Here is a 72,089-nt window from a genome sequence, read left to right on the forward strand (position 1 = left end):
TATATACATATATATATATATATATGAAGTTCTGAATGCTTCAGTACACAATGTTTCATCCATAAGACTTTGGATCTCTGTGCAACACTCATTTGGTATCTCAAATGGCATGATTTACTCCTTTGTTTCATAATAGTAGATAGTACCTCATTACAGTTGCAGATACTGATGTAATTCCAAGTGCATTCATTCATTTTCAACATTTTGTGGTTTAGAAATGGATACTGCCTACACTATATTAGCATAAAGAGAGAAGCTGCTTTTATAATCACACACTGCTTATTGTCTCCACCACATATATCTGCTGTATTTTGGTAATGTACTCTATATTCCATCACTTCTTTTCGTAGAAAACACGTTGTCAGGGAGCAAGCTAATTGTAGGGTGAGCAGAAATTCTCATTGATGCAGCACAGCACAGACATATCACACTGTGCCTTTGTTCTAGGCCTCTCAATAATAGATCATACAAAAAATCAATTTGTAGATTTGTACCCATAACAGTAATGTTTCAAATAGAACAGGTATGGTGTCTAGAAATTCCTGATTTGGACATTTTGATAAATTCACATCTAGGGTAATCTAATACACAACTACAAGAAATTAGAGAATATACACAAAGAAGGAAACACTTGGCACAGATATCACTTTAACATCTGTGCATTATTTGATTCCAAAATGTGCCTCTATAATTATTGACAGCACTTTTAAAACATAGCACTTCAATGCAGAGCTATCAAGCAAGCTACAAAAATGAAAGCAGTGCATACTTCACCCTTAGACTAGGTTGCCATTAATCTTAAATTCAAAAGAAAAACAAGGGCAACATCTGCGCTATATTGGCCTTTGCAAGAATTATTTCATAGTTAAAAAAACCTGTTTCCACTAGCACATTCCAAGAATTAAAAAAGTCTGACTGTATTCACCTGTATTCACCTTTCTTCTGAAATAAACATATTCTATGATTCAGTTATGAGAGTTATTAATTATGGTTAATTAATCTCTACTTATTTATTAATGACATCTTTGCAGAGACATGCTGAACACAGAGAACAAGAGAGAACAACTGTAATCATTCCAGTTGACTGAAATATGTTGAGACAAGGGATATGTATTTACATTTTAAAGGCCACTCCATAGTGGCAGTGGCAGTCCAAAAGTTTGTACAAACTGCTATCTTAATTCTAAACTGATACATAGCCGCATCTGGCACAGAGCAATTTCCTAGACAGGGGTGTCGCAAGGGGGTAGGCATCCTAGGCAATCGCCTGGGGCCCCGGTCTGAGGGCGATTCTCTCCTCGATATCTAATATATTTTATTCTTTACATATTTTTGTACACTGTGGGAAGTGCTCTGTGACAACTTGTTGCAAAGGGTGCTATACTATACTATATATTATACTATACTAAAAATGTAATTAAAATGTAATTTTATTTAATAAAATATTATCCGTTGACTAAAGAATAGTGGCTTGAACAGAACAAGACTAAAGGCATAGCCTCCTGTGGTTGCAACATTCAAGCTTCAATGAGCCAGCAACAATATTCTGTGTTGATGCAATTGGACCCTAACCATTTTAACTGTCAGGGTTCTTTTTGAAAGATAGTATGTTTCACTTGGACTGGTTGTCTGCCATTAAAACATGTATAACTGTTTGTCCAGGGGATGGTTATTTTCTTTGGCATTATTTAACTGACACTTACAAAACAAAAACATTGTTATGTAGTTGATATCTGGCTCAGTACCTGTGTAACATCCTTTACACAGATTCTAGGTATAATCTCAACAAAAACATTCGAAACGATTTGTTACATTGGTTATGCAATCCAAAAGGGGTTCTCTTGTTTAGCTGTAGCTTCCATCCCCCACCATTTCTGTTAAGGGTTAAATGAACATCAGTCCTGAAACGTTACACCAATAAAATCACCTTAATGACTTTTCTTGCTTGTCAGACAGGTTCTCACAATTGTTTAGGCCATGAAAATCCAGACAGTGACCATTCATTGTTGTTATAAAAGTAGCCCCATTTCGGGATGGCAAGCTGAATGTTTTTCCACATATAGCCCTGTGAATTTTGCTTGCCTAAAGTGTAATCAATGTTTTTTCCAATGCTGTGACACGAAGTGGAAGCTATTTCACATTCCAGTTGCCATACATTTAGAGAATAGAATAGTCAGGAGTCAATGGAGATATGATGATAAAAACTATGACAGCCAAAGGAGAAAAGTGTTTATGTATATTGGTAATTTGCAGAAAAAGGCCTAATGCAAATGTCTACGTTTATCTAAACCTTTGAAATTGAGTGAAAGTGGAAAATAAATATAAAAAATAACATTTGACTGTACTGTACTTTAAAGATTTCAGTGATCTGTTTGATGACTTTGGTGTTCTTAAATGATAGGCTGCATTTTAGATAGTGAGTTTATAGTTAATTTGGGGTTTGAAAGAGTCATTAGTTGGTTTGGTTTGAAGAAAAGAAAAAGGGGAAATACCGTATGAATTAAGTTGTAAAAATTAGGAGTCATTAAAATAAATGTTTAAACTAAAATTGAATACTTCCTTTGGCTAAGTAGACCTCTTTTGATCCAGCGGGCTGCCAGGTGCCAGGACTGCTACATTCAGAGAGCTGATGTTCTAGTCTGGTAGTAATGAGGTGGCCATTCAAGAAAGTGCTTTTAGGGAATGGACAAAAGCAACTGGTTAAGTGGATTTTTTCAACTGAGCTTCTAAGAACAGCTCAGGGAAAAAATCCACTTACCACTGAGACTGAAACGTCTGGTGTAATGCCTTGAAAAAGCACCACATATTAAAACTTGTACTTGTACTCAAACTGTAACTGTAAAAAAGTATTTTGAATACATAAGCACATATATTTATAGTACATATACAGACGGGTGACAAATTAAAGGAAATACCCGAATACCTGAGTGGAGGAACATAACGAATGCAGATGTCTCCAAACAGGTGTACTACATGATACAATTAAGCAATTAACATCCTATCATGCTCTGTGGCATGTATAAAAATGCTGAGCAGGCCCAGTTGACCTCGATTTTGGATCAATATGGCAGAGCATAAACCTCTCATTACAAAGACAAATGCACATTTGAGAGTTCAATGGTGCAAAAACCATAGGCACTGTTCTACAGAGATGTGGAAAAAAGTGATATACTCAGATGAGTCAACCTTCACCATATTCTCGACAAGTGGGCGAGTGCATGTGTGGCGACACCAAGTGAACAGTATAGGCCTGACTGCACATATTGCGAATATGTGTACATGTGTGTTTAATACATACTGATAATTATTACTTTATTCACAAGGTAACTTCAAAGTACAATGTATTAATATTATGAACATCACTTTCAAAACAGCATAGTGTTTTGCCATTGTTTATGTAATGGAACTGTCTGAATGTACTCAACAGATTTTCCATGAGCATGACATCCAATCCATTAAACTGCAGGTCACTACATAAATGATAACAAACTGCTAACTGCTGTATAGTTTGCCCTTTTCAGAATAGACAATTGACATTTGATCAGAAATTAATAAGACAATCAGTTAACAGCCTAGCGTGATGGCCTGGGAAATCTCACTGTAAAATCCCTGACACTTCTCCTTTTATTGCTTAATTTTCAGGGATTTAGGGATTTAATCTAAATTCCAATGTGCGTGTATCCCCTGCCTTGTTTCTCATTTGGTCTCAGGCTCAATCAGAATCTGAAAAGACATGAGATGGATTATAGGATCTGATTATAGGGATGAGCAGGAGGAAAGCATCTCATTTGGATTGCTCCTGGGCTTCATTTTTGCTTCATTGCCAGGTTAACTGTGGGCTCTGAGGCAAATAGTGAGCAGCCATGCAATCCAACAAGTGCCCGGCTCTTTTATGTAGAGGTAGTTAGCATACATTTCCACAGGGATTTGCCCACACACAATGTATTCAGATCTTTGAAAAGCATTTCAAGGTCATCTTGAAGCAGGTCTTTCACTTTCATATTGAGTTCAACTTACTTTGAAGGACAAGAAGGCTGCCACAGCTGAAATTTTAAAGCACAAAACATAAAGGAAGCTGAGTAAGCCTGGGATAAAGCAAGGTACAGGACCTAACGTCCTCAGATTCATCTGTAATTTGAATGAGATGATATAGTCAAAACCGCACTGTGTAAGGACAAAGTGGTTTAGAAATATTCAGATAACAACTTTGGTGACAACAGTGGTGTGGCTTGTTCTTGTCCTGACAGTGAACATGGAGATGAATCACTAAGATTAACATTGGATATCACTTCCTTCAAAAAGCCAGTCATAAAACCATGTTTAATGAATCATATTCTCTTGAATCATGGATCTCATCACAGTGTATAAAGTAATTAAGATCCCATCTAATCTTTCATGTTCTGCTTAGAAAATCTTGCCATTAACTACTACTACTATTTATATGAACCACCCTCTGTGATTGTGGAAAATGTATTCAATCAATCATTTTTTTACTGATCCTTCACAGAGTTGCAACAGAGGGTTTTACACTTGGAATCAACACAAGCTTGTGTTAGTAATACAAAAAGTAAAGTAGTTTTTGCATGGAGAAGAGAACAATAAAAATTGACAGACTGTTATAGAAGAAAATAAACCTCTGGGGGTCCACAGCCTTGAGGTCTAGTCCTAATTGATGCCTCCCCTTCAGGCAGTGTAGCCAAAATGAAGAAGATCAGACTGTCATTCCCCAGTTCTTTGGTTGGGGAAGTATTGCCTCATCAGCCCTTTGGGGGAGGGAAAGGGTGTCTCATCAGGCTTGAATGGACATCCATGCAGAGGAAACAAAAAGGTAGGTTAGTAAAATGTGCCAGAGGGGTGGAGAATACAACCAAGTGTACTGTTTAACATCCAGAAAAAATGGTGAGAAGAAGTACATAAAGACTATGGAGTGAATGATAAACTAAAGGAATAAATATTTAGGGAGGACTTAAGGCTGGGCATCTCTAACATTGGACGGCAGATCATTCCACAGCTTAGGGACCGTGTAGCTAAAAACTCCATCTCAAATATTGTAATTTTCAAATTTTAGGGACTACCAGGGAAACGACATCCCACGTCTTGGAGTGGCCAACCAGGATTATACAGGGATGTAAATTTACAAATGTATTCAGTCTGTCTATAACACTATAAGTCAATAACAGGACTTTAAAATAAGTTCTATATTTCACTGAGAGCTAGAGAAAAGATGTTAGAACCAGAGAAATATGATTATATTTTTAGTTTTCGTTTAAATCCCGGCAGCTGCATTGTGGACTAAATGAAAATTAGAGATGATACAGTTAAGGCTGCCTACGAGAATTGAATTACAGTAAGCAAGTCTAGACGTGGTTATATGTCTCTGTATCTTGAATAGAAAATAAAATCTTAATTTTTACATATTATGGAGCTCAAGGAATGACATTCTGGTCACATTTTTAATGTGTATATTAAAAGACAAGTCTGGATTGAAGATAACACCTAAATTAGGTGCTATGTTTTGGGACTGAGGTTAAAGCCATCAGCAATTTATACAGACAATGTTGCATTGCCAGTAAGTTATGTTGGCCCTGATATTAACAAATGTGTTTTATCAGAGATTTTGTTTTAAATCTCAGAGAGACTCTGAGACAGGTTCATTATAGCTATAGTGTTATAAGGATTTATTGAAAAATACAGCTGCATATTGTCAGCATAACAGTGAAAGTTGATATTGTACCAATGCATCATGTCATCTATAGAAGCATATAGAAGCATATAGAATGAGAAGAATATTGGTCCATGGACAGAGCCCTGTGGCACTCCACACTTAATTACAGATAGATATGAGTGGTGTTGGTTTCTATTTATCTCCACATATAGAAATCTGTTCATTAGATAGGATTCAAACCAACCAAGAACAAGACTCAAGAGACCTACTAGGTTTTCAAGGAGGAGCTATCAGGATGTGATGGTCAATAGTGTCAAAGGCAGCACCTCTGTCTAAAAGAGCAATATAGTTATGTTACCTACGTCTGAGGACAGAAGGAAGTCATTGACTACTATAGTTGGGCTGTTTCAGTACTGTGCCCAGGGCAAAATCCTGATTGGAAATGTTCTAAGATATTATTTACAGAGAGAAATTATTTACAGTTGAGCTGCAGCTATTTTCTCAAAAGATTTAGAGAAGAATGGAAGGTTTGAAACAGGTCAATAGCTCTTGAGAGTATTGGGATCTAAATTCTATTTCTTGAGGAGTGGTTTAACTATAGTATGTTTTAATGAATCAGGCATAATAAATACCAGAAAACAACAAAGTGTTTATTATATTTACAATGGGATGAACAGTCAGTGAGATGGTTTAATAAAATGTAACTCGTTACATTCAGCAGTGTGAAATAACTTACATCTCAGGTATATTAACAACATATTACTTATGTTTTTATCAGTAATAATTAAAATGTTATGGTTATTTTTCCTCATAGAAAAATACAATGTTATTACCTGTAAGACTTGAAACTGTGTATTTATTAATTTTATTTATATCAAACACATTTTTATATTTTATCAATTGAAATGTAAACAAAATTGCACTGGAATGAACAGGAATATTTATATTACACAGCAATGTTGTAGTTTGCAGTAAAGCACTGACTAGACTTTCACACTGGGAGAGAAATTTCTAAGTTAAACCATATTTACATAAGTAAAACATACTGTTCAGTTATGTAATAGTAAAAGGATAAGTTTATCAGCATTTTTTAAAAACAAATCTAGATAAAAACAAAACTAATATTGAAGTCATGGTATTACCTCACTGAAAGTACCGTCAATTCTAACTCCACTGACTTGGAGTTTCATTCCAGATTTGTTACATTTCAGTTACAATTACAGGAAGCTTGTGTCCTGAGTATAAAATGAGATCACATGTCAGCAACAGGCGGGGTGGGGGGGGGGGGTTTCCTGGGGAAGCACACAATTGATCCAGTTCAGCCTGGATTACAGGGGGTGGAGCCAGTAACAGTGACCCAATACTGCTGATTGGACCTTGAGGTGGTTGCACAGAAAACAAATACTGCATTAATTTGGATTATGCTGTCTGGCCTAGAGGCTATTTGACTTTGATTTGTTTATGTGTTTGTTTGTTTGTTTGTTTATTATGGACTGTTTCGTAATGCTGAGGTTTCCCATGCACTGAGAAGTGAAACACAGCTAGGATTTATTTTCACCCCAAAATGAACCCCTGAAAACTCCCCAACAATGCCAGGAAAATGTCTAGAGTCTAAACAGAGTTATTTCTCTCTATAATCCACTCACCTGTTTAATCTGTATAACCCTTAAGAACCCATTGTGGCCTATATGTCACAAACATTTTATGGGCTTGATAGTTTCCAGATTCATCAGGCCTCTATATGTGCCATGTAGGTCATGCTGAGTGAAATGAGGAATTGGAGAGAGCTGACATTTTCCCAAAGAGTGAGATTATCTACATTAAGTAGAAGGGAATGGGAGTGATGAAATGGTAGAAGACACAGCACTCCGAAATGATGCAATGACATCAGACTTAAGATATGTATTTTTTGTTTGTGGAAGGCAGATATTTTTTGTGATTGTTCTGAATATTGTGATATACACCGATCAGCCATAACATTATGACCACTGACAGGTGAAGTGAATATCACTGATAATCTCGTTATCATGGCACCTGTCAGTGGGTGGGAAATATTAGGCAGCAAGTGAGTACATTTTGTCCTCAAAGTTGATGTGTTAAAAGCAGGACAAATGGGCAAGCGTAAGGATCTGAGCGACTTTGACAAGGGCCAAATTGTGATGGCTAGACGACTGGGTCAGTGCATCTCCAAAACTGCAGCTCTTGTGGGGTGTTCCCGGTCTGCAGTGGTCAGTTACCTATCAAAAGTGGTCCAAGGAAGGAAAAGCGGTGAACTGGTGACAGGGTCATGGGGGCGGCCAAGGCATGTGGGGAGCACGTGGGGAGCGAAGGCTGGCTTGTGTGGTCCGATCCAACAGATGAGCTACTGTAGCTCAAATTGCTGAAAAAGTTCATACTGGTTCTGATAGAAAGGTGTCAGAACACACAGTGCATTGCAGTTTGTTGCGTATGGGGCTGCGTGGCCACAGACCAGTCAGGGTGCCCATGCTGACCCCTGTCCACTGCCAAAAGCGCCTACAATGGGCACGTGAGCATCAGAACTGGACCACGGAGCAATGGAAGAAGTTGGTCTGGTCTGATGAATCACGAGTTCAAGGTGTTGACTTGGCCTCCAAATTCCCAAGATCTCAATCCAATCAAGCATCTGTGGGATGTGCTGGCCAAACAAATCCGATCCATGGAGGCCCCACCTCGCAATTTACAGGACTTAAAGGATCTGCTGCTAACGTCTTGGTGCCAGATACCACAGCACACCTTCAGAGGTCTAGTGGAGTCCATGCCTCGACGGGTCAGGGCTGTTTTGGCGGCAAAAAGGGGACCTACACAATATTAGGCAGGTGGTCATAATGTTATGGCTGATCGGTGTAGATCTAAGATTTGCTACAGCTTTTAAAAAAATGTTGCTACAAATTTCACAACCCATGAAAAATTCATGTAGTGGGTTGAGTGCGACAAGACATTCGCATGCGATCTGCACCTGTTTTGTAGCACTGGTGGGGGGGAGAAGGCGAGTCTAACTTGATTATAAAAAAACAAACAGAAAAAATGTATGTCAGCTTTAGTGTAGGACTGTGTCTGTCACATAAAAGTGCCAGTACTTATCTTAAGAAGCAGTCTAAATATTTGGGAAGGAGGCTCTGTGTTCTGTGAAATCTTAAATCTGGCAGTGGTTGCAGACAAGAGCAAAAAGGCCACCATCCAAAGCTAAGGTTTCTCGTCAGCCTCTTGGCAGTCCTCTTACTCTTGCTTCCATCCGCTCATCATTAGTAATCAGAACCTGTACCATTTTAAAAAGTTCAGAGTGACACTAAACCTATGAGAGGCAGAACAGGCCATTCTGTCCAGACTGATTCACATGTATCACATGCTTATGAAGGTGCATTTAATAAAGAGCAGAATAAGTTGTCCAACAGGTTCAGGGTTGATGCTATCACTGCAATGGCTTCCTAACTGTGTTTTTTTGATGTTGTTTGGTGTGGATGAAGTGCTCAATTATAGACAGTTATACACTGAAATTATGCAAATATATTATCCACCTCTGCCCTTGCCAACCAGAAAGCTACATTCTGCGAAAACACAGTCATTGTTGCTCTCATTCTGGTATACAGTGTTGATGTTTTAAACCTGGGAAACGGATATCTATTTTGTTGACAACAACTTATTAAATACTTAAATATTACAGGCAATAATCAAATACAAAAATAAATATTTGTATCATATTTTTTAGTATGGTATTTCTTCATATTTAACTGTTGTTGCAGGGTTCCTCTGCAAGGAAAAAATAATACACTTTCAATAATGAAGCAGATCAGTAATTTCTGGGATATCCTTTTAAAGACATTTCATAAATACATTATTGTAAAATCATATTTTTAACTTTAAGGGTTGGGTGGCATGTTAAGAACTACAGATATGCAGCTGTAAAACTCCCACAAACATTGCATTCATTTTCCTTTGTATGTTGTGCTCATGTTTCCTTGTTTCGTTTTCACAGAGATGTAAACACTTAAGATATTGTCACATGGAGCTTATATGTGCCATATTCCCACATTGAAAATGCAAAAAAAATGCTTGCTTTTAAATCAGCTGGACAAGCTTATTTTGTATTAAACAAACAAAAAAGCCTTTCTGTGCTATTTTACATGAACAAGCACTTCAAAACTGCAGGAGTTGGTCAGTTGTGAATAATCTGGCCCAGAGATGGCTGGAAATACAAAGTTGGAAAGTTTTCCTCTTATTTATCATTCAGGACTATTACAACCTATTGAAAACCAATGGTAAACGGTGCTAACTAAAACATCATTGTAGCAGTAAGCAAACAAAACAAAGTTGACAATCGATTTTCCCATCCGTGACAATGTTATTCTTACTCAGTACAGAAACAGACTAAGGTACTGCCAATAACCTCAAAACCCATGTATGTTTTGCTGCACAAAATACAGTAAGATAGAAATAGAGAACAGGAGGAATGCCTTACAGAATAGGTAATATAGATGCCTGCCCCAAATAGACCAAAGCCAGTTAACCAGGGGAGTTCCTTCTGAGCACCTCATAGGAATGTTTCTCACCATTGTCAAGCATGGTTTTGAAAACACAGATGCCTACCATTTTGCTCTGCCAAATTTCAAAGACTAGAAACTAGAAAAAGTCACCTGGCTGTGAGGTTTGCATTGCAAAATCTTGTTCGTCAAAAGAAGTCTCATGCACTCACTGGGGCTGAAACTCGTAAATGATGGAAAAAGCATGATATGGTAAAAGCATGATCAGTATGTGATGTATTGACAAGTCTACACAACCTTTGTTATAAGTGCAGGAGAACAAAGAAACGAGATGAAATGTTTTTGTTAAGACAAGAGGTGGGGTAAGATAACTGTCACCAGTGAGGAAGCATGCCAGCAGTCTGAATTAATCTTTCCTCTCACAGATTGCTGAACTGGAAAAAGTTTTCCTTAATTGGTGCAGAGTAATGCTGCGTTCTGGACTAAGATTATCAACTTCTGTATTGGTGACCTCAGCTGAGTCACTATAGAAAAACTCCATCACCACGTAAGCCCCAAGACATGTCACGTAATTTGTGGTGAAAACAGCTTTGAGTACAGAGAAGTGTACAGATTAATTCCCAAGAGGAATACAAAACGAATGCTGCTTCACCTGAAACATGTGTAAACAAACAACAAATCAGACAAAAATAACATGTTGAGGTATAAATCAGGCAGAGAGCTTTTGTAAAACCTTATCTGGGGTTATCTAAACTCTTTGGCAATTGCTGTGTAACAGGTGCTTATAGCAGAACCTCTGTCCTACTGTGACCTCCCGGATAATTTAGGCTATGAAAGAGACAGCAATGTGTTTTAATTGAGATAGGGCAGAGAGAAACATGGTCTCTTGTATGAGATGCTTCTACCTATTAGGAAATTAATCACCACAGTTGGGAGACCAAACCACCATCAGAGGAATTCAAACAGAAACAATTTAGACCAGCATTAGTTTAACATGAAAAAAATGATCAGATACTGTAGCAGCTATTTTCACTAACTGTTCTGCCCTTCTGCTACTGCAGACAATACGTTCCTTTAATCTAAGATCAGTAATTACAGTTGAAATAGCACTGCTTTCACAGACTGTGGTTTGTGCTGCAGGAATATATATTGATACAGACATCTTTTAAAATCAGAGCACATTTTCTACTAAAAAAGTGTTCAGATTTAGCCTCAGAACCTGTAAATATGAATAATAATAATTTTCACTCTTTCTATCAGAATTTGCAAATATTGTATTTTGAGCATCATAGACTCATAAGGATTGAATTTTTAAGTAACTCATAAACTGACATGTAAAGTAGACAAGAAGTGCTCTATTACCAGGATGCTATGATGTTCAGGAAAAAGGATACATTCTATGATGCCTGAAATAGTTTGCATTGCTTATATTTTAAAGGGAAATGTAAATAAGCCCCCCTTATAGCATGTCAAGTGACCTTTGATTTACATGTTAGAACGTGTTAGATAAAATAATTAGTCATATCCAATTATCCATTGCACTCATAATAAACGATTACCAAAAGCATATATTGTAAATGGATAACGTGATTAATACACACATACACCTTCTGCGAGATCTATTAACTAGTGTTTACTTAGCTGCCAGGAAATAAAAACTAGTATCCCCCTTTTGAAATAGTCCTTGCATCAGGGACTTGCCCTTGTCAATAGTTGTAAATGTAAAGCATTGAGAAACACAATGTGCTTAATGCACACAAAATGTTGACATGTTGAAATAGGAGGCTAAAAATCTATGACATCAACTCTGCCCTCTGGGTGCTGATAAAAATTAATAATTTGTCAGACACGCCATGCAGAGGCACAGCTGTTTGAAGAATATTTCGACACAGAAAAGACTCTGGCCAACTGTGTTTGAGAGTATATTCACATAAATGTCAGCAGTGTTTTATAGTATTTTATTTGATTGCTTTGTAAATATAGTCAGATTCCAGGAAAGGTGTTCTATATATATATATATATATATATATATATATATATATATATATATATACACTCACCTAAAGGATTATTAGGAACACCTGTTCAATTTCTCATTAATCCAATTATCTAACCAACCAATCACATGGCAGTTGCTTCAATGCATTTAGGGGTGTGGTCCTGGTCAAGACAATCTCCTGAACTCCAAACTGAATGTCTGAATGGGAAAGAAAGGTGATTTAAGCAATTCTGAGCGTGGCATGGTTGTTGGTGCCAGACGGGCCGGTCTGAATATTTCACAATCTGCTCAGTTACTGGGATTTTCACGCACAACCATTTCTAGGGTTTACAAAGAATGGTGTGAAAAGGGAAAAACATCCAGTATGCGGCAGTCCTGTGGGCGAAAATGCCTTGTTGATGCTAGAGGTCAGAGGAGAATGGGCCGACTGATTCAAGCTGATAGAAGAGCAACTTTGACTGAAATAACCACTCGTTACAACCGAGGTATGCAGCAAAGCATTTGTGAAGCCACAACACGTACAACCTTGAGGCGGATGGGCTACAACAGCAGAAGACCCCACCGGGTACCACTCATCTCCACTACAAATAGGAAAAAGAGGCTACAATTTGCACAAGCTCACCAAAATTGGACAGTTGAAGACTGGAAAAATGTTGCCTGGTCTGATGAGTCTCGATTTCTGTTGAGACATTCAGATGGTAGAGTCAGAATTTGGCGTAAACAGAATGAGAACATGGATCCATCATGCCTTGTTACCACTGTGCAGGCTGGTGGTGGTGGTGTAATGGTGTGGGGGATGTTTTCTTGGCACACTTTAGGCCCCTTAGTGCCAACTGGGCATCGTTTAAATGCCACGGCCTACCTGAGCATTGTTTCTGACCATGTCCATCCCTTTATGACCACCATGTACCCATCCTCTGATGGCTACTTCCAGCAGGATAATGTACCATGTCACAAAGGTCAAATCATTTCAAATTGGTTTCTTGAACATGACAATGAGTTCACTGTACTAAACTGGCCCCCACAGTCACCAGATCTCAACCCAATAGAGCATCTTTGGGATGTGGTGGAACGGGAGCTTCGTGCCCTGGATGTGCATCCCACAAATCTCCATCAACTGCAAGATGCTATCCTATCAATATGGGCCAACATTTCTAAAGAATGCTTTCAGCATCTTGTTGAATCAATGCCACGTAGAATTAAGGCAGTTCTGAAGGTGAAAGGGGGTCAAACACAGTATTAGTATGGTGTTCCTAATAATCCTTTAGGTGAGTGTATATATACAGTGAGGGAAAAAAGTATTTGATCCCCTGCTGATTTTGTACGTTTGCCCACTAACAAAGAAATGATCAGTCTATAATTTTAATGGTAGGTGTATTTTAACAGTGAGAGACAGAATAACAGCAAAAAAATCCAGAAAAATGCATTTCATAAAAGTTATAAATTGATTTGCATGTTAATGAGGGAAATAAGTATTTGATCCCCTATCAATCAGCAAGATTTCTGGCTCCCAGGTGTCTTTTATACAGGTAACAATCTCAGCTCGTTACCTGTATAAAAGACACCTGTCCACAGAAGCAATCAATCAGATTCCAAACTCTTCACCATGGCCAAGACCAAAGAGCTGTCCAAGGATGTCAGGAACAAGATTGTAGACCTACACAAGGCTGGAATGGGCTACAAGACCATCGCCAAACAGCTTGGTGAGAAGGTGACAACAGTTGGTGCGATTATTGGCAAATGGAAGAAACACAAAATAACTGTCAGTCTCACTCAGTCTGGGGCTCCATGCAAGATCTCACCTCGTGGAGTTTCAATGATCATGAGAACAGAACTACACGGGAGGATCTTGTTAATGATCTCAAGGCAACTGGGACCATAGTCACCAAGAAAACAATTGGTAACACACTACGCCGTGAAGGACTGAAATCCTGCAGCGCCCGCAAGGTCCCCCTGCTGAAGAAAGCACATGTACAGGCCCGTCTGAAGTTTGCCAATGAACATCTGAATGATACAGAGGAGAACTGGGTGAAAGTGTTGTGGTCAGATGAGACCAAAATCGAGCTCTTTGGCATCAACCCAACTCGCCGTGTTTGGAGGAGGAGGAACGACCCCAAGAACAACATCCCCACCATCAAACATGGAGGTGGAAACATTATGCTTTGGGGGTGTTTTTCTGCTAAGGGGACAGGACAACTGCTCTGCATCAAAGGGATGATGGACGGGACCATGTACCGTCAAATCTTGGGTGAGAACCTCCTTCTCTCAGCCAGGGCATTGAAAATGGGTCGTGGATGGGTATTCCAGCATGACAATGACCCAAAACACACAGCCAAGGCAACAAAGGAGTGGCTTAAGAAGAAGCACATTAAGGTCCTGGAGTGGCCTAGCCAGTCTCCAGACCTTAATCCCATAGAAAATCTGTGGAGGGAGCTGAAGGTTCGAGTTGCCAAACGTCAGCCTCGAAACCTTAATGACTTGGAGAGGATCTGCAAAGAGGAGTGGGACAAAATCCCTCCTGAGATGTGTGCAAACCTGGTGGCCAACTCCAAGAAACGTCTGACCTCTGTGATTGCCAACAAGGGTTTTGCCACCAAGTACTAAGTCGAAGGGGTCAAATACTTATTTCCCTCATTAACATGCAAATAAATGTATAACTTTTATGAAATGCATTTTTCTGGATTTTTTTGGTGTTATTCTGTCTCTCACTGTTAAAATACACCTATCATTAAAATTATAGACTGATCATTTCTTTGTCAGTGGGCAAACGTACAAAATCAGCAGAGGATCAAATACTTTTTTCCCCCACTGTATATATATATATATATATATATACACACACACACACACACACACACACACACTGTATATATGTTATCTGCTTTTTCCTTTGATTATTCCACTCAAATCCCTGTATATTTTTCTGCAATAACTGTGGTACACCCTGACTTTGCTATGTTGCTCTTGTTCCAGGGACAACAACAAAACATTTAACATCCCCTTAACCAATAAACATTAAGCTTATTAAAACCACTGTTGTAATGTTACAAAACATGAACTCCACTTTATTTTAGAAGAACAGGCGCAGTAATCATGTAATCACAGCACATTTCAATTAATATAAATCATCTCTTATTGTATATATTTTGAACTATATTTTGAAATATAAAATGATTCTCTTTATACCTGAGAATCAGTATATTGAATATATAAACTGGATCAGTGCTTTGTTTGAAATACAAATATATCGTTATATACCAGGATTTAGATAGGACCCAAAATAGAAATCCCAACTAAGATTTAAAAACACATGGTATGTAGCTTATCTGTAACATCTGAACAGCCTGCATTTTGATGGACAACAGAAATAAACAGCAACAAGAACGAAATAAATGATTTCACAAGAAACTGATGTTAACCACAACAAAAGCAATGTGTGTATGAGTATTACACAACAAATGTAGCAAATGTAGACATTACTATTTGTACTATCTGAAAATTACATCAATTGTAATGTGGTGTTCTATTCAGTATCGGGCAAACAATAGTATTATGGAATGATTCCTTGTTTATATCACAACGTTGTTGAATACATTTAGCTTAAAATGTAATGGTTTCATAAAAAAATATTGATTTGCAAATTTTACCAAAATAAAATATCTAAGCTCCTACTGTTGGGCTGCACCGCTGTTTTGTTAAAGCAATTTGCAGTCAATGTTTTGTGGCATCAAAGACATGGCTTTAGTAATCTTTACATTTATTGGTTAAGGGGATGTTCATTCTGATTTAGGGCCAACTTTTTTGGAGCAACACAGCAAAATCAGGTTGTGCTGAAACATGTTATATAACTTCACATGCTAGTTTCCCTCGGGAAGAGTTTGGTAACGTCTCTGGCACCTCTGGGATGTGAACCAACAAACTTTTCATACCAAATAGCACAGAGTAACTGTCCAGTAGTAACCCAGTGTCACAACTCACCAGGCCTCAATAAGGGCAAAGTTCTGCTGTAGTAATTTAGCATAGCTCTCATGTATTGGAGTGTGCTGTGAAGGATGAACTCTATTTTGCAGTTCATCTGTGAGCATTCAAGAGCTCCTTCATGTGTTCTGTGCTCTCCTCTTATCTATGCAGAGTTCTGTCGCTACTGAACAGCAGTCTATCTTTAGCTATGGTGTCATATTAACAATAGGCTGCCTCAGTCAGGGTGTGCGGGTTTATCAATACCTTCTTTTTTTTTCCACACCAGCCACCAAATGTGATTTCCAAACACAACAATCCAGAGGAATAGGAACAGCTGACATTACTCAAGAATGCCTTCTCCACATTTGCTATCCTAATGCGAAAGGTGAAAAGCAAACAAGGAAGAGGAATTTCTACAAATTCTACAAAGAAATTATATTGACAGCACACACTTGTAGCATTATTGATTGTTCTTGTGTGGAGGGTGTGGGTCCCTTTTGGTTGTTCACTGTGTTGTTATTTGGTCCCTGTTCTTCATTTGATACTGATATGTATTTTTGGATGTAGGGGTCCTTTTTTCCCTAAAGCATACCAATGTAAAATGGTTTACTTATGTGTGCTGTACTTTGTTCTTGGTATATCAGAGGAGGTATGATGAGGTATGAGGTTTTGTGTGCCAGACAAGGGGCGTGGGAATTTTGTTTTGGATCCGCCAGATGCCATGGAAGCCACTGAACCCTCTGTAATTTCGAAACGGGTGTTAATTAATTTTATAAACGCTTTAAGATGGTGATCACAATTGTCCTTAATGTAATAAATAATTGATCACAAACTGGCACAGCTTTCAAAATGTCTCAGCTGCAAGTTGAAGTTGTGTTCCACAGTGATATAAAGTTGATTTACAATGCTGACCCGCCCCAACCCCATTACTGGTTAGAAGGTCCACTTTCCTGTAAAGGCTTACATAACAAAATGGCAACTCTCAAACAACATATGGAAGTTAACAAAGTTTAAATATCCCATTCCATAAATATATTTTTTTATGAAAGGAGAAAGAAAGGAGAGAATTAGCCAAACCACTGATGTCCTGCAAGGAACAGCCAAAAGTATGGAGCAATAGCACAAATGAAAAAAACACAACTAAATAAACCAGTACAGAACAGAAATATCACATAGGATTAGTGAGACTGCCCTCACAAGTGCAGGTTTCACTTACTGCAAGTTAAGAATAGAAAAAAAAGTGAATTTCAGCCCATATGGTGCATTTTTGAAAATGCTTTTTAATCATTTCCAGAATATGGTTAGTATCATATTCGGCTCATTTGGTTGTAATAAATGTCAAATGAACATTACACACATGATAAAAATATATTATCTGTTTTCAATTCAGAATCTAGAAATTTATTCAGCAGGGACCTTTAACAATTGGGGTCTTTCTCCACAGGTGATGGGCATGCCTGGTCTTGCTGAAAGTTAAACCTTTGGTCAGTCAGTCTGTGTTGTCCTCAGCACTGTTTCTAAGCAACAGGATTGCACTGGGAAAGCTGACGTAGAGGTTCACTGGAGTTTGCTGTGAGAGACAAAAGCCCCTATTGTTTCTGTATCTTCTGCAAACCTAATCTGTGGAGGAAAGAATGTGGTTAATGTTGAGTTGCTGTATGACACACATGATACTCACAGACACTGTCACTGGAACATGTGAGTGTTGTTTCTGTCTGTTTACAGGAGAAAAACTTTCACTCGAGCACAACGCCTCAAAACAAACAAGCATCTGAGGGATTGTTACTCTGGAGGGCTCTTCATTTCTGGCTTCCGAACAACAACACAATGACATATTTCACAGGAAAAACAACATGCTTCTGGGTAAAAAACAACAAAAAAAACAATGGCTTTTATTTACTTCCTCTTAAACTCCACATTTACACAATGGATGGGTCATTCCTCCTTGGTTTGGAGCAAAAGGCAAGTTGGTTGCAGATCACCTGTCATCACAAAGTAACCTTAGTATGGCAAACACTACAAGACATACATATGTGCTTGAACCTTAAAGTAAAATGTGCCCAAACTCTAAACCTTGTTACCTACAAACACAAACCCTAAACCTTAATGACTTACAGTGGCAATTGCAGTCCATATACAAATCTCAAGAATTACAGTACAGTAAAGAGCAAGAAAATACAATGCACAACTTCCATTCTTAAAAGAGTAAAATGAACTAAGAATAAATCAAATATACAGTCCAGGATTGTATTTAGAGGCAGTTGGTTATATGTCAAAATACACACAGTGGAGTGAAAACAGGCACAACTTAAAAAAAGCAAAGGTATAGTTAACAATCGAGAAAGATATTAAGTGAAATAATACAATACAAATATAGTAAGTAACAATAGTAGAGAGACTCAAGCTTTAAAAAATGTATTAAAGGTTGAGTGCAATATTGTCCAGAAGGGGTGGGATTAAGTATTATAGATGCAGTATGAACAGGTGTGTCTTGAGCAGGCAGCAGACGGCGGTCAGGGACTAGGGAGAGAGGGGGATATCCTGTGGGAATGCCTGACTCAACCAAGCTGGAAATCACAAAACATTGTGAGGAGGTTTCAGTCCCGTGCTTGTTTTCCTTCTCCTCTTTTCAGGAAGTTTCATGTTTGTATCACCTGCTTTTCCCATGTTGTCATTTCCTAGTTTGGGTGCTGCTTAAAAGAAAAAAGTATAATTCTAACTAATCATAATAAGGATCACAAAACGAAAGCACAGAAGGCTTTAAAGGGCAAATCCATCACTGGACAAAACATTACATGGAGCAAATCCATGAGCAGAACTCATCTCAAAACATCCATCCTATCAAATCACATGAATGTGTGCAGTGAAGCCCAGCTCATTGTAGTACAAATCTTGGACTGCATTTAGAGAGAGGGCCCAAGATGTTGCCATGTCTCTGTCCAATGCACCACCAGAGCAAAGTGCAAATGACCTGAAACTCTGCCAGCTGACTTTCCCTCCCTAGTCTCATGGTCTTAAATGCAAACAGAACTCTTAGTTAATTAAATCCATGTATAAATAAAGTCTGAAGCAATGCTCAGGGGCTGCCAAGCTGTACACGGATAACAGGGGACACAATTTCAGGACAAGGATCTTTGCTGCAGAGGTTTGAAGGACTTTCATCTACAGCCATTTTGAAAAGTGACTTTCTATATCTTGGCAACAGCACCTGCTGTTAGTGTTGTGAGCCATCAGATGCAACAGAATGGAATCCTGTGGAGATTTGTTGAATCTGTGTTAATTAGGTTTTCAATGCTGTTTACTATTCAGTAAGTGTCATAGGATTTATTTCCTTACATCATACCTTTCCTTTATGCCCTGGAAATACCCCAATGTGGCTTATTTACGTTTTCTGATTGTGATTAGGTGAATATATGAAAGTTAACTCATTCTGCTAAGGAAGAGCTTTGAAATATAATCATGATGATTTAGAAAATACTAAATACAAATCTTTTTACTTAACTGGTGTAAAACACCCTTAAACTGAAGGGAAACCTCAAGGACAAAACAATTAGCTGTTTAATACAAGTTCAAGTTCAAAGTTGTGCAGTTTCATGTATTTATGGCACAAAGTTTCCCCCTTCAGGGCTATATTTTATTCGCAAAATAATGGTCCTTTTCTAATTTCACTCCACGGCTGACAAAATGCTACAAAGCGCACCTGTCACCGCCAATGTTTTATTACACACAGTGCAGCATGTGGTATAAATGAAAACTGCAAATAACCTCCTGCAGAAGTGATCTGTCATATTGTGGGAATGGAAGTACCATCAAAAGCTTGGCAAAGTTATCTGCAGAATTAGAAATTGATTTGAACTCAAATGATTAAATAAAAAACAAGGCCCCTTCAATTGAAGCTCAAATTATAGCTGTAAATGTCAAAAGAAATAGGGGCCTGTGCTATACACTAACTCCTCCCCAACACAAACTCATCAGATTTAATTATGTAATTAAGAAGATTAATGTACCTATGTGTTAAACGTATCCTTTCTTTTCTATGCTATAAATAGCTGTCCACTGATAGTTGGTTGTGTTTATTCACTTTATCTCCTGTTTTGCACATACATCTATGATAATTCCAGATTATTTTATTTCCTGTATAGTTTTACCTTGTTCGGCTTTTCCCTTATTCCCCTAGTTTCTCTCCTTTTCCACTGAGGTGAGTATATACTGTTGCTCAACCTTCATGCGCCCTCATTTCACCTCTTTTCCCCTGCAGCACACCTTAAACCATTTAGCGTCCACATGGATCAATGGGGTGACTGGATTTCATGTAACAGAGTCAGCAGTATCAAGAGCTCAGCTTCCCTCACTTTACAATCCATATAAAACTAAGAATTATCTTTCAGGAAATCGTTGTATAAACTAGTTTCACTTGTGCAAAAAAATAATTCAAGACCTCCACAGTGGAATAACACTGAATATTGTACGTCCCATCCTTTCCAACCCAATGGTATCTTTAAATGTAAATCAGCAGGTGAATTTGCAATCAGGGTAGGAGTAGGGCCTGAGTAGGATTATGGATAAATCACTGCCCCACACACGTGTCAATTAGAAAGCTCTGTAAAGCGCTGCCAAAAGCTGTTGAGGTCGGTTTTGTAACTGTGGTAATGCCATCGCACTCTGCCCTGCAGTAATAGATTCAAACTGAATTTACAAGAGGCCTTACATTACAGAATAAAGCCTGAAGATTGTACATATACAGCTCTACATAACTTAAAAAGGAGCTCTTATATAGGATAGGAACATTTCAATGTATTCAATTTATGAGAACACTGCATTCATCTTCCATGGATATATTTGGTTTAATGGCTTACCCGGAAAAATCACTTTGTATTCAGATTGTAATTGTGAAGGTAACCTCTTTTATTCATAGAAGTTTTGTGGAAATGCGTTCTGACATTTGATACTTCGCAGGTGTCCCAAGCGGGAATAAATCACTTACAGTCATGTCAAATGCCAAACAGAACCAATTCAATTACACACAACAATACATTTGGTTTCCAGGGAAGTCCAGACATACTATTGTTCTTTTGTGAAACACATAATAAAAACATAAATAAAAGTTTAAGCTTTAAACTACGGATGAAATACTTTTATTACATACCAGTCTGCTTGTATTTCTAATGACTTTCACTGTTTTGACACACATCCAAACAAGAGGGATTATCTTAGATTTGTAAGGGTTATACATATAGGTGCTGGGTCATATTCATTGAAACATATTAGGTGAAACAAACTGAAATAAAGTGTTTAAAAACAATAACAACACAAATGCTTGAAAAACAGATTTCATAATCAATTCTGAGGAACTGCAAGTGTATCCCTGTGTGTGTGTTTGTCGTATAAATGGGTGTGTGCACAGAATATGAGTCAGAAATCTTAATCCAGCATGTTTTATGCAAACTGACCACCTGTTTCCCATTATGCAAAATGAGGCCATGGGAAAATGGTTCTTGCAGATGTGTCAGTATTTTTCTTTCTTTCCTTCTGCTTCTCAGCCCAGAGTGTGCTAATTCTGTTTAGACAAGGCCACAGCCTTAGGAGAAGCTTCTGAATAATCTGCAACATGGTATTTGCAATGGGAAAAATACAGTGTTATGGGTATCCTTATCAGTCCTCAACAATTCAGCTGGCTATAAAGAGTATGTGAGACTCTTGTTTATCTCCGAGATTGCCAATTCATGACCCGTTCACTCCAATTTCATAGTACGCCCATAGGGAGGGCCAGGCGAGGAGGTCTCCGATGCAGCAGACAGCAGGGGAAGGCTGTGAATAGCAACTGTGCTGGGAGCTCTGCCGCTGGTCAGGCTCAAAGGCTCCGACTGGCTGCTGCCATCACAGGACACTTATCAATCATGAGTCACTCAAGTCACACAAAACCGAAATCTGCCACTACTGCAGAGATAACAAATCAATAACACGTCAGAAATGTTGAGCTCATGACATTTGTATAACTTCACATCTTTAGACCATTCAACTAAAATTGCCTTTGATGCAAATGATTGATTCAATAAATGAAACACCCCGTGATAACTTTCCATTGCAAGTTGTTGATCTTTCTCAGCACATCGACATTTAAAGGCTTTGGTAAAATTAGCCCTTGTTTTGGTTTAAATTAAATCAGTGTTTAATACTTAACTGCACTTTGTAGGTTGGTGGTGAAGCAGGTTAATTAACCTTTACATGGGATTTTAAGAAAAATACACATTTGCTCCAATGTCGAAATAATGACCATTAAAGAGATTGCTGCTTTGTTTAATGTAATGCATTATTCTGAACTGTGCGCCTTCATTTTGCACTGCTATAAGTGTATTGTGATTTGAAAAGGTGTATATATTCATATTAAACTAAGGATAACTTCTTCCAGTGTACAGTTTACTACAAAACATGGATCCTATATTATGTTTATGAACATCTACAGCAGAGAATAGGGACAGGCATAGATATTTAAGACCCACCACTGAGAGGATTAAAAGATATGGCAACTATGTCAACCAGTAATACCAGGGGGAAATGGAAGGATTTTGAGGCAGGAAGAATTACCCTCTGAGAAAAAAATATTGGGATTGATTTTACTTCCAATGACAACTTGGTATGTTCCTTCTAACAGTGTGATATTTTAACTAATAACTCATGGTAGGAAATTAAAACGGATTACTGGGGAATCAGTAGAAATGCTTGTTTCTGACAGCTTTACAGTATTTGCAATGTTTCTAGGAGCACAACAATTACTTGGCAACAATAAAAAGCAAACCTCCAAACATGACCAGAGAAAAACTCTATAACAAAAATGTAATCCAATGAAAGTGAGAGAAACAAAATCGTGTTTCGCATTTCCACCATTCGTCACATGGAGTACCTTAACTCAAACAGGCATCAAAGTAGAGCCAGGTTGAGATTTTACCAGAGGAGTGGGAGTCTTTTCTGCAGGGTGCTTAAATGCGTTGATCCTTCACTGATCAAGGTGTTCCGACATATGTCTAGAATAGGTGGCATCCATGACACAAGTATAATGTCCTTTTCTTGCTCTTAGGCAGTTGTTTTTGTTGTGCTGGTGAGACTGACTCGCTATTCGTTGAGGTATACCACGATTCATGGAATGAACACTAACTGCTTCTGCAACATATTTGTCAATCACAACAAGTGAAAGACAGATGACAGGCACTGCATGCAATGTCAACCTTCTGCATTTATTAAAAGATCAGAAAACAAATCACCTTTCAACAGTTCTGAAATGTGACCAGTATAACCATGGCCACTACAATAGCTGGTTAAAACAAACACCAGAAATGAGTTGCCAGGATAACATATTTATTATTTTTACAACAAAAAGAACAGTGTAAACATCAGTCAAAGAAGTCTCCCAACTCCCCAGCTTGAGGTTAACCTGAGGTCTGGCATACATACGAACAGACTTAAAACACAGCCTATACATTTCAAGGCACATACAATATATTAAGGCACATATAATTCAGCAAAGAATATAAATTCTTCTTAAATATATACAAATAGATTGGTTCTTTCTTTCCATCTTGTTCACATTATTTACATTACTTATCGTGCTTTGGTTTTCGTCATACTAAAACAGACAATGTACACAATTTCTATCCTCCCAGTAACATATTACCCATACATCTGTGATTGGGATAAGATATAGGATAATATTTATATTTATGTGCTATAACATATGATATATGGTCTTACATAAATTGATTTGACATTTGATTTTTAGAGGAAGAACTTCAGTTTTAGAAAAAGCACAATTTATCATTTATAATATAATTACAAAAACAGAACACTAGACAGGTACAACTCCCACTTTAAAATGAAATACACTACGAGCCTTTAACCATAACAGAATAACAACTCTTCTGAGAGCTCTTTAAAATAGATCTGAAACTCTTGTATTCGTTTCATTTGATTACTCTCAGTACAGCGCAGTACAGTGCACACTACTCCAATTTACTCGTTTCCATTCATAAAGGCCTACCCAAGAGAGATGTGGAGACATATAAAAGGGCCTTTAGCAGATCTGCAGGAGCTGGCCGCTAACTAAAAGGGTACCGTCATGTGGGCTCCACTTCACTCTTCTGCTGACGTAACAGAATGACAGTTGGAATAATGTTCCCGAGGAGCGGTGGGGGGCACGGGTCCCTGCGGCTGACTGCCCTCGGGGATTAAACACAATAGCTTTGTGATGAAGTGGACTCTTCTACCAAAGCCTGCTACAGAACTGTGCTGACTGCAGGCTTCTGGTTAGGACTGTGAGCAAACAAATTGAATGCTCACTGAAATGTTGGCCTACTCCTCACTTACCCAAGCATAAAGAGAATGAAAAGAGCAGGACAGACCCATCTGTCTTTCAGATCATGTGAGAGGTGTTGGAAAAATATAAACAGCGAGTTCAGTTATCAAAATACATTTAAAACAATACATTCCCGAAAACAGCGTCAATGTTTAGAGACAAGCAGCTGCCTGTACCTTTTGAACAAATTCATAACCCTGTTGTTGATTATGAAGAACATAAACAAAACAAAAAAACACACACACACACACAAAAAGAACAAAACAACAACTTAAACCCTGAAACTCCACACTTACTTATTAATCCAAGATGAAGGTGTTTTTGTTTAAAAGGAATGCCATTCTCAAGACTCGTTTCAGCTTAAGCAAGGATGTCTGAAGTTTCAAACTGTTTGTGTTGGGCCTGGACGAGCAGCTGGAACTGCCTGTACCAATAAAGCAGTCCAGAGGCAGAGGGCCAGAACTCAGTGAGCATCTCGTCTGTGCCAAGGATAGGCCGCCTCAGGGACTCACTGTACACTCACTGTCTGAGCAGCTACAGTTGTTTCTGCTGTTTGGATAGCTAGTCAGAAAGTTATGGGGTTGGCTGGAGTGGTGGGAGTAGTAGACTTGGTAAGTAAATGTTCCTTTAAATGTCTACTGTTAACGGGAAAGTAAACAAGAGCCTAAAGAACAACCCGCCCCCTGGCTGCCCCTAAAACGACCCAGTTTCCCTGTAAGCACTGAGCTCATCCGATCGAAACTTTAAAGGAAATGTTTGAGGATTGTTTAGTGGTACCATTTAGTAGTGTTTTTTTGTGTTCAGAGGCAGACTGGAGGTTTCATCTAAACTGAAAGGACACCTGTAGGTTTCCCTGATGTTGAGAAAGAAGAGCATGACCCCAGTACACAATTTTATACAGTAGCTCCTTGACCAGGCCGATTCTGAAGTGGAAGATAAAGGACCTTTGGCTCAGGAGTGTTTGGGTTTTGATGTATACTCGGGCTGCGACAGCTCAAAGGTCATGGTCCTGGATTCCTTCAAACACGTCGCCATTGCTGCCAATAACTTTGCTTCTGACTCCCAACTGCTCTGGTTCTGAATGGCAGGTCTATCACACAGGGAATAGTAGATAAATAATTGAACACCAATGAAAGAAGCAGTCCAAATGGTAGTCATACATTTAGAATGTATCACCTCTAGAATCTTTTTAGTCACATTATAAGTATTAAGTTAATTTAAGTATGTTTCTAAAACATAAAACATGGCCAACAATGTCAAAGTTTCTTGACTATGAGGATGAAGTACATTTCTCATTTGATTTCACTCCCAGTTTAAACTGCTTGCAAAAAATTAAAATCATCAAGTGAGTTAGGACCTCTTCTCAGTGGAGAAACATTTGGATTGGTTCTTCACTGTCAAGAGATAAAAGGAATTCAGACTGGATTCTAATTTTAGTACCTCCACTTTGTAATTATTTATGATGGTACTTAACATCCAGAAACAGATTGTAACGGGGAGTTACAGATTTGATTTACAATCTCTTAATTTTGTCTTCAAACATATACGCAGGCCACCATATCATTTGAAAACCTCATGTCACTATTCAGCCCAGATTCTGTACTGTAACTGTGACCACCCAGAAAAACGTACCCAGCTCTCTTTTCTTCATGCTCAAAAGAACATCCTAGTGGACTTTGTTTTAGTATACCAAGTTACCAAATCAGAATAACTACATCGTTTAACGTGCCTATCAAAACAGAGTGCCATGGTTTTTATATAAGAAAATGTGTGTATGTATATAATTTTATGTTCAGGAGATGAAAGCAATTTTGAACCATTTTCAAAAATAGTTTTGACCGGTATTGCACATATGCGTGGAATTTGAACGTAAACAGAAAAGAAGACAAGCAGGAGATGAAGCACTCTAATAATGGGGGCTGGAACATTGTGCATGTACCTAATATATCCCAGAGTAATCCCTATGCAGGCAAAAGCCCATTTCAAAGAGGAGGAATATATAGAACATGAAACAACTGTGTGGCCAAGGGTAACAAGAACAGTCCCTGTGAGAGGACTAAAGAATAATAGTGTACTGACAAGAGATCTTTAAAACAACAAGTGTTAATGTTTGATAGAGGGTCGTCTTGTCCCAAAACAACCATGAAAACAAATGCAAGGGATGCAACATTTATATGGCAAGCTATTTTATCATTAATCCTCCCCTTTAAGAGCTGTACACCGATCAGCCATAACATTATGACCACCTGCCTAATATTGTGTAGGTCCCCCTTTTGCCACCAAAACAGCCCTGACTCGTCGAGGCATGGACTCCACTAGACCTCTGAAGGTGTGCTGTCCCCTTATAATGATGTTCTATTTCATTGTAAAAACAGGCCTTTTAATCAAAGCATAATTTGTTGATAATAATATAATTAAACAATTATTTCAGCATAGACATGTCTCCTTTAGGTCAGAATAAAATTTTTGGTCACCGTAATGAAGGTTTCAGGGTAATTTCAGCCATAACATTATGACCACCTGCCTAATATTGTGTAGGTCCCCCTTTTGCCGCCAAAATAGCCCTGACCCGTCGAGGTGTGCTGTGGTATCTGGCACCAAGATGTTAGCAGCAGATCCTTTAAGTCCTGTAAGTTGCGAGGTGGGGCCTCCATGGATCGGACTTGTTTGGCCAGCACATCCTTGATGCTTGATTGAATTGAGATCTGGAGAATTTGGTGGCCAAGTCAACACCTTGAACTCGTGATTCATCAGACTGCAGTCTGCAGGTTCTTCTTCCATTGCTCCATGGTCCAGTTCTGATGCTCACGTGCCCATTGTAGGCACTTTTGGCAGTGGACAGGGGTCAGCATGGGCACCCTGACTGGTCTGCGGCCACGCAGCCCCATACGCAACAAACTAAAATGCACTGTGTGTTCTGACACCTTTCTATCAGAACCAGCATTAACTTTTTCAGCAATTTGAGCTACAGTAGGTCGTCTGTTGGATCGGACCACACGGGCCAGCCGTTGCTCCCCACGTGCATCAATGAGCCTTGGCCGCCCATGACCCTGTCGCCGGTTCACCGCTTTTCCTTCCTTGGACCACTTTTGTACTGACCACTGCAGACCGGAAACACCCCACAAGAGCTGCAGTTTTGGAAATGCTCTGACCCAGTTGTCTAGCCATCACGATTTGGCCCTTGTCAAAGTCGCTCAGATCCTTACGCTTGCCCATTTTTCCTGCTTCTAACACATCAACTTTGAGGACAAAATGTTCACTTGCTGCCTAATATATCCCACCCACTGACAGGTGCCATGATAATGAGATTAACAGTGTTATTCACTTCACCTGTCAGTGAATGTTATGGCTGATTGGTGTATTCTTTATCAAGAGTTGTATATTAACATCATGAATTGTATTTGTATTTTACAAGACTGGGTTTTTAAGATGTGTTAAGGCATTTTGAAATCTAAAAGACTTGATTTTATGAGCTGATGCGGAATTTGTGCTCGTTTTGCAAAGGCTACAGATATATTTGAACTTCTGTCAGTTTTGTTATTCTGTCGCCAGTATGAAATAAGTGTTTGGATGGACTGCATGTAACAATGCACAACAGTGGTCTTGCCGTTTTGTATTTTACAGTCTGTTGCTCTACTACTTTTATGTTATTAATCTTGTGGTTATTTCTTAAATGGAAGAGATCAAATTCAAATTAATAGAAAGCAACAGTGGAAAGTCTGGCCTAAGTTTATTTTGCTTCTATGATACAGTAAAAATAAATATTCTAGTATTCAAAATAATAATTTGAGTATCTTGTGTGTTTAGTATAAATATGTTAGTTTTTTTCTGACGAAAAGACACAAATTCGTCCGTTTTCTCATTGGAAATAGGTACATTTCAAAATATCACTGTCCTGGTCACAAAAGCAAAGTTTGTGGGGAATAATAGCCATTTTCTATACTTTTGAGGCATAAGCAATTAGAAAATAACACTTACTACCCAGGAACAAAAAAAAATGTTACACGGTGTATTTAATCAATCTTTAGAGTTTAAACTAGATTTAGGCATTGGCTTGGGCTTGATTTCCCAGTAAACATTGGCATCCATTATGTTTAGGGTTCTGCTTTTAATGGGTTGACTAAAACACACAAACTTGTGGATTGGGAGAAACTTCAGATGCTGATGTTGGTAAGCGTTCTGTGCTATTGTTATGGCTAATAATTTGAAGGGTAGCTTAACTAACCTTCACCCAAAGCCAACACTCACACCAAAGATATCCTGTACTAAACCTATTTGGTCTTTCACATTCCTAACAGATAAACATATTAGATGTGCTGGAAATTAAACTAGAAACTGTTAAAGGCTCACCTGTACCTTCTGGAAAACACATTCTGCTTTCAGTTTGTATTTGTGTTATTTAAGAAAAACAGTTGCTTCAGTGTACAGATCAGCACACAACTAATACAAATACAATACTCTACAAAAAAAAGATAAAGATTAATATAATGATGAAACCAATATTTTCCGACTCACGATTTCAATGGCGTTTTCACATTTCTTTGCTGGCCATTCTAACAAAACTTGGCGCATAAACATGCTAATCAGGAATGCCTAGGGAGGGAAAACAGGTTCTTCTCAGAAATGCTGGTATGGTGAGACATGACACTGACCTTTTATAGCTTCTGAAATCAGGAGGATGTATTGCATCTATTTTGCATATATATATATATATATATATATATATATATATATACACATACACACATACATACATACATACACACACACACACACACACACACACACTACCAGTCAAAAGTTTTAGAACACCCCCATTTTTCCAGTTTCCATCTCATTCAGACGGTCACAGATCACTCCGTTTCGATCGGATCTCTTTGCAAATAGGCTTGTTTCGTTCAGAACAACCTAACTATTAATCCAGTATATATTATTTGATGAATGTATATTTCAGAATGCGGAGGCAGGGTATAAAAAACTAAATTTTCACATCAGAGAATGCTTCACATCGTTTGAAAGCTGAGTTTCAGCTTTTATGGGATCTCAAACACTTGGCAAACAGTGAAGAGTACACATGGGATTAAAGAGAAGCACATGGATTTGGTGCCCTTTTAAGGGTACCAGAGGGGTTTGTCAGCTTAAGGGGTTACATTTTCTCAAAACAAAACGATTCCAGGATTTATTTTTTATCTCCAATTGTTTATTTGTTCTATGCTTTAATTTCAGATTACACTGAGACATTAAACTGTGTACATTTTGATAAAAACTGGAAAAACTGGAGGTGTTCTAAAACTTTTGACTGGTAGTGTTATCTATATATTTTTATTTTAATGTTGTCAACATCCCTATTTCATTCAACGTCTCTAACAGAAAATGTTGAGCAAGTTCACTGTGAAACTGTAACAATACATATACAGTGCATCCGGAAAGTAGTCACAGCGCTTCACTTTTTCCACATTTTGTTATGTTACAGCCTTATTCCAAAATGGATTAAATTCATTATTTTCCTCAAAATTCTACAAACAATACCCCATAATGACAACGTGAAAGATGTTTGTTTGAAATCTTTGCAAATGTATTAAAAATAAAAAACAAAAAAAGCACATGAACATAAGTATTCACAGCCTTTGCCATGACACTCAAAATTGAGCTCAGGTGCATCCTGTTTCCACTGATCATCCTTGAGATGTTTCTACAACTTGATTGGAGTCCACCTGTGGTAAATTCAGTTGATTGGACATGATTTGGAAAGGCACACACCTGTCTATATAAGGTCCCACAGTTAACAGTGCATGTCAGAGCACAAACCAAGCCATGAAGTCCAAGGAATTGTCTGTAGACCTCCGAGACAGGATTGTATCGAGGTACAGATCTGGGGAAGGGTACAGAAAAATTTCTGCTGCATTGAAGGTCCCAATGAGCACAGTGGCCTCCATCATCCGTAAATGGAAGAAGTTTGGAACCACCATGACTCTTCCTAGAGCTGGCCGCCCGGCCAAACTGAGCGATCGGGAGACTAGTCAGGATCGAGGGAAAAGATGAATGCAGCAATGTACAGAGACATCCTTGATGAAAACCTGCTCCAGAGCGCTCTGGACCTCAGACTGGGGCGAAGGTTCATCTTCCAACAGGACAACGACCCTAAGCACACGACCAAGATACCAAAGAAGTGGCTACGGGACAACTCTGTGAATGTCCTTGAGTGGCCAGCCAGAGCCCAGACTTGAACTCGATTGAACATCTCTGGAGAGATCTGAAAATGGCTGTGCACCGACGCTCCCCATTAAACCTGATGGAGCTTGAGAGGTCCTGCAAAGAAGAATGGGAGAAACTGCCCAAAAATAGGTGTGCCAAGCATGTAACATCATAATCAGAAAGACTTGAGGCTGTAATTGGTGCCAACGGTGCTTCAACAAAGTATTGAGCAAAGGCTGTGAATACTTATGTACATGTGCTTTTTTTGTTTTTTATTTTTAATTAATTTGCAAAGATTTCAAACAAACTTCTTTCACGTTGTCATTATGGGGTATTGTTTGTAGAATTTTGAGGAAAATAATGAATTTAATCCATTTTGGAATAAGGCTGTAACATAACAAAATGTGGAAAATTGAAGCACTGTGAATACTTTCCGTATGCACTGTACATGAATGATAATATGGGACGAAAGATTTGTTTTAACTTTCTTTTTGTTACTAAAAACATAGAAATGTATTGGATAACTGACAAAAGGTGTACATACATATATGCAATATATGTATGTTATCTAGTAGATCGTTTTTTGTTTGTTTTTTCTGATCTAGTAGCTTTTTAAAATGTATCTTCCAAACCCATAGCAGTGCATGTTTCCTAAAGCATGTCAGTATAAAAGAACATTTGTAATGTGAGCAGTTCCAAACATGCAGATTATGACTACATCCATGATGATGAATTGAAGAAGCATTCTTAAATACATTCATATCATAATTATATCTTAATCTGGAGAAGTAGATACCTGTTTAGTGTGAATGGTAATCCATTTACAAGACTTGTTGGCAAAGCAGTATTCAAAACTTAGATCCAGCAAGACCTCGTCATCTATGCTTGATTTTGACTGAAAAAAACAGAACAAGAAATCGCTTAAATACATTTTAGCACTAAATTGTGTAGTGGTAACGAGTCGAGGTGATTACAGCAAGTTCAGATAGTGTCAATACTTAAATTTACCATACAGTACATTAATCTGGAAGCCAGATCTGGAATGGATCACCAGCTAATTAGAAATTAACTCTAATGGCCTCATTCCAAACACACAGGAGACTAACTAGCCATACTTACAACACTTCTGCATCAACCCAATGGCATGGAGTTTGATGGAAGACACAAATGCTGACAGAGACCAACAAATGCCACTTAGTATGCTTACTGTGAGGAAAGCCCTCAAAAAGGCCTCTAAGGTCAGTCATGCCTGTCACCTCAATTTACACAGAAGCCAGTGTGCTGACTGACACAGCATCACTTGCTTCATGACTGAGATACTATCTTAAAAAAATGATTTGATTTTCAAGAACGACCACCTTTAAGAACAATGATATTGGGGAAGTGACCCAATTAAGCCCACCAAAAAGTTGTACATATTTTCGTATAGATATGTGAATTGCTTCCCACTAAAGTGGGTATTAAATCAAAGATTAATCTCTCATGTAAAAACTTGTGGTACATTTTGTAATAAATGTACTAAATTAAATTATTTAATTGCAAAAGTGAAAAGTCCAGAGTGGGCTTCTAAAATGTTTTGGTTTACTATGGTCATCAACAGTTTTTCTCAATTTGTTGTTGTTCTACTTCATCTGTCTGTGTGACCATCATTCTGACAGTGTCCCGCGTTAGCTCCAGAAACTCATGAAATATATATTTTCAAATACAAAATTGTGCTTTTAAATACCAAGCAAATTAATCATATAAGGTTTCATTTGATTTATTTCTCTCTTAATTTTGTAATTCTTATCAATATTCACCAAGTTTGGTCACCAAATTCCAGAAAAATGGCTTCTTGGAAGGGCCCTTCATAAAGCAAAGTTTTGGGGTGACTTTGGGGCCACAGTGGCAGCACAAAGTCATACATAACTCCAGAACAAAAAATGTGATTGGCTCCAAATATTACGTAACATGACAGAAACAACTTTGTGCATTTTCTGTGAAACAGATCATCCTTCTAATATTTCCTGTCTTTTCTGTATTTCATAATAAAAGGGCAAGTGGGCTTATAAGGTACGTGGACTTAATTGGGTCACTTCCCCTACAATTATATGAACATTAATTTAATGGTACATGGTCCGAGAGAGCACAGAGAGTGCAACAACAAATACTGAGAAGGTCTTTGATGCCAGCCCTCAAGATCCTAGTTTAAAGGCTTATTAATTAAGAGATATAAAACAAGTAATAAAAAGCAGATCAAAGATAATAAAAAAGATAATGGGTTTCTGAGAAGGCCTTATTTGGAAATTGAAAGATTATTCTGAAGGACATTATTAAATGTTTATAAAATAAAAATAATTTGAGCCAACCCATAAGTGAAAATAGCAAATAAAATATAAATATATCAATTGAATCAACAAACATTGAATTTATTTAACAAAGGCAATGATAGTGCCAGGGAGAGGGATACTCACGAACATGTTCACACGCCAGCACTTAATTCTACTGATCTCAAAGTGGTCTTCCTGGATTTGGTTGCTAGGTAACTTAATGCAGCAACTGATGCCCTCATATCCCACCCTAACGACAGCAGGGCAGTCAGGCTCCGGGTAATCGCAAGTACAGGGGTCTACCTGGATATAGCCATAGTACTTCAAATGCCAGGCAGCCTCTAAAAACTGAGACAAAATGAAAAGAGGTTAATGGGTAACAATGCTCCAGAGAGGACAGGATGTTGCCTAGTTTCGTTCTCTGTACTTACAGGTCTTCATAACATTTAGTGATTTCATACAGAATTCACTTCATTGTGTAGGTCTAGAATTAATAGGATATAAAAACAAAAACTAAGTATCAACTTTATCATCCAACATATATACAGAGAGGAGGGGTGAAAAACATAATAGCTTAACCTGAACCCCAGTCTGAATAACCTGGACATTTGCTCAGAGCTATGAATGTCCTGCTGTATGTGGCATACCTCTCTTTTCTGCCCAGTCTCTAGCAAAGCATTGAGTGTCTGGTGCTGCTGTTCTGTGGGACAGCTCCACCCCCTCCGCATGTGGCTGACTGCCTACAGCAAAAGACGATCTTGCTTTAAACTCCTGTCTTGAGTAAGGGAGAACTTGGGCAGTTCATGACCTTTTGCCCACCATTGAAGCCTAACAGGACATAAGCAGCAACATTATGGAGCAAGCAAAGTTAGGCTTTTGATCTAGTGAAAAAACATAACAAGCATTATTCCACATGCTTTTGCTCATGTAAGTACAGTGAATTCCAGTCTGACCATTTTTTTTTTTTTTTTAATATAATTTTCACATTTTTTCTTTTTTTTTTTTTTTCACCTCAGAAATGCATTGGGCCATAGGATGAAAAATCATTATCAACAACAGGCAATTTATAAAAGCATGCAAACTGTAGATTTCCATGGTATCTGCTTTTAAAATTATTTGTACACACACAATCACAAACAGATGGTCATGTATCCAACTAGCCAGTTTTTGCAGGAATAAAGTTATATTGCTTGATATACTCATTTGGGACCCAAGTTTAAGATTAAAAATATTGTGCAAAAGACTCCATTTTATATCTAGGCTTGGTTTGTAAAGGCAATATAAACAAAGCTTCCGAGTTTTTCACTTTAGAAGTACTGGAAAAGGCAGGGCTATATCAATAAACAATTGTTACTACAGCAACATTAAAAAGTTACATTGTTTCATTTGTATTTATATATTTATTTGCTTTGCAAAGAGGGTACATTATCCCTTGAATGTTTGACGTAGTAGACACCACTAAATTAGATATTCTAAAACAGTTTTATATTTGACTGAAGTGTATGTGTGTAGTAGTTGCATTATAATAGTAGAGCAAATCACCAGAAGACAGGTGTTTTACAGTACACCTGTAGGCTTTTATTTTCACTCACTTGTGTGCAGAGAAGATTCAAGGCACAGCTGTTCTGCATGACGGTCTTATCCAGGGACCGATCCATATAGCTGACAATACAAAACAAAGACTTATGCCTGTACTTCAGCAGATGGTAAACTTCATCACTGCTAGTACAGACATGCAATATTTGTTTGGTTCCCTCCCCCTAAAATTGGAATCATTATAAATGGATTTTCTCAACTTAAATAAACAAAAATAAACTGTATAATAATAGCCACATGGAGGGGACACTTAGATTTTCTCCACATAAAACAGGCAGCTGCCACAGTAACTTGGTCTAATTTAACAAATCTGAAATATTTTAACTGAAATAAATAATACACTCTACACACAAAATCAGTCTTCTTATAATTTAAATCTGGTAATCGCATAAGTATGTCCTTCAAAGTGCTTTACATATATATACAAAAAAAAGATCAAGACCATAAAAAGTTGTTCTGTATGTTAGTTTTTAGTTGCACATTCTTTTTCTCTCTCATGCAGGTGACATTCTCAAGGCCCAGTCAATGGAAATACCCCACTTAATCTGTACATACAACATACCTGCTAGGTGTTATGGTTGCAAGATAATATATATAATGTAAATTATCATTATTCATTATGGTCATTATTATTTCCCCCCTTCTAATTCTTAGGGAATTTCTGATACATTTTAATCCGATTCAAATTAAACTTCTTAAGCAGTCTTAAACAACGGTGTTGCTTTTCATTTTGACTATATTGGGAGAACCACTGGTGGTATAACAGCAAGCAGTTTGAAAAATGGATGTACAATAATGATAAAATCAAAGGTGTCTGAACAAGAGGTTACTATTATATTTCAGATACAAGTCACCTCTAAAGACCTCTATCACCATTCTTGTTATAGGATTATGGAGTTTGTTATAGTTGAGCTGACAAATATACAGCTTTCCCCCTTTTTTTAAAATAAATAAATGGATACATTAAATCTGTAATTGTATAATTGTGTAAGTTATTATTATATGATGGCTATTATTTTGTTGTTTTTGTGGGTTTTGAATGTATTAATGTGTATTATGATGTTCATAATACATTCAATTAATACATTTAAAAACACAATTACGCCAAACAGTTATGTAGCCCCCGAAGAAACAAACAAAAAGGTGTCATGTTAACTGTAAGTCTTGCCAGTAGAGGTAATTTTGTTAGGGCTAATTATGGTTTTAAAACAATAAAAAAAAAAACAAAAAAAAACAGTTCCAAATCTGGAATTGTTAAATCAATACAGTATTAACTAAAATAGTCTAGAACTGAAATCCAGACAATCACTCTGAAAAGTCAAGACAGGGCACTACCTCTACTGTCATTACTTTTTACCAGCATGTAAACTGAGCCAGAAGAAAAAGCCATTGTGTATTTCACATATTTACAGGCAGTGCATGAATTCACCTTCTCATGTTAAACTGGAATTACATCAGTCTTTTCACTGTTAAAGCAGCACCCTCAAGTGGTCATTCCACAGTGCAATGACACAACCAAGAATGCGTGTTTGCAGTATGCCTAAAGATCGATGCACAGACACAGGAAGTTAGCACATGCTACTAAATTCAGAGAAAGGTGAAGTTACCATACTGCACTATGAGCCCCATTACATAAACATTTGGGGTGCTCTGTGTTTGGCTCAGAGACTCTGGAAACTCAGGAACTTTACCAGATTGGAGGGAAATTTGGTATACAATTCTATACAATGCAGTGGTGAGCCTCATCTGCATGTTACAGGAAGTCAGTTTCACAGTCAAAGCAGTAAACTGAGTGGAAAGGTTATTTTTATGTAAAAATACCCCCTGCAGCATAACCCAAAGAAATATTCTTGCATGATCAGTCAATATCACAGGTGGGGGGAGTTGAGCTGTATGTGTTCAGGTGTGGAGAAAGATGTTTTTCTTTTTTTGTTTTGTCCTGGGCATGTGTGGGATTAGAAATCTCATAATATTTGAGAAAAAGTTAACAGGGATGAACGGCATACAAACAGGCAGCATTGATGGTTCTTAAGGATCATGTTTGGCTAACAGACACACAAGGAATAGGGAACTTTTGTTACTACTTTAAAAGGAACCTTCTGTAGAACAAAAAATACACACACAGGAACAATGATAATAATCAAAAATATGAATAAAAACCTATGACAGAATTAACATTCATGGGAGTGGTTTGAGCTGTACTGTAATGTCTAGTGTTTTGGGGAGATTAAAAGGGAATTAACGCACTTCCTAAAATTATGGTTTTACAAATCTTAATGTGTTGCCAATAATGAATGAGTAAGGTGTGTAGGATTCTTTTAAGATGGTATTTTATTTTTTTTCCCAAAAATGTATTTTTACTTATTCCTTTTCTTTTACTTATTTGTTTTTATAACTTAAGTCATTCCCAAACCTATAAGAATTGAAAAACAGGTTCAAAATTATCCCTTCTTATTTGAGAGATATGTAGAGTCATAAAAACACACTCACCTAGAGTTAATCCACAATTGTTCACTTGGTGTGTCCTCAAATGAATGCTTGGAGTTTTTGTAGTTGATACTGTGGCCACTATGCACATTGATGCATGTGATTTTCGTGACCAGTATATGTGATTAATGATTGTTTTTCCCACCATGTTTTATTTGCTGGCATGCTGATCTGGAGGTCAGCTTGACCAGATCTTTTCCGATTCCTCCTATTATGATCAATGATTATGTAATTAAAATGTGTTAAATATTTGAAAAATGCATAAACACGCTAACTTTTACCATTGAACCAAACATCAAAACGGTGTCTAAATCTTCTAATGGGCATCGTTTCTGAAAATGATTCAACATGAGCTGTGCCAATTGAAAATATTTGTCAACCCCTATCTCCTGTTTCTTTACCCTGTAAAACAGATTAAAAAAAAATTACAGACAAGGAGAAAATAGTAATATAAAACGAAGGAGTCATACCTGTATCACTTCTAAATGGACTACTTTTCTTAAGTCAACTTTCTCAAAACTGTAGCAGCCATTTTACCCTGAATACCCTGGACTGTCCTAGAGGGCGTAACACCTAAGAATCAATGGCTTTCTTTTCACCTTTTTATTACCTATCAGTGCAAACGGTTTGTGCATTGTGCATATTTGGCCTAGTGTCTAAAAACAGTGGTGGATGGTTATACATGCAGAATGTATGTTCTGGAAAAGATTAATTGTATTGGTAGGCTCCAGGAAAGGTATGGATGGTGATAGCAATATATTGCCACCTGGTAAGGCAACAATCATCATCATCTGACTTTAGCAGTCAAAGCCCCAACCTAAATCCAACTGAACATTTCTGGCATGACTTGAAGATTGCTGTCCATCAATGCTACCTAAGGAACATGACAGAGCTTGAACAGTTTTGTAAAGAAGAATGGTAAAATTCAATTCATGATCATTTTGGACTGTTTTATTTTTGGTAGGTGGCGGCACCTCAGGCTGGGGTGTTGGGATGGCATTTATTCTTAAATGATTCCTGGCTGTTATACAAAAGACAAAACTAATTACTTTCTGCAGATTGTACTGGAATAAGAAAGTAAGAAATTATTTTACGAAAACAATCACTTCAGAAAATCACACATTTAACATGCATTACCATGCATTTGAGCCTATGCATACAAAGCCATGCAGGCAATCGGGATAAAGTGATGCAAATGTTGGAATGCACTCTGATCAAAATTCTATCTTTTAATGTGGGATTGGTTTGCTTGCACAATCAATCTGCACTGCACATAATTTTTTTCTGTTGTTGGAAAGGAGAAAAGAATAATGTTGTCTAGAGAAACTATAATAATATCAAGGAGTAAAAGTGTGAAACTAACTCAGTTGACTTGATAACAAAAATGTGCACGGGGGATGACAAATTCTGTGCTACTGTAGTTTTCCCACTTTCCAGAAAGTTATGACATAAACCATGAAATAGCACACATATGTTGGCTTTTGACATCTGCCATGATTTTGTGAGTTTTAGATTTTAAAGTGTTAAAAGTTGCTCATATGATAAAAACTAGAAAATCCCATACACCATACTTATTCATTATTAGCAACAGAAATACGCAGAGAACTATAAATGTTAGGCAACGCATTAGTTGCCCTTTAAGATCACTACCATCCTCCCAAAATAACCTACCAGTGATCTGTGTTGAAATCAAGTCTGATTCCAGCTACAACAGACTTTCTCAGGCTGTATGAAGCCCTTATTGTCACAACAAAAAAAATTTGTTTGTAACAATACATAGGTTAAACGACACTGGATTAAAATGAGTAAAATAGCATGCGAGGCAATTCTGGTGCAAAACCTTATTAAATAAAAAAATAAAAATAAAAAAAGACTGATCTTAAAGTGTAATTCCAATTTATTCCAAACCAGCACTCAACTTGCCTACTTCAAATCCACATCAAACCTTTCCATATCATAACAAGAAGGAAAATCACGACTTTAAGAAGATGTTATAATGAGGAGCCTTGTGGCTGAAAAACCTTTGCTGGCATGAGGAATACCTCACAAAGCCTAGAATAAGAACTAAACCATATCACTTCTGAAGTGATAACTGGGAGAAAAGTGTTAAGACTGTGTGAAACCATATTTGTCTTGATCAGCTCCAGGAGAAAACTGTGCGAGAAAAAAAAAGCAAGACGAATTTGAAATGTGTAATGTAAAGGTATGGGTATGGTGAATTAACAGGACATGCAGCACAGGCACAACATTATCCTGTTATTCAAAACAAAATGCAAAGCCCTTGTGCCTGGTTTGACAAAAGAAGTTGAAATTCTACAAGGGTCTCTCCAGATGATAAAACATATTTCATAGTGGAAAATTAAATGAGAAAAAACTACTGGTTTTTAGCTTTAAACACAAATTGATCAGCTCATTTAATGTAAACACCTATGCTACAGATGTAATTTTAAAATTAGTTATCTTATTAATGGTTTAGGTATGGAATTCAGAAAGTAAGGTCCCTACTTGGTGTGTGACATCATATTCTCTCAGATTGTTATACCTGAACTACATTTAGAATTTCAAAACCAGTATTTATTGAGAGACCAGCTCCTTTAGCTTAAGTCAACATTATTTGACATATAATTTAAAAATGTACACACCCATTTCTTTGTAATCCAACACAAAAGGAATATACTGTACAAAATGATAATTGATGACACATTGACTGACCTCTTCAGTATCATGATTGTGCACTGCTGTTCTTTCAAAGTCTCCAAAGAGAGAACAGGCGATTCGAAGGGAGCCAGCTTTTTCAGAACTGGGGAGAAAATGTTAAATACAAAGTGTGACCAAGTGCTTGTTATATGAATAAATACAGAAGTGTAGTAAATGGTAGAGTTCTTTCAACAGAATAAGTCTATTTCAAATTGCCAAAAAAAGTCTATGAATAAACTAAGGAATGGTTCTAATTCTGGAAAACATTAAACATGTATTTAGAACAGGACTAACTTACTTGTACATGTTTTTCTTCATAATCGAGTTAGCAGCATGTTTCTATCAACGTACAGAATCTGTTCAGACAGACATCATGCGATTGGTTTAGCCTTGCTTCACATACTGTGTCTCCAACCATCAATGCATATGCAAAGTTTATTGAATATGACAATTTGCTTTTGTGTTTATTAACTTTAATGCAAAATCAAGCTGTGATTTTGACTAAGCATGTATAAATGACTATGACATTTGCCATACTCTCTAATAGCTTCTAGAATGGCTATTTAGGAGGCACAGAGTGGACCAGTGATTTAGATGAAGAGGCTACTACCTGTTACCCTAATTAAGTCACTGAACCTTTTTTGATTCAGTAAGATAGACATTAAGACAGTACGGTGTGGATTGCAACACCACTAGCTTCTAATCTGGTTTGATGGTTGGCAGCCTGGACAGTGGCCCCAGATGAGAAATCCAAGGCTGTTGCAATGAAGCACACTTTTACACAGGTTTGTTAATTGTAATGCTACTTCAGTTCACACACAGGTGTTTCTGCTTTGTTCTGGAAGTTATACTGCAGATTTTAACAATCATCATTTAACCAGTTTGAATAGAGAAAATGACTCATTCTCCAACTTTGTGCAGGCAATGAGCATGGAGAAGAAGAAAAACAGAGAACTGAGGTGGTCAGACATGATTTTGATTCACTTACCAGACATTTCTTCAAGGCTTTTCCATTGCACAAGGAACAGACCAAAGTACCTTTGAAGATCTCTGGAAAGACCTATTTTGTTTGCCACTGTCTGGAATGACATTTAGAAATAGATGTTGCACATGTACCTTCAGAAATGAGCAAATTACACAGACTGCATCAAGGGCTATTGAACGGTTAATCTTTACTGTTATAAGTTCTTTTTGTAGAAACGATTTGTCTGCATTGATGCTAACATTACAACATTTTAAACAAAACTGGCTAATGGGAATATCAGGAACCCACTGTAACATATGTGCCATACAAAGATCTGGTATATAGGAAGAATACATCTCTGTCAAATCCGTTGATTGTTTGTCACATATTATTATTATAATTTTTATTTCCTGGCAGATGCCCTTATCCAGGGCGACTTACAACATAAGCACAATACAAAGTATAAAACTGGCCTGATACCCAGGAGTGACACTGGGTTCTTAGGGGTTAAATAAATACTGTGGAGTCCAATGCTCAAGTTCACAGATTATGTTTTGCTGCTACAAGAAAATCATGGATGAGTCTGCTCCAGATTTGAAATTTCACAGGTGGTCCAAGAACATTGGGTGGTGGCCATTATAAACTTAAAAGGCAGACACATTTTCCCATCAACACTATTACCAGAAACACGCACCTCCCATAGGGCCCACTAAATAACTGCCACCGTGAACAAATCCAGGCATGTCTGCAAAGCTAACAAATGAGATCGAAAGGTTTAAAGATGGGAGAGGAGCCAGATCCTTTCCCTCCACTTCTCAATATTGAGACTTTCCACATTAAATCTATCGTGCGCAGTCCCAATGGTCCCAATTGATATTCTGGGTATCAGGGCAGTTTTAATTACTCACACTGAAACGTTTCAATAAGCATTACAACAGAACAGTAAACACAAATATTTTAATGGATTTTTAATTTCACATTTCCTTAAAGAGATTCCTCCATGGATTTATAATGACAGGTTGTTTTAGTGCCTTGCTACATCACCCCTGAGCAAACAACTTATACTCTTCATGCTTTCATTTTGTCAAGTTTACTTAATGCTTCAATGTATTTAGCAGTTATTTGTCAAGATTACATTGTCATCATTACTGAACCACTTAGCCATTGTGTTTATACAAATGTGTCAGTTTTCCATGACTTTTCCCAGGCTGAATATGAAACCGGACGGTTTTTTTAAGACATGTGGAAATCCTTAGATTTTTAAGTGCAAGTACATGTAGGATTTATTAAATGCAATTAGTATCATCTTAGTTCCAGAATACTAGATCATTACGTTTTTAAATACAGTGTCATGAACAGCACCCAACAGTCTGGAAGTCACTAGTAAAGGTTTGATTAGAAGTACCCGAGGGTCATGAATCATTAAGAATAAACTAGTCCAAAGCAGTAACAACAACCTCTCTCCTTTGCAGTTGTTTTGTAGAGGTTAACCTGGGTACATTAATTTCAAATACTCATGATCAAAGGAGTAATAAAGCAACATGTTGAAAGTCAATATTCATTTGTTAACACCATTAACAAACAAATGTGGAAAAGGGGAAAAAAAAAAGAAAAAGAAAGACATCAAAGTCAACGCAAGTCTGCACTGTGGCATAAACTTTGATTTCGCAGCGTTAAGTTAAGCAGCATTAAGACAACAGTACATTTCTGGTAGAGACTGAAAACTACATTAATACAAGCCAAGTACCCTTGCAGTCCCTTAAAACAAATACATAAATGACTGTGATGTGTACTAAATACTGGTATAAAGGGTTAAATTCAGTGTTTGTCATTATAATGTTAGCTATAACGATATGTCAGACTGATCCCTGCCGAGACTCTAAGCAGTCATGTAGAATATCCTTTATGCTCTTATATACAACCAATATAGTAACTCAACTTTACAATACTGAATGCTCAACCTAATCATCCTCACGGTGTGGTTCTTCTTAAATATTGAATTTGTTTTGTGCACACGTGTTTGGATAACCTCAAAAATAACAAGGCCAAAGACTTGACAGTAACACACAACTACAGCAAAACCGAGTACAGAAAAACATGGCACTCGTTACCTCCAGCAGTGTTTGGGCGGTGTCTGAAGTCTGAATGTCTGCCCTGATCTTCTGCAAGTCTGGAAGGAACACATCTAGGACTGCACTGACCTCAGTGATCCTGAAGGTCTCCTGTGAAGACAAGTAGAACATTCTGACCATTAATGTGTCAGTGTGCTCCCATCTGGTTTCAAACAGCCACCAAAACAGAATGACACAGCTATTGGACTACTCAATAAGACTTTCCATACTGCCACTCCGAAGCAGTACAGGGAGCTCTAAAATGCACAGCTGGAGAGGAAATGGAATGTCTCCTGATTTTGGCCTTGGAGGTGGAGTGTAGCTCTAGTTTTGGTTTCTGCAAATTAAGTAGGGCCTTGACCCCACACAAAACTAAACAGAGGCCTCACAAAAAACCCAGCTCAACCCTACCTCTTATTCTAAAAAAAGAACCTGTAGCCAAGTGATATAGATCAAAAATAATTAAATAAGCTGAGATTCCAGTTTAACATCTTACGAATGCTCTTGAAAATTACGGCTATCAGGTCTAGGCTTGCACGTGAAAACACACCTGGCTCATCATATAACAATATATACAAATTTGAAAAGCTAACAGCTGGGTCTTGTAAAACTATATTGGAGGTGCTACAAGCTGTAATGACACCTACTGAAATGGGTGCATCTGTTCAACAAAAACAGCAATTTAGAAAATGCCTGCAAATAAGCAACTCAGATCATTGGAAGTTCACACAGCAAACAATGGAGACCTATGAATAAGCATCATGACAATTAAATAAAAAGTACACTTTTCTCTGATTTACATTTTACTTACCTGTTGCATTTTTCTGAAGAACTTGCCAAAAATCTCAGAAGTTACAATGCTGGAGATGTCAGCCACTGAAAGGGGAATCATAAAAATAATGATATAACTCAGTTTTATATTTTATTCCCCCTTCGGCAATACAGACTCTCTCACAATTAATCAGCTCTACTTATTTTATCTGGAGACATGAGAGTACTTTCAACTAACCTTGTTGGATAGTTATTTGATTTTTAAGGAAATTAATAGCAGACCTGGAGACAGAGTTGCAGTGCTAATTCATAGAAAAACTGTAATAAGAAATGAGCATATGGATCACTTCAAGAAAACAGGCAAAAACAAAACACTTTTACCATTTTATCAACATTTGTATAAAAATTTAAAACACCTCATATTAAAATGGTGAGTATCATAATCACTGTAGTTAAAGTAGTTAATCTGTAGTTGAATCTATAATTTAATAATGTATATTGTATACTGATCAGACATAACATTATGACCACTAACAGGTGAAGTGAATAACACTGATAATCTCGTTATCATGGCACCTGTCAGTGGGTGGGATATATTAGGCACCAAGTGAACATTTTGTCCTCAAAGTTGATGTGTTAGAAGCAGAAAAAATGGGCAAGCGTAAGGATCTGAGCGACTTTGACAAGGGCAAAATTGTGATGGCTAGACGACTGGGTCAGAGCATTTCCAAAACTGCAGGTCTTGTGGGGTGTTCCCGGTCTGCAGTGGTCAGTACCTATCAAAAGTGGTCCAAGGAAGGAAAAGCGGTGAACCGACGACAGGGTCATGGGCGGCCAAGGCTCACTGATGCACGTGGGGAGCGAAGGCTGGCTTGTGTGGTCCGATCCAACAGACGGGCTACTGAAAAAGTTAATGCTGGTTCTGATAGAAAGGTGTCAGAACACACAGTGCATTGCAGTTTGTTGCATATGGGGCTGCGTGGCCGCAGACCAGTCAAGGTGCCCATGCTGACACCTGTCCACTGCCGAAAGCGCCTACAATGGGCACGTGAGCATCAGAACTGGACCACGGAGCAATGGAAGAAGGTGGCCTGGTCTGATGAATCACAAGTTCAAGGTGTTGACTTGGCCTCCAAATTCCCCAGATCTCAATCCAATCCACCATCTGTGGGATGTGCTGGACAAACAAGTCCGATCCATAGAGGCCCCACCTCGCAACTTACAGGACTTAAAGGATCTGCTGCTAACGTCTTGGTGCCAGTTACCACAGCACACCTTCAGAGGTCTAGTGGAGTCCATGCCTTGATGGGTCAGGGCTGTTTTGGCGGCAAAAGGGGGACCTACACAATATTAGGCAGGTGGTCATAATGTTATGGCTGATCGGTGTATATACACACACACATACACACTACCGGTCAAAAGTTTTAGGACACCTCAATTTTTCCAGTTTTTATTGACATTTACGCAGTTTAATGTCTCAATGTACTCTGAAATGAAAACATAGAACAAAAACAATTGGAGCTTATTTTGTTACCCCCTCTGGTAGCCTTAAAAGGGCACCAAATCCATGTGCTTCTTTTATCCCATGTGTACTTTTCACTGTTGTGTTGTTTGTCAAGTGTTTGGTATCCCATGAAAGCTGAGATTCTCAGCTTTCTAATGATGTGAAGTTATCTCTGATGTGAAAACATTTGACCCCCCCCAAAAAATTCTGAAAATTCTGAGTATAAAAGTGATGTGATACGATATGGCCTTCGCAGTCACCAGATCTCAACCCAATTGAACATTTATGGGAGATTTTGGACCGATGTGTTAGACAGCACTCTCCACCACCATCAAAACACCAAATGAGGAAATATCTTTTGGCAGAATGATGTTCCATCCCTCCAAGTAGAGTTCCAGAGACTCGAAGAATCTATGTCAAGAGCATTGAAGCTGTTCTGGTGGCTCGTGGTGCCCAACACCTTACGGAGACACTTTATGTTGTTTTTTCCTTTAATTTGTCTCCCATCTGTATATATATGTTAATTCACATTAAGCTCCGATTAGCTTTTGCTTTCGTTCTGACTGTGTGCTTATTGTTTAAAGTATGTCTTAAAGCGTCATAGTGCTGAGGGAACAGGTTATTATTTTGTACTTACACAAAATAATGCATGTAAAAAAGTCCTGTTAGAAAACTCCTAAACAAACACACCCAAAAGAAATCTGAATAGTTATTTGTCAGATATAGAAAACAAAAGAATAGCACTACAGACAACATAACCAGCCCTATATTCAGGAACCTGCACTACTGGGAGACGTGTAAATTGCACATTACTTCCGTTACAAAGAACCCTTTGCCCTGGCACAGAGCTTGTGAAGGCATGCCCACTTGACATAGTAGCCCTGTACTGTGGTGTGGGAATAATCCGTTAAATATGCCGGATGAACTGGAAATGCTGAAATGTCTTCTGAAGACAATACATTATTCCTCAAAGTATTGAAACTAGTGTGTGTCAAAGCGGTAATTATTGGCAAAACAGGATATTTTTATAGATTATCCACAACTACCATTGGCACAAAGCCAGCACTTTTTCCCTGAAAACTGCTTAGGAGCAAAATAAGTAATGGTAGTCCCAACAGATACATGTCAGGATACTGATCTGCTTAAGTACTAGTGAGGGTGACAGCTGACTCACCTTTCTGAAGGTACTGTTCCAGGTGGTGTCTCCTCTGGTCTGCCATTTTCTCTGTCATAGCCAGATAATATTTTGGTGGGAAGCGTGGGATACAGTCCTTAAAAACTCTTCTCAGCTAAAACAACAACACAAATCAATGGATATCCCCTTCTTAACTCATATGTAAAACAAAGAGAGATGAAGTGTATAAGGTCTCCGTCAATCATGTTGCAAATGTTCACAAGAGTGAAATATCATACTAGAATTAATTTTGTATTTTAAATTCCTTTTCCATTCTTTCTTTAAAAAAAAAAGATGCAGGTGGAACACTGGATTTTCCACTTAACTGCATTCATACCTGCAATTTATATGCAATATACCAGTAATATATATATATATATATATATATACAGCTCTGGAAAAAATAAGTCTAAATAAATGGTCTCAATTTTTTCCAGAGCTGTATATATATCTGATTAAGGATAATCAACTTCAAATCTGATTTTTTTTTTATATTACTATTCTGCAGATTACACATATAAAACAGAGATTCCAGAGTATATTTTTCAGAAAAGACAACTGGTCCAATTTACACATCTCAAGCATAAACAAGAGTCTTAGGTTATCAGCTAACTCAGCACTTGATAATTCATATAATAAAGTAAATACAACAAATGTTTCTTTATTGCCTGCACATACAATATAACATCTAAAACAAGACCTGGCACTACAGTGTCAGGTCTTGTCACTCCATAAGCAAACTTCCCCCTTTATTCATTATTAAGTTTTTTTTTTAAGTTATGAATGTTAATTGTACTTATTAATTGGAGCTCATTTATCATATGAAATTCTTTAAAATAATGAATCTTAACAAATGACAATGTATAGTGGGTGAGGTTCGTGTTTTGGAGAGAAAACGTGAACTTCTCTAATATACACATGATATTGTATTGCAGTAAAATGAAGAACAAAAAAAAAAAAGATATTTCTCCAAAACGAGATAAACATACCTTTTCATTCCACCTGTGCATGTCGCTATACCGAACTTTACATAATACAAACCCATCCAGGAAAATATGGTACACCTGAATAAAACAAAAACATAAACTTCATGGGCATACTCTGTAAATCAGAACCGAAACACATGTAACATATCAACCACGTCAATAACTGCACTGAACGTTACAATAAAACAGAACAGCTGCACCCGCACTACTCACTGCGTGGGCAAAATGACACATTGTACTTACCACATAACGTCCACCCAACTTATCAACTTTATCTTCTGTTATAGGTATATTGAAATCCATGCCTGGTTAGTTTATACACGTATATTTCTCAATCATTTCACAGCGTTTATGCCTCAGGTTATACGCCCGCAGACCTTAGTGACGCCGTCCTGTCCGCAGCGCCCCTCCCGCCAGGTAACAGCGAGGCTCTGACGCCGGGCTCAGTTTGGGAGATTTGGCTTTACAATGAGATAGCACGCAGGTGCCTTGTTCCCCTGATAAAGGAACAAACGTGAAACATCTACTTTTGATGTTAAAGCTTTTCACATCAATGCACAGAATTATGTTCAATGTAATACTTCATATTATTCACATTTTCAGCGCCAGCGTTTTCCACCATTTCACAGGTGTTGCTTATTTTGTATATAAATATAACGCATGCAGTGAAAAACCTCGCTCCACACACACACAAAACACCATTGCAAAAAAGAAAACTAACGCATGGAAACAATAACCAAAACAAATAATTGTCTCTGTGTTCTGTTGTGTAACCATGTCATTTTCAGTTTCCCTACATATAAAAAGTAATACATATTTTAAAATCCCTTCCATCAGTGTTTTATTAGAGTTCAAAACGCGCCCCCTAGTGAACGCTCCACGGAAAATGAAAGGCACGGAGGCACGTTTTGTTTGCAACATATTATGAGTCAGATGGTGAGGGTTTGGAAAATGATCATAGAATTGATAAAGATATCAAGGAAAAGGTTCTGTAATTTCTCTCTCAAGCTCTAATATTGCAGCATGAGAAACCAATCCTTACAAAACGGATATATGGAAGACAGGATCAATACTGGACATTCACCTTTTCTGACAACGTGGAACATGGACTTCACAAACAGAATATGACCTTTCACCCCTCATGGACTCATTGGATCATGGACTTCATAAAAACAGACATATGTCCTTATGCTTATGGAGGAGGATACAAACAGTGCTGACTACAAGGTGGGGAAAACCATCAAAATAAGATATTATTATTATTTTTTTTTTATTATTATTATTTTTATTTATTTCTTTACAACATAAGTGCAAACAAAGTGCAAAAATACAGAGAAGTACAAGGCATCAATCATTACAAATTCAACTTGGCTAAAACAAAAATAATAAATTTTACAAATTTCAATTTACAATTTACACAAGTACAGTAAGAGACTTCCTACATCCTGGACGGTGAAAGCTAAGTGCTATCAAGATGTAGGGTCACAGACAAGGGCTACGGGAAAGGGAGCAAGGAGGAAAACAATCAAGAATGCGAGGAGCATAATAAGCTGAAGTGCTATCTAACAGGGATAGAGGACTAATATTACAAGTGCTGTCGGAAGAGATGTGTCTTGAGTAAGCGCCGGAATGAGGTCAAGGACTCTGCTGTTTTGACTTCGGTGGGCAGGTCCTTCCACCACTTAGGGGCCAGGGATGAGAAGGAAGATATGTTACATTAAGCTTGTGAAAGTATTTAAGATAAAGCTTTACCCTCTGCCCCCGACTCCAGGGAACTCTGTAAGACAAACTAGTTCACCTGAAGTACCCTGGCTTCTCAGAGGTTCCTTGCTAAATTTTCCATTCAACACTGGTAAATTCTAGAGATTCTAAGCCTTTTCACACTGTGATATACAGATGGGTGACAAATTAAAGGAAAAACCTGAATAAATGAGTGGAGGAACATAATGAATGCAGATGCCACCAAACAGGTGTACTGCATGATACAATTAAGCAATTAACATATCATGCTCTGTGGCATGTATAAAAATGCTGAGCAGGGACAGTTGACCTTGATTTTGGATCAAGATGGCAAGAGGAAAGGATCCAAGTGACTTTGAAAGAGGGGTTATTATTGGGGCATGAATGGCAGGAGCTTCAGTCACAAAGACTGCACAACTGGCTAGTGTTTCAATAGGAACAGTAAAGTTACATCTGCATTTAGATTTATGGGAAACACATCAGTAAATAGAGTTGGAAATTGTGGTCGAGAGCATTCATTCGATGACCGTGATGCTCGTGCATTACTGTGATATGTAAGGAAAAACAGAAGAGCAATTCTTTCCCAGGTGACTGAGAATGTCAATGCAGGATGTGATCAAATGTCAGCAAGAACAGTCCATCGAGCACTACACCGAGAGATTATAGTAGGGTTACAGTGCATGAACCCCTCATTACAAAGATAAATGCACATCTGAGAGTTCAGTGGTACAAAAACCATAGACAGTGGTCTACAGAGATGTGCAAAAAAAGTGATATGGTCAGATGAGTCATCCTTCACCATATTCTCAATAAGTGGGCGAGTGCATGTGTGGTGACACCAAGAGAATGGTACTGGCCTGACTGCTTGACCCCTAGTGAGGGGGTTTAGAGGCTCTTATGCTGTGGGGGGCATTTTCCTGGCATACTTTGGGGTCCACTTGTCCCCTTAGAGGGAAGGGTCACTTGCAAATCATTACAAAATTATTTTGAGTGATGACCTTTATCCTATGGTGAAACATTTCTATCCTGATGGGAGTTGTCTCTTCTAGGATGACAATGCCCCCATCCACAGGGGTCACTAAATGCTTTGAGTATGAAAATGATTTCCATCATATGCTATGGCCTTCGCAGTCACCAGATCTCAACCCAATTGAACACCTATGGGAGATTTTGGACGGACCTGTGAAGACAGCGCTCTCCACCACTATCATTATCAAAACACCAAATGAGGGAATATCGTTTGGAAGAATAGTGTTCCATCCCTCCAGTATAGTTCCAGACTTGTAGAAATTAATTTAGTCACCGGTCTGTATATGATATATTCACAATGTGAATATTTGGTAAGGTTTATAAAAGAATCCAAAGGTCACCAGTTTGCATGGGGCATAAAAGGACAATGCACAGAGAAGCAATCCATTAGTAGCAAGGTCAAAGTCATAGAGCTGTCCAAAAATTACAGGTGCTAGCAGGTAAAATTGGAGTGTTAGGCAACTTTCACGGCAGCTGTACCAATTTCAATGTAACACTGACCTGACATAGATATCCCTAGTAGTCAAATAAATATAAAATTATAGATAACTCGTTACAATCAGGCATGCAGTTATTTGCCTCTATTACAAAACAATGTAAGTTATCGGTCAACAATGATCTCACCCTGGACATTAAACAGGCTTTTAACTGTAGAAATGCTCCATGCAGATTGGAGTAACCGTTATCTTTCACATGATGATGATTCGAACACCAATAGCCTGCTTTCCCCTCTGGTGTTAAGAGCAGGTGGTGAAAACTGGGTCAATCTCTGCTGAAGGCAGTGGGGTATTAATGACTTAGAATTTATAGCTCAGCATTACCATACTCATGCTAACTGCCACCCAATAGGCACTATAAGCCACTTAGGGGTATTCTCACTCAGAGGAGTGGTTCAATAGTGGCATTTCATTGGCTACTTGGTCATACTAAGTTTTTCTATAATGTGCAACTGAAACAGATTATGAAATAGCCAACAGATTGCAGGTAACTTGCAGAAAATAGGGGTTTGCAATTGATAATTACAAGGAGGGTGCAGATCATTCCAGACAAGACATTCCTCTTAGAAGAGTGGTTTAGCTGCTCTGCACACAAAAAAAGCGATTGTTAATGTCCCCAGTGAAATGGTAGGCAACAGGAACACCATTATCCACTGCCACGCCTGTCAGTTTGCAAGAACAAGTTCAACAATGCTGCGTCTGTACTGGCACTGCAGTATACAGAGAAACTTCACTGCTGCCATCTTCCCACGAGACGATTCAGGGAAGGCATAAAATGTCCGGGCTCTGCCAGCATTTCCCAATTTACATCGAAAGTAACAATGCATTAGGTACACCACAGACCACACATTGCTTTGATGTAAACCTGCTCCTAAACAAATTATTACTCCTCTCTCCAACCCCCTCCCCCACCACTCTCCCCTCCAAATGCATCCATAAATATCAGGAAGCCAGCCAATTTTCTCATGCCTGACAAATGTAACACCTTACCTCTGAAGTTGTTTGTTTGAATCCAGTGAGTCATGCTTTCTCAGCTGTTAGCTGGGTATCTGTCAGCAGAAGTCAGAATCCTGTTCTCATGGCAGTGGCTCGGACACAGTTCATACAAGACTACTCTAGCTTTGCTATTGAGTTCTAGTGCAAAAGGTGACTGACTGAAAGGCAGCACATTTACCATTCACAAGAATTACATTAAGTGGAAGAAAACAGTTACACAGAAGATCAGTGTTTTAACATTTTATTAAAGCAAGCATATTTTTCCAATCCAAATTACTTCTCACAATGCTCAGCTATCAAATGTCACTGCCAACTAACACAGTGTTGATATTCTGCGCATTCACACAGTAAAAGGAATAAAAAGTATGAAAGGAATGATTTTAGTTTCCTGTTTTGCCATAAAATTTCCAAACCCCAGATCATTTTTTTGATTTTAGTTTACTTTTTCATTTTTTTTTTTCAATTTTTTTTTTCTTTAATATCTAGGCCTAGCTTTAACTTGTCTAGACCCGGCATTGGTTGATCTAGTTTCCTTTCCTTTTTTTATACATTTTATTTTTTTTTGCAATGTTTTGTTTATTTTAACTTTTTCAATGTTTAATGTTTTTTTTTTTTCTTCGGTGAAGCAAGGTTCAAGGTCCCCCATACCTACAAAAACAAAAATGTAAAACGTTAACTCAATTCAACTTAAGTTATACAGCTTGAACTTGAATGATTTTAGGCAGGATCTCTTTTCCTCCCCAAAAAGGGAGGCCTTGTCATGAGTAATCAAGTAGTAAATGGATAAATGTATTTGAAAATGTTCAAGTAATTTGATTTACAAACAGCTGCTCACAATGCAATCTTAAATTATACAGAAGTTGGATAAACTAATCTGATTAACGGCAAACCCCACATAGTACTAAGCATTAGGTATGAACAGGAACAGAACAATGCTCACCTTGGCTTAGACGCTTGGAACACCAGCAGAATTGGTCACAGATTTCTGAGCAGCCTCTTTGGCTTGGTGTGCCTGCAGCACAGCCACAGCTTCATCAACCTGCAAGGCAAAATATGAACTGAGATCTGCAATTTTATTCCTAGGAATTCCATTAAACAGACCTATATTCCATTAGGAAACACCAGGAGGTAAGCTACTTATTGCAAGTTACTCATTTTGTGGCCGAACTGACCTTGGAGCGCAGAGACTCTGGAGACTCGAGCATGTGCAGGAGCTCAGAGTTGTCAATTTCCAGGAGCATGCCAGTGATTTTTCCCGCAAGACTGGGATGCATGTTTTGGATCAGAGGGAACAGACGCTCACCTGAAAGAGAGGGGGAGAAGAAGTTTTTAGCTGAATTCTGAAATGAGCATTTGTCTATTAACTAGACAACAGGTCTGGTAAATGTTAAATCTCATTCAGTGAGAATGAACTTACCCAGCATCTGCTTCTGTTCCTGTGGAGGAGCAGCTGCAAGCATGGAAGCAGTCAAAGGCTCCTGTCCCTGCACATGGACAGCAGGCTGGAAGAAGGAAAGATGGTAAGTGTTAGGACTACAAACAAATGCTTTCAATGTTCCACTTTATACAAATCCATTCTTAACTCCACTTTCAACAAGGCACTTTAGAAAAGCACCAAAATACCAGATACATATTTAAAGACATGTGCAATAGTTAAAGCAGTGAAGTTTCCTTCTATTTTAGGCCTCCACTATGCAGTTTTAGGATAGTTGAAGTGGTTCTCAAAGACCTAACAGCTGTGAGGAAGGGCCAAGCAGTGAGGTGTACCTGCTGCATGGGCACCTGAGGCTGGGCATTCAGATGCTGCTGAGGGTTGCGGACTCCAGCGGCATATTTGTACTGGGGAACGCCACGCACACCAGGAGCGGCACCTGCTGCGGCGGCTGCGGTGGTGGGGCGAGGGCCCATCGTCTGGGAGGCTGTGTGGAATAGCAAGATTAGATTAAGAGACTGATTTAGCAGTGCACTAGTAACATTCATCACAACATGACAAATCAATTAGCAAGAATCCATTATAGTGTACAAATCTAATTGGGAGAAGAAAGTGATACTGACCGACTCTCTGTGTGGAGATCATGCGGGGCACCTGGGAAGAAGTTGGTCTCATTGTGCTGAAGGTTTGTGGCCTTGGAGCAGAAGGACGGATGGCACTGGGCATGTTCTGGAAATCTGCATTGGGGAAAAATACAAATCATGGGATTTGAAATTAGAAACGTGGAGTAATAACCATCTCATGAATTCCCTGATAACTGTTCTAGATCCAAGAACGGTTGCATTACAAATTGAAAGTGAATTCCCAATGGAGATAAATGTATCATAAGTTCAATGCTTACGTTGGGGTCTCACACCCTGAGTCGCCCAGCGAGGGCTGGGTCTCAGCTGTGCAAGCTGGCTGGTTGGATAGTACGCAGCCCGGTTCTGAGCCTGAGAAAGGAGGAAAATAATTAACATATGCTCTTTCCATTTCCATTTAATCAATTCTAGGATACAAAAAAAAAAAAAAAAAACTGGTAAACGCTTTGAGCTTTGCACAAACATAAGCTGGAGAAGTTTTTGCCTGGAGTCAATTTGCCATGGAAGTCTTTAAATGATTTAGCATTTAGGAGATTAATGCATATAAATTTGCATACGTTAGAAACACACAACAGTAACATATCCATTTAAAATCACCCTGAGAAGCTTCCGATATCAAATTGGACACCAATATGTACACAAAAAGGACATTGCTTGGTTAAACAAACAGGTGTTTCAATACTATAATTTGAGTCCAGATGTGAAAAAAAGTCTTGCCTGTGGAATGGCTGCCATGAAGTAACCAGAAGGTGGTGCTGGCTGGTAAGGGTTGATGACTGGGTTGGGCACAGCTCTCACACTGGCCATCCTCTGCATGTACTGGTTGGTGAGATGGGCCTGGCGTTCCTCTTTGCGCTGAGCCAGAGCTACATAAAGTGGCTTGGTGGCAACGATCCTGCCATTCATTTCCGTCACAGCCTTAGTGGCTTCCTCCGGGGAGGAGAAGCACACAAAGCCAAACCCCTTGCTGCGACCTCCTTCCATCATAACCTAAAAAACAAAACAAATGCATAAGCTAACATTCAATTTGGAATTTATGTCTTGCTGGTTTTAAAGATAAATTGGATATTTTTTAAATGTTCACTACGGCCTCCAAATGAATTAACCTGGTTGGACCATCTTTAACAAACTGTACATGAAGATTTGTTTGATTAAATAAGAAAACATTTGTGTATAATGTCTTTACCTTAGCACTGGTAATGGTTCCAAATGGTGAGAATTCTTTGCGGAGTCTCTCGTCGTCAATACCGTCATCCAGATTTTTGACGTAGAGGTTAACACCCTAAAAAAATAAAATTGTTTTATACCTATGGTCTCAGAGGCCTTTACACTTGCATGTTATCCCCTATACCCCCTTTCCATTTAATTAGAAGAAACTCAGAACTAGATTTCAACCAAATTGGATTTACATCAAACTCATACCTGGTAGCGAGTCATTCGGTCTTGTTTCATTTGCTCAAATTTGCGCTTCAGCTCCGTCTGCCGTTCCACTTTTTTCTGAGCACGCCCCACATAGATCTGCTTCCCATTGACTTCCTTCCCATTCATTTCATCCACAGCCTGAAAAATCAAAATGACAATCATTGCAAAAGCAGCTTTGGTCAAGGCAATGTCACAAAGCCAGTCTCTGAAAATATGAACTCCTTTGCATTAAAGTCACTATTTACAGGTCATAATTCAAGTGCAAAATAGGTGCATGTACTTTCTGTGCATCTTCATGCCTCTCAAAACTGACGAAACCGAAGCCCTTGGATTTTCCACTGTCGTCGGTCATGACTCGGATACTCAAGGCCGGTCCTGTAATTGGATGTATGAAAGGAAAACAAAACAAAATATAAAGAGAATTCTCTGGTATGACGCCACATATCAAGCCTATTCTACAAAAGACATGTGAGGCTATGTTTTTAAATTCTAACTAATCCTAATTCTAAACACTCACACTCATAGCCCCACCATGCAGTCATGTAAAAAAAACTTACCATAATTACCAAATATTTCTTTGAGCTTTTCGTCATCCATGTCCTCTCCAAAGTTTTTGATGTAAACGTTGGTGAACTCCTTTGCCCTGGCTCCAAGCTCTGCCTCACGCTCCTTGCGAGATTTAAAACGCCCCACAAATCTGAAGGAAAAAAAGCCAGGGTTACAATTCCATCCGGGTCTGTCAGGGCGGAATCACATGATCTAAAATTGTGAGGCGGCATGAAAACAAAATGCCCTTTATACGAGATTTAATCAGAAAGAACTAATGTCGATAGAATTCTTTTATCCCCAGTATCTATGTGAAAAAGATATGGGGCCCATGAACTACCATGTCACTGTGGCAGCCATTTTGGCCAGTAGTGTCCACTAAGGAGGACATACTGAATTTGACAAGGCTGCAAGTGAATCTAGACTTAAGGAGATATGTTGGCATAATAAAAGGACCTTATCCTTGAAAGCAATGTGTTAAATTGTTACTTAAAGCTATACAAAAGGTTCCCTACCTAATTGATACAACTAGTTAGAATTATTGCTTTATGCCCCAAATTAAAACTACTTCACAATGTACAAAAACTATCTAGATGTAATGCACTGTAGATAATGGTCTATACTTACACTTTTCTGTCATTAAGCAACATGCCGTTCATTTTCTCAATGGCTCTTTCAGCAGCCTCCTGGGTCTCAAAATGCACAAAGCCATACCCCTTTGAGCCATTTTCATCACAGACAACCTATAAAGAAACAAATGTGACAGATGTAATTTTACAATATGAAACTCTGCTTCAAAATAGAATGAATTTTGTCTAGTCAAAACCTTGAGAAATTCAATCATTGCGTCATCTACTGCCTCACCTTACAAGACAGAATGTTCCCAAAGGCAGAAAAGGTGTCGTAGAGGGCTTTGTTGTCGATGGACTTGTCCAGGTTCTTGATGAAGATATTGCCGACTCCGCTCTTCCTCAGTGAAGGATCGCGCTGAGACCACATAATTCGAACAGGCTTGCCCTTGATAACATCAAAGTTCATGGTGTCCAAAGCACGCTCAGCTGAAAAGAGAAAATCTCAATTAAATGATAGGCATAAACTTGTTTCCAGCGGTTTTATAACAAATTGGATTCACAATTGCACAATGGCTATATTCAAATTCAGCTGTGAGGTGATGGAAGACTACCATGCTGATCTGATATTGGGCAAACAGGCCAGCAACACTGAAGAGGTTTGTAGAGTGTTGCAAACTACAGTGACTAGATATAGTTAAGGGAACAGACTACACGTATCCTTGAAGTAGTTCACTTCAAATATTGCTTGAAACGTTCAAACATTTTTCATAGGAGACAATGCCTTTGGTTTAATTTCTGCTACTGAAACTAAATACACTTCAGTTTAATAGGTCAGTCTATTGAATCTACAATTAGTTCTGTTTTTGTCATTTGAAATGGCAGAAAACTAAAACAGGTTTCTGATTAATTGCAAAACTCAGGAAGACGCATCTAAGCTGTTCAATCTGACTTCTCAAAACAGACAGGTGTACATTGTTAGTATGGTTGATTGTAAGAGAATATCCTTATTTTCCCCATCATTGCACTTATCATCATTGTTTATGTATTTACTGAAAATGAGCATTGTACAGTGTGTGGTAGTAGGTTGAGAACACTCAAGAATTAAGTCCTCAAAACTACAATTCACACTCCAGCTTTGAAACAAATCTAAAATATTTGCAATTTCGTTTTCTGAAACTACATTCCTTGTATATGTATACTATGAGGTGTACAAGTCAACCTATATAAATTTAAATTGACATTTGTGAATATATTGAAGGCTGAGGTTAACATCTTAAAACTGTAGTGTTTTTAAAAAAAAATCTGTTTTACTATCCTATTTTTTCAGAAGCTGAAACCTAAGAAATGAAGTGAAAATGTGGGACTTATGCATAGCTTGGTGCTTCTTTACCCAGCCAAACTGCAAAGGGATCCAAGGAATGACTATTTTTTTCAAATACTTTGCAAACGTCTCTGGTTTTGAACTATGGATATTAATCTGTGAAAAACAAGGCGTTGTCTTTGGAAAGCAGCTTCCAAAGGGGTACATCCCAAACCGCATTCTGGAGATCTGGTGCCAAATTAATGTTCGGGTCAATTAAACCCCTTCAGGACAATGATGAAGCAGGAGTAACATCATACCCATTGCAGTGTTTTACACTGAGCTCTAGTATGACACGATCTAAAAGAAAAAAAAGTCTGAAATACCGATGAAGGCATATTATAACATGATTATCTTCACCTATCATGCGGTCTAATGACCTTGACTATATATGGGACGTGCATACGAACTGAACCGCCATTATGTTTATTTTCCAGAAACCTATACAAAATATAAAACATTGCAAATTGTTATTAATGGGTGGAATTTCCAAAAAGATCGTAGCAACGTCACAGTGCCGTGTTGTGCACTTGTAAAATGCCGTCTGGCCTGTTGCGTTATCTGCCTGTACCACTAAAGGCTCCACCCACAAGAGGCAGGGTACAATTCATGCCCATCTGACTGAGTCACCTCACCTCATTTCCTCAATTTGTCGCACACATGCTAGTCACGATGACATATGGAACCAAAGAAAACGAACATTTTAAAGAAAAACCCATGATCTAAGCAGCGCAGGTGACAAATCGAGTCCATCCACCGGTTTAAAGTGCCGGAGAACCCGGATGTTGGGAACTAATTTGTGCCATGCAGTGCGACATGGGCGAGAGCATGAACTGCGTAATTTGTACTGTAGAGCTGAAATGGGAAACCAAGTCATTCCTGGGTCCGGAGACGGTTCAGATTGTTAAATGTATTCGGTGTCGCCATAAACCGTGTATTACGGATCAAATCTTGAAATTGTCGATACAAATTTTAAAATTGTGTTTTTTTTTAATCTCAATACTGTCGTCACCCCGAAACGTGGCTTAAGTTTCGAAACAAGACTCGTAAAAATAGCATAACTATAAACTAGAAAAAATGACAGAGGCAATAAAAGTAGTCCCAACGTAAATCCTTTTAAACGACATGCGTGCGTTTCACAAAAGTGTATATTTTAATACGTTCCCGTCCGTTTTAATGATCATTTTAACTTTGCAGATCGCATATCTACGCCATTACTGGCGATAGTAGGCCCTCCAATGCTGATGCAAAGCCTACACCCCATCCCACATTTGGAGGCATTGCCTACCCAAAGCTAAAGCATTTCACAAATTGGTTCAATACTGAAAATAAGATGCATTATAGTCATAAATTAGAAACTTACCATCGGCTGGCTGTTGGAAATTGACGTAGGCATACCCGAGGGACCGGCGGGTGATCATGTCCCTGCACACCCGGATCGACAGGATGGGCCCGGCGGGGCTGAATTTCTCATACAGCATGGCTTCAGTAACATCCGGGTGGAGATCGCCGACATACAGGGAGGCCATCGGGTAACTGGGTGCGCTGGGGTTCATCTTCGTATACGCGATCGATTACAAATCAAGGGGAAAAATATCTCCGATGCTATAGATTTTTAAAAAGGCCAGGCAACTGAAATGATTAAAATCGCAGCTATATCTAACTTAAAAATGCGTCGCTATGTTAAAATACCGAATGTAAAATAAAATACTTACTCCCGTGTGCTTTAGATTGCTAAAAACAAAATCTCGCTTGCAATTAACCCCTTAAAACTAAATTAAATCTCTCGATCCCACATGGGCGCTCGGTCCAACACGATGGAGAAGTGAGATAAGCGAAACGCAATTTGAAAATTCAAATAGGCCTTTTTCCCCTTCAACACGTCCAATTATACGTTTCTTTTTTTTCCCCTTGTATCAGCGTTCGGTCGACGTATTCCTGCTTCACCGGCTTTTTTATTATAAAAAAAAGAAAAAGGAATTTTTTGTTGGTTTTGTAATTTTTAAATTTTTTTTGTTTTTTTTATTTTTTTATATAATATGTGTGCCGAGGCAAGCTCAGGAGCACACACTCACACACACAGCACTAACAGCCGGGGTTTAGGGGGAGGAGAATAGTCAGCCGCCCCTACATTTATACCCTCGCTTACGTCACTGGAACGAACCATTCCTGTCTTGAGGGGGGTGGAGGAAATAATGGAACATTCCACATCGACAGGACTAGCAGGGGGAGGGGAATAGAGGGCAGGATTTGGAAATAAACAAATTTAATGTAAACTCTATGTTATAGTAATCACCAGTTTCACAAAGCTTATATATTTCAAACTATAATGCAACCAACAAGTAAATTAACACGATCTCGCGTTTGCTAATATTTAATTTAGCGCGAGTCTGAGAATGTCGGGGATCTATAATTTACGATGCACAGCACGTGATATATCAATGTCTACACATTTAACTGTTGGTGGAAGGTATATTTCGCTGGAAACTACAAATTTACGTTAAAGATCGCATAAGTTTGTTGAAAAACAGGGGGAATTGGTTTGCATAAGTAACAGAAGTCTACGAATTAAACCGATTCAGTGGTTATCTTCCGATTTGTTTAAAGGTTACCAGGAAACCAAAGGTGTATTAAAAGGTCTATATATATATATATATATATATCCTGTAACAGCATTTGATTAAAATTATTACATTTTTCAACGCACACTCAATAACATGCATGAACGCTTTGCTTTCTAAATGGACAATATGCACCAAAACAACACTGCAACTATAGAGCTTGCAGAGAGGCTCCCTGAAAGGAGCTCCCTGATTGACCTTTGTCTATAGGTTGATCTTTTCACAATCGTTTCCATTGCTCTAGTTTCGATCGACCCTTTCCTTCAAGAAAAAACTATTCATTCCTAAGTTCAGGTTAACGACGGCAGTACAGTTTAAGGCGAAAGTGTGCATACAATTAATTTGAAGCAATAGATTCATACATTTTGTTAAAGTGTAGTTCTGCTTTTATGTATCAATATGATCTTTTAAGAGTTTTGAACACTGATTCAAACTAGGGAAAATCCGATTAGCCAATTCATTGATATCTGAAGTAAAAACTTTGTTTGTTTGTTCATTTATTTGCAGACTTACAGTTTGCAGAAAAAGTCATTTAAGGATTTAAACAGTACAGTAATACAAATTAATGCAAAATTAAATTTAAGTATTACAAAAGTTCCCTTTAGGCTGAATCTGTGTTGAACACACTCTGATAATATATACTTAATCACTAAGTGTAGTTTAATTAATAATATTCATATCAAAGAATCATAGAATAACATTGTTTTAGTTAGTGGATATGATTAGTTTTTGTTGATAATTGTATGTTGTTGTTAATCTGATTTTACATCAGTGTGTTTTACAGTGTTTGGTTGAACCCTTTTATTATATCTGCTTGGTGTCCCATTACTAATGTATTTGGCTGGCACCTTAGTCAATGTGACTCAGATTCAACAACACAAGAGTACTATAAAGTTTAATGGAGTCGTACAAAGTTACAGAGTGTTATACTAAAGACCAACCAACAAACAAAACAAAAAATCTCAAATTTTCAGATTGCTCTCTGTTCTGTGTACAGGCCAGAATGTATCAAGTATAGCTGATAATATCATCTGTATCTTTATTCATTCATTCATATGACTAACCAACCATGAAGATCAAGGAGTTTTATAAACAAGTCAGGGGGAAAAGTAGTAGAGAAACACAGATCACGAGAAGGTTACAAGAATATTTCAAAGTTACTGATTGCAGTGAAGACTATAATTAAAAATTGAATGTATTTCATAACGCCCAGTCACTACTCAGTTCAGGTCATAATCAGAAACACAAGGTTAAAGCCAGAATGGTTTAAAATGGAGAAAGTGAATGTCCTTGAGACGCCCAGTCAACGTCCAAACTTGAATTCATTTGAAAACGTATGGCAAGACTTGAAGATTGTAGTCCATCAACAATCCCCAATTAACTCACCAGAGCTGGTGCAATTGTAAGAGGAAGAAGGGGAACAAAGTACACCAACTCACTGTGCAAAAAAATGGTTACAAAAGTGTTTTATATTATAATTAATCAAAATGTGAAATGTTTGTATAGGTGGAGTAAACTTGTGCAAGGCACTGTTTATAGATAACTTCAAGAACATTGGATATACTGTACGTATATATATGTATTTCTTAAGTGATTATTATATCAGTGTTTATCAAAGCTTTAAAATTGAAAGGCATTATTTCAGACCAATCGTATAAGTCCCTAACAAATGATTGTATTAATTCTAGGTTACATACATGCCTACAAACATACATGCCTACATACATACATACATACATACATACATACATACTGTTTTTAAATCATCTTAACCTTTCCATAGATATTTAATCTGAATTTAAATCCAGTTTGATAGGGAAAATATACAAATAGTTAATTTATCAACTATATTCAAGCTAGAATGAAATTATCTTTTTCTTATCATTTATCCAGGATAAATCAAGGATAAATGATCATGGTGCAAGTTTATAAGTAAACACATCAACTCAAAAGCTATTGTTGTACCTGACACATCAGGACAGAGCAATGAAAAATGCTGTATTTTCCAGCCGGTCTTGGATACATAGTTACTAGGTGAAATCAAAAGAAACAATTGAACAGAAGATTATATGTTACCTACCTGAAAGATGAATAGTCACTGTAATGGAGCCTTAATCAAAATATTGTATCAAGTTGATTTTAGAAATCCATTAGAATTAGGGTTTAGGGTTTCATGGTTTTGTACTAATGCTCAGTGTTAGCCTTTTACTTTCTGCTTCTGGAGCTTTGGAGAGGAAACAAAACTGAAAGTGTAAAAATAAAATCCTGGGAAAATGAGTCAGTGAGAACAGGAAATTCGAACTTGGTGTACTTCATAACCATTGCATTATACAGTAATTCTGTAGTATATACTGTAGTACCAGTTAATCTAAAAGATGATAATGTTTGTTGTTTGTAAATTTGACCCTGTCTAATTGTGTAACAATTTGCCAACCCCTTATCATAATACAGAAGCATCTTTTCATAAATTAAGTGATTGAAATCTGAAATTCAATCAATGTCAGTTGATCTACACTCAACTACATACTGATAACACCTAAAAAGTCTAGTTATCCATTAAAAAGACTACCTGGTTGATTAACTGAATACTTGAGTATACAAAAAATAAACATACAAACAAAAACACATATTTGAAAGGGAATAAAATACCAACATTGACAAACCAGTCTTTAATTCAGGTGCATTTTTTAAGTGCTTAAGCTTTTGACAGAGAATTCAGTGCAAACAATTCTGTGAATATCACGCCATGTGTTGGAAAAACAGTGTTGGAAAACATGGGTGGGAGGCAATTTGTCAAGGAAGAGACCCCTATGTGTTTCCAAGCACATACATTTTAATGTATGTCTATCTTGAACAGCAAATCAACGTAGATGGAGATGGTATGGCAAGAAATCAAAAGAAGGAATGGGATGGAGTACATTCAAAATAAATGGGACGCTACTGAAAGGAAATCTAACCATCTGCCTGAAGAGAAATGTATTTGAAAACTACCAGTGTTCACTTATGGCTGTGAAACCTAGTCACTAAACTTCAAAATGGTGCAGAAACTGGAAACAACACAAAGAAACATGGAAAGATGTGTGGAATAACAAGAAGAAAGAAACAAGTAAATGGATCAGAGAACAAACAAAAGTGTGACATCATTGAAAGAGTAAAAATGATAAAATCGTAATGGGCCGGACAGGAAGAACAGACCAAAGATGGACAAAATAAGCTATAGAATGGGTTCCAAGGAATGAAAAAAGATCTAGAAGAAGAACACATCAATGTAGGAAGATTAAATAAGAAACTTTGCTGGTGTGACCTGTATGTACTTTGGTGTATGTACTATATTTGTTTAGTTATTTATTAGCAGAATCCCTTACCCAGGAAACAGTCAAAGCATTAAAGTACAGGAAGTAAAATAAGTGCAAAATGCAATGTATAGGAAGACAGTGAGTTATATGCAATGTAATATTATTAGTAAATTATATGGACAGAGTTCAGTTGATAGGCCTGTGCTTTGCAGGTATTAGTGGATCTGGAAATGAAATGATCAGCAATTCTGAAATTCTGCAGGATAAATATATTATTTGTATTAGTTTATATTTTATATATAAGAATGTCTGCACTCCCAGAAATAACTTATGGTTCTGGTTTAATCTAGCTGCCTATTGTACCTCTGTTAGGATTGTAACTCCAGGGCAATAGCAAATAATTTGGTCAGCTTTAACAGTAGTCACACTGTCTCACCTTCTCACTGAGGCTGGAGACATATGGGGTAGAAAGCTTTCAGTCACCATGGTATAGTTTTAGATCACTGCATGTCAAGAACCATTCCAATTTACTTTGTTTTATTGTTCTTATTCGGGTTGGGGGAAGGGTGATAATGTTGATCTGAGTCTGGAAACTAGTTTGTTGAGAAGAAGGGAAGTTGAAAATACAGGTTATGCACAATGAACTCCCCTAGGATAGCAGCTGAAGGTGGCTGTGAAGTGGCTGTCTCACACTCTTTCTGTTTGGTTATCCAAGGTGTTAACTCAGAGCCTGGAGGGTCAATCCAATCACTCTGTATTCAATGGACTTTAATCCACGTCAACAATGGTATTTAAAAGTAAAGAAGTGGGGGAACTTCCAGTTACAATGTTCTTGGGTGGAGGTTAAAAAGGCAAGGCTTCTTCCTGCATTATTATTTATCTTTTGGCAAATATTATCAAGTAAAATAATATAAAACATAACTCTAGTTGTGAATAGGTTTTGGTGTAAAAGGCTTTGGTGTATAATAATAGCCCTACATAGGACATAAATCTGGCAGTGCTTCTTAAATATAGTGTAGTAAGCTTCCGAATCAATACAGATAGTGGAACACTTTGCAGTTCACCTATATCTGTTTGTCATGACAAATGTGACCTCTGTAATAAGAGACATTGATGGATAGATAGCCTTCATTGCAATAAATGGAAAAAGGAGGTTAAAGTGCCATCCCTTTGGATCACAAAGAGAAACTGGCAAGTTATATTTCAAGATAACACTGGCAGTTCAGGCAAGGTACCAAGTCTAACTAAAGCTAAAATGGCTTGCTGCTGGAACGAGCTTGTGTAACGCAGTGGCAGATTTTGCTCAGATTCAGTCAGGGCTCCTTAGGGTTTTTGTATTGTTTTCCTTCCATAGTTTCTCTGGCTCGGTCTGTCATTCCATAGTCTTCTCAGGCTCCCTCATTGCAGGTGATTTTCAGCATAGTTGCTGTGGAGCGCTGCAGAGCACAGATGAGCTGAGATAATGGGGAGCTTTGATACTAAAGCAGATCCAGAAAACAGGATTAACTCATGGCATGACCTCGCTGCAGCCAATGCAACCCTGCTAAGCTTTGTGTACATAAAATGGTGAAAAATGCATAGTGGCACATATTCGACAAAGGGGCATTGTGCCAGTCTGCCATGGGGGGTTGGATTCCAGCAATCTCAGCAAAACTGCACCACCTGCTGTTGAGACAGCACATGACACTGCCCAGTGAGGCCTAGCTTGGTCAGGTGACAATGAGAGACTGTACATCACAGGGTTTAATGGCAAACCCTGACCCTAAAACCAGGTTGGAGTGGAAATGTATTCATAATAGCTCTTGACTGAGTTTGTGCTGAGTTGAGCTGACCGCAAACCACGTTCCTTGGACTACTCTTTGGCTAAGAATGTAAGCTAAAAGTGGTTGAAATTGAAACATAAATTGCTAAACCTTTAACAGATGCTTGCATGTTTATTTTATGTTTAACCAGGGTTATCTTTGAGTTCCTTTTTGGTTAGCTAGGTCAAGGATTCTATATATTTGGACAGTTATTTATAATATTCAACTGGAGTATGATATGTCTGAAGTACTTCGGCAAAATGCAAGCCCTTTTGCACCTCTGTGATTTTTTTTTCTGATGCACACCAAGATGCTTACTTGTAATGCATAGTTCTGTAGAAATGTAAAGGATTGTTCTTTTTCTGGGTTAATACAATTCAATTTAGTACCTGCAAATCAGATATGCAGGTTCTTCTGTTAGAGGGGGATCCTGTTGATACTGAAGTCAGTTTGACTTTATCTATTTGCATTTTGTTCCTCTGGAAAAACAAGGTATACATTTAAAAACAATAGAATTATATTGTATTATTTGTTTATGGTATACATTTACCATTGATGCGTTCACTACAATACAATACGCTGCTTGTAAGTGACACCAAAATAAATACTAACAGCAGCTGAAGCTACACTGTTCAAATAGTTTTAGTATATATTTAATACAGTTGGGTTATATGGGTAATACAGTATTATTTGTCCTGGGTAAATGCGATGGCACCCACTTCTGTTGGATTACAGGAAATACAGGTTTCAACAGTGGCTGCAATATGTCAGCAGAAGGCAGCATAACAGCTTTCCCACAGTTGTGTATGTCTTTCTGTCATGTTGGTAGTTCATGTTAGATGTTTGTTATTGTTGTAAGTTATCAGGAAATTGTGGGGGCTTTCGGGGTCATGGGTCAACTCCATGCTGGAACAGAGGGGGTGCCATGATTGGGCTCACAGGGGGCAAGTCGATATATAGGGGTGCCCCGGTAGAGTTATAGCCTAGTGACTGTTTTCTGCATAAAGCTGTTGTTCTGTAAAATAAACCTGCTGCAAGAAACCCAACTCCCTCTCCTATTTTTTGTTGTTTTGGTCTGTTGAATCCAGGAGCATAAAAGCCTAAAACACTACAGTACATTGGAAGTGTTGTTGAGTGCTCTGATGTACACTGTGATCTGTTTGTAAATTGGAAATCTCTCCTTGGCCGCCTGTATCAGTGCTGGGTGCCATTCCAGCATGTCATCTGTTAAATTATTTCTCCTAAACTAAAAGGGACATAGTGCTCAGTCATACGAACTCTGCACAGCATGAAGCACTGATTAGAGATATATTGTTAGCATTTTTGTAATGAATGTGTAACTGTGAGTGCTCATAAGTACTTACAAAGTTTTTACGTTAGTTTTTTGTTGCCAACTTCAGTAATTTGGTTCTTTAAGTAATCTTCAAAACATTTTGCTGTAGAGGTTGGTGGAAAATATGGCAACAAACACAATTTAAGATTTAAGATGTTGAGATACGTAGTTGAAATATGGCACACCTATAATTAATATGTTTTTTACTCATCTAAAAGAATCATAATGCTAGCTAACCACCTTTGTTTTGAGGGCACAATTTTCACATTTTGTGATTTATCTGATGTTATTTATATGATGAATTTGATTCAGATTTGATTAATTTGGTACAATCCCATGTAGGTATAATTTTCAAATAAAATAATATTTAGTGTTTGTGGTAGATGACCAGGTGGTAGTGCTGCCTTAAAATCATAAGACATATGAGTCCAGATTCAGATTCTCCCATTCACAAAAATGTAGTATATAAATTATCAGCCTGGTATCTGTACCATAAAAACGTTACTAACATTTTGAAATCTTCGGTTGTAAATCAATGACTTTGTGAGTGAGAAACTGTGCTGCCCCACCCTACTTCAATAGGCCATAACTTCATGAGTAATTGGAATCGAATGCTTAAATGTTCAGCCATCATTTAGATAATCAGTGATTATCGATGCTCGGTGGACCACTGGGTGATTTGACAGGGAATGACCCTTCTTCTGTATTATGTTTAGCTACAAACCTCTCTAGGATGAAAAAAAACAAGAAATGTCTCCCTATATATTACTCATAAATATATGCACTGAAGTCTACAACACTGAGTCTGAGCAAAGGAAGCTGCAGTATTTAGGACCAAATGTTATTATAGCAATAATGCATGTTACCAATTATATGTATTCATTATGTAATAAGCTAATGTCTTTAAAATATGCAGATGTGAAGACGCAAACCTTATTTTATATTGTTATAAAGGTTACTACAAAATATTAGGTTTATAATTATACTTGTCCTGTACATGTATAAATCTATTGACCAACAACAACAAAGCTGCATGTTGCAGTTGCATAGAAGTGCTACTAGGGGGCACCATTTAACTCTGAAACATGACATGTCATGTCGCATGTCACAGGGAGGGGATTGTGGGAAAGAGATTAATAAAAGCGAGTTAATTGCTTCTATTCTAAATTTGATTTGATTTAGATTTAAATTAACCAATTTTCAAACTGTTTTTTAATTAAATTAAAATGAATAAAAACAACTGTGTAGATAATTACTGATTGGATTAAAGTTTATGAGATGTATCCCACTGAAATCAGGACAGCAGAATCCCTGACTAACTTCCAGCGATTACTCAAGATACACCTATTCACATTATACTTGACTTTTAACACTACACACACTTTATATCTTATTTCCATTGTACAACTTGCTTTTACATTGATAGTACTAGTGTTGTTTATATTGTTTGCCCTTATGTCTTTCCCCTGAGGAATATGATTTCACATTTTATCTGCAATTGGTAGCTCACAAATCTTGGATCTAGGACTTGTAAGAACTGTATAATTTCTTATGCACTTATGTAATTTTGAACTTGTAATTTGTACTAGGTTTTCATCTGTAATTCTAGACTATATTGCACTTTTATAATGCTCTTGTGTTTGTAAGTCACCCTGGATAAGGGCGTCTGCTAAGAAATACTACTACTACTACTACTACTACTACTACTACTACTACTACTACTACTACTACTAATAATAATAATAATAATAATAATGGACTGTGTTTTTCATGGGTAGCCTATTTTAAGGGATGTGTTCCTTGAATTATTTTCTTTTTCAGAGAAAAAAGGTACACCTCAAACTCAAGTTCACTAGTCATTATAGTTAGTGAAATGAAAGACACTTACAAGTCTGTCTTTTGGAGGGGCTTTAATTTACATGCATCAACTAGAAAATCAATTATTAATATTGATGATGAGCCCCCACCAGAAAACAGGAACCCGGTGGTGACTGATGTAATCGAATATGTCATATTCATTCAATAATGACATTCTTGAAAATACAGAGTTGAAGAAACCATATTGATGTGTCCATATTGGTTTGGACCCTGGTGATTTATTCTGGTCAGAATTCACTCTAGAGAGGGGGCATGGCAATTATATTCAATTCAAAAATATTGAATTCCATTATGAAGTGTTTTTCACCGGCACAGACCTAAAGCACCTAAAAAAAAAAAAATCTTCATTGTAAAAATTCTCCTGCTGCCTCCCCTGCTGTTCAGGCCAGTGTGAACTATTGACAACAGGAAGCACACTAAGCAGAGATGACAGTTTGCCTCGACATCCAGTCACTGAAGCCCCCACACCTCTCTGTCTGCAGTGTGCTGTAATACCGGCGTGGCTTCCGTGTGTGCCAAACAAACTGTGATCCCTATAGAGGACTCTAATGAGCTATTGACTGACATTGCTAGACAAGCAGCTATGGCCTTTACAGCACATTTCATTTCTGACACACATGCACAGAAGGATCTGGCACAGTAAACTGTGTTTCGAATGTTTCTGTGGCAACGTCACTTGCTGATTGAACTCAGAGAGCTGTGCAGACCTAGCTATTGGTAGCAAAGAAGTGTGTTGTTACTACTGGGGACAATGAGCCAGGATTGCTGTTTCAGCAGCTCGAATTGTGAAAGGATAAAATAAAGTGTGTCAAATGCAACTGAGATAATAAAAAGGGAAGAGTTGCTTCAGTGACATTTTTGGTAGCTCTATCTCTGAAATGACACAGAACATTTTGTTAGATTTTTAAATATGAAACATTTGATTCTCTGTATTCTGTTATTTGTGACTATTTATTCTCTGGAATGTATATAATTTCTGTAGACAACATGCCCTGGAGTCTATGATTTTGCATTGTCACATATCATTTGCTTAGCTGACTATCTCTTAACAAAACAAACCATAATCGATAGGAATGGACCTAAAAACCTTAGTGAGTGACTCGTAAAAGATGATATGCTCTCTTTAAACCTGTACAAAAAAGGACAAGTAAGGACAAAGACTTTGGCCTTTAATTGTGATGTGCTTCATCAGCATTTTATAATTTATATAATAAAGCTAAATCTATGAATAAATCAACCTTTTTTTAACCACACAACAAACAATATTCATACTTACAAATAATGTTATCAAAAAACTACACACCAATAACAAAGGGATAAACCTTATTCCAGTGGTTGTAATATACAGGAGAAGAAACTCACCATGTTCTTATAGAAGTGTTTGAACTCTTGTGAACTGTGGGACAGGATGTGTCTCAGTCTGGATTAGTGGCTATTTCTAGAGGCCTGTGGGAGCAGGAGAATGCAAGCAGTTTCATGAAACAGACCGCTAGTACCTCTTTGAAGATGTGTGTGTAAAATATTAGACTGATAGAGAAAAATGCATAGACACACACATACGCAATCACACAAGTATGCAATTATACACACACGCACAGAGAGAGACATACGTTTCCTGTAATAAACAGTTCTGGGAATGAGTCTGGGGTAGCCTGGAAGCATTATATTATAACATGCGCAGACACCTCCAGCAGAGATGTCAACTTGCCAGGGTCAACTGTCCAAAAAGAGTAGCAGTTTGTGGCGGATGCTGACCATGCAACACCAAAAAGGAACGAAGGTGCCAGAGCATCATCCTTCTACAATCCCTGAACATGTACTGGTCTGGCTGCACAAACCTTCCCAGCAATCAGATTTGAGCTGCAACCTGACCTGTAAGGAATGATGACCTCACCCAGACATATTAAGCCCACTCCTGCTTGGCCAGCGCTATATTTGGTTACAGAACAAATTGGTCTATTTGCATATGTAAAGACAGTCACGTTGACAGAGGCGTCATGGCAGAGACAACACTGGTGAAAAGACCAGACCAGAACACTTAAACACAAGGCAGCGAATCTCTTCTCACTCTTATACTGCAAGGTTCAGTTTATATCAATGAAAGATCCCAGCCTACCTTCAACAACCTCCTGTTAAAATCATTTCAGCTCTGTGATTAATTCAGAAAGGCCTTACAAAGACAATTCCACTCAAAACATTAGTACAGGCAGCACACAATAAGTGAAGACTTTCCCTGTTAAGGCACTAGGTGTCAGTTTCCTCTTTAGAAACACACCTAGGGTTCTGAGTGCAAACCTCGGCCTCGAGTTATTTTTGGATATGTGGTTTCTGCTTATCATATAATCTGAACTGAATGCACTCAATTCAGCTTTCTTAGTTTCAAATGCTATTGGAACAGTGTCCCTGAGAAATATCACCTTGGTTTCCTGCATGCTCACAACTAACTTCCTGCATTATTGTAAAGTAATATCTTGAGAAAGGGCCTTGTGTTCAATTATATATTTTGTGTATAATATTAAAACAGTGAACTTGAACTTTTTTTTATTAACCAGGCACTTCTGATTATAATTGTGTAATTGTGTGCATGTATATAGACTATTGTAGATGTAATGCATGACAGTTTAATGCATGTTCAAAACACAAGTAACTACAGCACTGGTTAAGTGTCAAAAAATAGCTTGGGGTTTTTAGATAACATAATTTACATGAAGTGTTGCAACACATGTCACAATCTCAAATGGCCACATTTTCAACATTTCAGTTTTACCATTAAAAAAAAAGAAAATAAAGAATTGCCACTCTTGGGAGTAGTTTCCCAGTGGTTTTTGGTCATGTAAAGTGTGTTCAGATACGGCACACACCACAGCATGTGAACTGTATTGCAAAGCCTTGGTCTTGCAAACACCAACTTTCTGCCAAATGGAGACAACGTCCTGAACTTCAACCTGCTCAGAGCAGGTGGATTTGTCGCGGTGCATTGATGTCTGAAAGTGAGTGGTGAGTACTTTACCTCAATAGCCAGTAGAGCAAAGGACTTCTGCTTCAAACCAAAAAACACTTTCCTGTCAGTACATTTTGTATTACAGTAGAAGTATTAGCTTAGATGTCACTGTATCTACTATTTTAATGAAAATGTACTGGTTATTATATATTTCCTGTTTGTATGTTTTTTATTGCTGTAACCATTATCTCTGCCTTTTTCAGCCATACCAACACATTCCCTGCCATTCGCTCAGTCTCCAACATTCCACAGCAGTTAGCAGTAACTATTCTCCATGGCAACCCGGGTGCCCGCCACACCCCTAGCTTAGTGCTCTGTGTTAGCGGACACACCCATGTGCCGCGGCGTGCAGCTTTTACCAAGATTGCACTTGTATTGTGCGTCTTGGGGCGGCGCAGTCTTGTTTCACCAATACTCTCTCTGAACAAAGCTTTTTAGACATAACTCAAAAAGTAGTTTCTCTGTCAACACAGCTGCGCCTGGGGAAATTCTGAAAGGTACCATAAATGCAGACTGTGTCACAGTATAAACAGGCGACTCACAATGCAAGTGTTTAAAAATAATATTAAATGTATATATAAACTTTGTCAGTTTGTAGATTTGAAACCCCGGGTAGAACATTGACAATAGATGCACTATTATTCGAAAATCACCACCTC

The 72,089-nt window shown here is 37.9% G+C and overlaps 2 protein-coding genes and 1 non-coding gene across 4 annotated transcripts; all 3 read right to left on the bottom strand.

The window, feature by feature from the left end:
* Positions 1 to 23,467: 23,467 nt before the first annotated feature.
* Positions 23,468 to 47,694, bottom strand: LOC136713799 (sorting nexin-31). The gene is made up of 13 exons (XM_066691015.1): positions 47,508 to 47,694; positions 47,268 to 47,342; positions 46,279 to 46,393; positions 43,641 to 43,705; positions 42,830 to 42,940; positions 40,743 to 40,833; positions 39,770 to 39,857; positions 34,567 to 34,636; positions 33,622 to 33,714; positions 33,119 to 33,322; positions 31,462 to 31,560; positions 28,986 to 29,063; positions 23,468 to 25,560 (listed from the first exon to the last, which is right to left on the bottom strand). Exons 1-13 carry the CDS (start codon positions 47,565 to 47,567, stop codon positions 25,465 to 25,467), a joined length of 1,245 nt encoding a protein of 414 aa, XP_066547112.1. The 5' UTR covers positions 47,568 to 47,694; the 3' UTR covers positions 23,468 to 25,464.
* Positions 47,695 to 51,751: 4,057 nt separating this feature from the next.
* pabpc1b (poly A binding protein, cytoplasmic 1 b) lies at positions 51,752 to 59,617 on the bottom strand. 2 transcript variants are annotated; one of them, XM_066691215.1, is made up of 15 exons: positions 58,863 to 59,617; positions 56,432 to 56,625; positions 56,195 to 56,310; positions 55,579 to 55,718; positions 55,302 to 55,396; positions 55,022 to 55,159; positions 54,786 to 54,881; positions 54,317 to 54,589; positions 53,860 to 53,950; positions 53,582 to 53,695; positions 53,294 to 53,445; positions 52,944 to 53,028; positions 52,699 to 52,829; positions 52,467 to 52,565; positions 51,752 to 52,174 (listed from the first exon to the last, which is right to left on the bottom strand). In XM_066691215.1, exons 1-14 carry the CDS (start codon positions 59,053 to 59,055, stop codon positions 52,473 to 52,475), a joined length of 1,911 nt encoding a protein of 636 aa, XP_066547312.1. In that variant the 5' UTR covers positions 59,056 to 59,617; the 3' UTR covers positions 51,752 to 52,174; positions 52,467 to 52,472. The 2 variants fall into 2 exon arrangements, with proteins under 2 accessions (XP_066547312.1, XP_066547313.1); XM_066691216.1 differs by having other exon boundaries at positions 55,588 to 55,718; positions 58,863 to 59,616.
* LOC136714236 (small nucleolar RNA SNORA5) lies at positions 55,843 to 55,979 on the bottom strand. Its single transcript, XR_010805019.1, has one exon. It is a non-coding gene; the product is annotated as a small nucleolar RNA SNORA5 (small nucleolar RNA).
* Positions 59,618 to 72,089: the final 12,472 nt, after the last annotated feature.

The sequence above is a fragment of the Amia ocellicauda genome, chromosome 18 (assembly GCF_036373705.1).
Source record: "Amia ocellicauda isolate fAmiCal2 chromosome 18, fAmiCal2.hap1, whole genome shotgun sequence".
NCBI lineage: Eukaryota > Metazoa > Chordata > Actinopteri > Amiiformes > Amiidae > Amia > Amia ocellicauda.

Excerpts from the sequence above, each read along its gene's own strand:
- LOC136713799 (XM_066691015.1), bottom strand. The coding sequence starts at position 47,567 with ATGGATTTCAATATACCTATAACAGAAGATAAAGTTGATAAGTTGGGT. Across the intron at positions 47,343-47,507 it reads AGTTGGGTGGACGTTATGTG|GTGTACCATATTTTCCTGGA; the intron begins GTAAGTACAATG and ends TGTTTTATTCAG. Across the intron at positions 43,706-46,278 it reads GGAACAGTACCTTCAGAAAG|TGGCTGACATCTCCAGCATT; the intron begins GTGAGTCAGCTG and ends TTCCCCTTTCAG.
- pabpc1b (XM_066691215.1), bottom strand. The coding sequence starts at position 59,055 with ATGAACCCCAGCGCACCCAGTTACCCGATGGCCTCCCTGTATGTCGGC. Across the intron at positions 55,719-56,194 it reads TTGCTTAATGACAGAAAAGT|ATTTGTGGGGCGTTTTAAAT; the intron begins GTAAGTATAGAC and ends TTTTTCCTTCAG. Across the intron at positions 53,029-53,293 it reads CTCAGGTGCCCATGCAGCAG|CCTGCTGTCCATGTGCAGGG; the intron begins GTACACCTCACT and ends TCCTTCTTCCAG.